The sequence below is a fragment of the Humulus lupulus genome, chromosome 5 (genome assembly GCF_963169125.1).
Source record: "Humulus lupulus chromosome 5, drHumLupu1.1, whole genome shotgun sequence".
In the NCBI taxonomy this organism is placed as follows: Eukaryota; Viridiplantae; Streptophyta; class Magnoliopsida; order Rosales; family Cannabaceae; genus Humulus; species Humulus lupulus.
In genome coordinates, this window is record NC_084797.1 from 244,498,580 (window position 1) to 244,570,668 (window position 72,089).

At 36.1% G+C, this 72,089-nt stretch overlaps 2 protein-coding genes across 3 annotated transcripts; both read left to right on the forward strand.

The window, feature by feature from the left end:
* Positions 1-1,656: 1,656 nt before the first annotated feature.
* LOC133778766 (protein FATTY ACID EXPORT 4, chloroplastic) lies at positions 1,657-3,646 on the forward strand. Of its 2 annotated transcripts, XM_062218790.1 has the most exons (5): positions 1,657-2,003; positions 2,093-2,157; positions 2,296-2,383; positions 2,498-2,650; positions 3,326-3,646. In XM_062218790.1, the coding sequence occupies exons 1-4, from the start codon at positions 1,742-1,744 to the stop codon at positions 2,614-2,616; spliced, it is 534 nt and encodes a 177-aa protein (XP_062074774.1). In that variant the 5' UTR covers positions 1,657-1,741; the 3' UTR covers positions 2,617-2,650; positions 3,326-3,646. The 2 variants fall into 2 exon arrangements, with proteins under 2 accessions (XP_062074774.1, XP_062074773.1); XM_062218789.1 differs by lacking the exon at positions 3,326-3,646 and having other exon boundaries at positions 2,498-2,783.
* Positions 3,647-12,746: 9,100 nt separating this feature from the next.
* On the forward strand, positions 12,747-15,445 carry LOC133778767 (probable aquaporin NIP5-1). The gene is made up of 4 exons (XM_062218792.1): positions 12,747-13,754; positions 14,260-14,679; positions 14,781-14,842; positions 14,939-15,445. Exons 1-4 carry the CDS (start codon positions 13,536-13,538, stop codon positions 15,126-15,128), a joined length of 891 nt encoding a protein of 296 aa, XP_062074776.1. The 5' UTR covers positions 12,747-13,535; the 3' UTR covers positions 15,129-15,445.
* Positions 15,446-72,089: the final 56,644 nt, after the last annotated feature.

The following is a 72,089-nucleotide window of genomic DNA, read 5'->3' on the forward strand; positions in this document are numbered from 1 at the left end:
CATCTCTGCTGCTCAATGTCTCAGTAGTTATGTGTCTATACCACGAAGTGATTTTTGTTTATGGCATAATCTCATAGGCCATCCTTCAATAAGAGTTGTAAAGTCAGTATTAAACTCTTGTAATATTTCTGTTTCTAATAAAAATACATTTGAGTTGTGTAATGCTTGTTGTCTTGGTAAGCATCACAAACTCCCTTTTCCTATATCCACAACCATTTACTCTGCTCCTCTTCAAATTTTACACTCTGATTTGTGGGATCCTGCTCCCATTGTATCATCTAATGGATATAGGTATTAGATAGGTTTTGTAGATGCATTTTCAATACATACATGGATATATTTACTTCGCACAAAAGATGAGGCTTTTCCTACTTTTCTCAAGTTCAAAGCTCAAGTTGAGCTGAAACTTGGTGTGCCTATTAAATCTAGGGTGAACATAGATCTTTTACACATTTTTTGGACTCTCATGGTATTATTCATAGAGTCTCTTGTACTACTCATGGGCAAAATGGGGTAGCGGAATGAAAACATAGACATATAATAGAAATTGATCTTACTTTACTAGCTCATTCATCTACGCCTCTAAAGTTTGGGATGAATCTTTTCGCACTGCTATGTTTTTAATAAATCGTATGACTACACATGTGTTGCATAATTTGTCTCCCATTGAGTTTTTGTATAAGGTGAAACCTGATTATTCTATGTTGAAAGTTTTTTTTGGATGTTTAGTAACAAATTTAAACCGTATAAATAAAAAAATTAATTAGTTTAGTTTTATATAATTGTTTCATTTTATTATATTTTTTTTATAAATAAGTTTAATAAATTTTATTTAGATTAATATGACAAATAAACATATTAATAATTTTAGATAAAAATAAACATAAGGGTAAAATAAAATGAAAGCAAATAATATAATGTAAACTATATGAATAAATAAAAGAATTGGTTTAGTTTAATATAGTTGTTTTAGTACCAAATAGTAAATGAATTCGTTTAGTTTATTACTTATATCCCCAAGAAATAAACTTTTTTAATTTTTTTATATTGTTGTAATATGTTTTGATTAAAACATTAAGATTTTATTATATTAATCATATGTATATACTATCTTGCAACACTATATATATTTCCAAAAAAATTTAGTTTATCATACTTTATTTACATATCATTGTACATTTCCAAAACATCTGTGTGTATTGATGTGTGAGCTGAGAAAACAAGGGTAAAGATTGTTCATTTACCAATATTTTTTTTGATAAAAAATATATTAAAATAACTTCTTTTTGACAAACCCAAAACAGGTAAGTAATTTTTAAATTTGGATATGAAAAACCCTAATTAATAATGTAATATTTTAATATATTACAATCCAATCCTGTTACTATAAATATAATTTACTATTATATATTATATATATTTTTATATTAATACCAAAATAATTATAAAAAAGGAAAAAAATATAATATTTATAAAAGACGAACCCCTCTCATTTTGTAAGGGTACATATATGGTATGGATGGGCTTAAGAAGTTACGTTTGGTTTGGGTATTATTGCAAGAGATGGCCCAGCACAGAAATGGGTGGGCTGGGCTGGGCTGTGCGGGCGTGGTTGCAGGCAGCAGGTTGACCATATCCATAGGTACTACAGCTCCACTAGAGAGTTGGGAGTCGAGAGTCGAGAGTCGGTTGGGTTGGGTTGGGTCGGCGGATTGAGGCGAGTAGTGAGTAGCGAGCGAGGATGATGATGCCTTGTTGTGCGTACCTGAGTTCATCATCGTCATCAGTGGTACTTCTACTAGGTCATCATAATACCAGTTTCAGCTCCAGAGTTGATCATTATCGACAACAACAGCTACTGATCAAAACCAGAAGCCCTTGCAGGGGTCATCGTAATGCTAGCGTTGTCTGCAGTAGCAATTATCAACAACTACTCGCCGACGTTGCTCCTTCTACTTCTGCACTCTACGGCCTACTGCTCTCCTCCGGTGGTCTCTATGCCTGTCAGTCACCACCCATTCTCTTATTGTTACATTTATACAAATTGCATTTCATTTCATTTATGCCCATATATATATATATGTATATGCAGTCACTAAATCTGGAAGCAAAGGGTCTCTTTTCGGAGGCCTTACAGGAGGAGCTCTGATGGCAGCTGTAAGTTCCCAATTCTCAATTTTTAAATGTGAGCTTTGACATTCATGTTTTAAATGGTCAAATTCCTTTTTCATCAAGTTTTGGTACTTTCCACTACTGAAGTTGTAATCTTTAATGAATAATAATATTGTTGTGTAGGTTTACATTCTTATGCAATCACCAGAGAGTAGATCCATTGGGGATGCGTTGGGGTTTGGGTCGGCATTTCTCTTCTCATCTGTATTTGGTAAGAAGGAACATCCCCACCCCAGAGGCCAGACTACTTATATTATGTAAAAAGACGAAACCTTTTCCATTCATTTTCATTAAAACGGAATTTATTTCTTTGTTTTTTTCCCAGGTATACGGTTGGCTGCTACTCGAAAATTGATTCCTGCTGGCCCTCTTTTAGGTGTCTCCTTATGTGCATTGCTCATCTTTGTCTCAGCTTATCTACAAGATGTAACTCCTCCTACCTAGCTAGTCCCAACATTCGGCTATGACAAACATATATGTATGTATGTGTTTGCTTTTACTTATATTAGTAATTTAGCTATATATACTTAGCATTTTAATGTCGTTGACTTACAGTTCAAAAAGATTTTGTTGGTTGTATTGTATGAAACAAACACCTTTGGTTTTTGCTATATTTGGCTATTTAGGGGTTGGCAATACACATTTAAATCAGGTAAAATTTAACCACACATACACTTAGTTCTGTCAACAAAACAGGGTTTTGCTTGAAAGTTTGTAGAGGCAGTCCAGGGGCGTCAAAATGGGTCATACACGAAACCTGCACGAAGATAATGAGTTTGGGTTTTATATACTTATTACGAAACTGACCCGTTAATGATTTATTTAAAATTACACATTTTTATTTATCATATTTTTGCATTTAAAATAGACACATAATTTAGAAATATGCTAATTTGTTTATATTAAACGAATTAAATGAGTCATAAATATGTTATAAATGTGTTAACAATATGATAAATATGTTAATTAATTAATAATTTGATATAAATTTAACACGATTTTTATACAATTGAATTACACGGATTATGTCGGGTCAACCTGTCTATAAAGCATGTCGAGTATCTAGTAGCAGAGTTCGTTTATGAATAAAATACAAAATTGTTAATATTTTTTCTTATTTGCTAAGCAACATTCTATTTTATATTTTTATCAGTAATTAAGTAACCAAAGGTAGCTACATGTTGGCAAAGCTACCTGATAAGGAGGATGGCAGAGGTCTTAGAGGAGCAACAAGGTAGCTACAGAGTACAGAATGTGAGGTAGGACATTATTTAGAGTTGCTACGAATATATCAAAACTACTATTTTCATAAACAAAAAGTCAAATAGGCTAGGGAAAGGCCTCTGGAGGTGGACATTTCAATAACTGAAGAATAATCCTCAGCTAGAAATAGGATAATCTAACCCCCAAGAGTTGTTTCACTAAGGTAGTTATAGCAATTGTTATAGTTTTTTGGTCGTCTTTTTTTTTTTTTTTAAATAAAAACCTTCAGTAGGTCGAGAAAAGTGTTGCCTATTGTTAGGAATAGCTAAACTAAGTTTGTTATATCTCTGTAACTAATTTAATTTCTGTTATAACAAACATTTACTTCATATATATACTCAGCTTGTAATATTCACTTTTTGGTTAATGAGAATCAAATCGTTTCTTTCCAGTTTCTGTTTTCCTCACATGGTATCAGGCCAAAACTGATCCTCTTTTTTCTTCTTGATCGTTGATCTTTCATGGCAACCTCTGACCTTTCTTCCACTCCAACAATGGCGTCCACTTCCGCTACTGCTCCGATTGTTTTTTCTCACAATCTGTCTGTGAAACTTGATTTCAATAATTTTCTGCTTTGGCGACCTCAGGTGCATGCAGCCATTATTGGTCATCAACTTGAAGACTACATTGATCCCGATTTTGCTCCTCCTCCCCGTTTTCTCTCTGACATTGACCGTCAAACAAGGAATGTGAATAAGGCGTTTATTCTCTGGCACACTCAAGATCAGCTACTATATTCATGGCTACTCTCATCGATGACGGAAAGCATCCTCACTCGTGTGGTAAGCTGCCGAACCTCTGCCGCTGTTTGGAAGATTCTTGATGAGTACTATACGGCTCAAACAACTGCGAAGGTGGATCAATTTGAGAATCAGTTGCGAAATGTTAAGAAAGGATCTATGTCGATAAATGATTATCTTCTCAAGATTAAAGTCTTGGTCGATAAATTGGAATCAGTGGGACGTTCGATTACAGTCAAGGAGCACATTGCAGCAATCTTTAATGGTTTGCCCTCAGATTATGATGTTTTCATTGTTTCCATTAATTCTAGGTCTCAGCCGTACACTGTAGCTGAGATAGAATCTCTGTTACTTTCTCAAGAAAATCGACTGGAGAAACATAATCAAACTCTTGATTCTGCGTTTGCTGCTGCTAATCTCTCTCAATCTCAAGGGTTCAAGAAACGGCTCCCCAATTCTCCCTCTACTGGATCTCATGGTGCTTCATTTTCTTCAAGAGGTCGATCTTCTTTCTCTGGTTCGTCCCGTTCGCATTGGAATCCTTATGCAACAGGTGGTCGTGGTTCTTCACCTTCGAATGGGACTGTTCCTTCTAGCTCTTCTCTTCAGATGCCTTTTCGTCCTGCTCAAAATAGGCCGATTTGTCAACTGTGTTCAAAACTTGGCCATGTAGCTGCAAAGTGTTATCAACGGTACAATCTGGAATTTCCTGGTTTTGGGGTTAATCTGGGTGATAAACAGCAAGGTTCATTGGAAGCTATGATGGCTACAGCTGAGATGATCAATGACCCTGCGTGGTATCCGGACTCGGGGGCTACAAATCACTGCACTATGGACCAGAGAAATTTGTCTCGGATGCATGATCATAAAGGGCCAGAGAAACTTCATATTGGCGATGGGAGTGGATTGACTGTGCAAAATGTTGGTAAGAGTGTATTACAATCTAAATCTACAGTTTTTATTCTCAATAATGTTCTTCATGTTCCTACAATAACCAAAAACCTCATTAGTGTGTCTCAATTTGCTCGTGATAATGGTGTCTATTTTGAGTTTCATCCTGATGTTTGTCTTGTCAAAGATCAGGTTTCCAAGATGGTTCTGATGCAAGGTCATCTCACTAATGGCCTTTATGCTTTTCCACCATCCTCCTTTCGCGTTCAGCCGTTTCCTGTCTCAGCTAAGTCCTCTATTCTCTCTGAATTGCATGTTGCTGTTTCTAGCAATGATTCAAATTCCTGTAATAATGATAAACTGAACTCTGTGCTATCTGTGTTTCATCTTTGGCATAATAGACTGGGTCATCCAGCTGCCAAAACTGTAAAATCTGTGCTGTCTTCATGTAATATCAATTGTGGTAATAAAACTCAGTCTGATTTTTGTTCAGCATGTTGTCTAGGGAAAATTCATCAATTTCCTTTTCCAATTTCACAAACAAAATACACTGCACCACTTCAGTTGATTCATTCAGATCTTTGGGGTCCGTCTCCTTCACTTTCACATAATGGTTACAAATATTATGTGCATTTTATTGATGCTTACTCTAGGTACACTTGGTTGTTTCTGCTGAGAACCAAGTCAGAAGCTTTGCAAACCTTTATAAACTTTAAAACACAGGTTGAAAATGAGTTTAACTGTAAAATAAAGTGTTTGCAATCAGATTGGGGGGGTGAGTATCGGTCTTTTACTTCTTTTTTGGCTCAAAATGGAATTTCTCATCGTTTATCTTGTCCCACTACTCATCAACAAAATGGAGTAGCTGAGCGTAAGCATCGACACTTAATTGAGACCACTCTCACATTACTTGCTAATGCTTCTATGCCACTATCATTTTGGGATGAGGCTGTACGTACCTCAGCCTATATTATAAATAGGTTGCCCTCTTCTGTTTTGAATGATCTATCACCATTTCAAGTTCTATTTCAAAAACAGCCAGATTATTCTTTTTTAAAAACTTTTGGGTGCTCATGTTTTCCAAATATTCGTCCTTATAATTCTCATAAGCTAGAGTATCGTTCCATTGAATGTACATTCTTGGGCTATAGTTTAAATCATAAGGGATATAAATGCATGTCACCATCTGGCCGTATTTACATATCACGAGATGTCATTTTTAATGAGTGTGTTTTTCCTTTTGCCAAAAATATTACCCACTCTCTGCCTTTGTCTTCGACCTCTACTCATAAACGTGCCTCTATCTCCATTCCCATTACAAAAATACAACCTCTAACTACACCTCATCCTCCTAGTGATGTTTTACATTCTGCCTCTAATCCTCCTTCGTTGCCTACTTATTCTACACCTACTATTCCCTCAACATCTCAACCTGCCCCTGTTTCTGTTCCCATTATTGAGAATAATACTGCAGGTGAAATTGTACATACATCACTGCCGTCACATGTTGTAGAGCCTCAAAATACTCATGGGATGGTGACAAGGTCAAAGGCTGGAGTTTATAAGCCAAAAGTCTTGATCTCTTCCAAGGAACCTCTAACAGTGACTGATGCTCTAAAGAATACTTCATGGAAGTCTGCTATGACTGAGGAGTATTCAGCTCTTGTTCGAAATGGCACATGGAGTTTGGTTGAACTTCCGCCTGGCAAGAAGGCAATTGGGTGTCGCTGGATTTTCAAACTTAAAGAAAATCCTGATGGTTCTGTTTTGAGGCACAAGGCACGGCTAGTAGCACAAGGTTTTAGTCAACGGTATGGTTTTGATTTTACAGAAACTTTTAGTCCCGTTGTTAAGCCTACTACTATAAGAGTGATTCTAACTGTGGCTTTGTTCAAATGTTGGCAAATTAGACACTTGGATGTGAATAATGCTTTTTTAAATGGCTTATTGCATGAAGAAGTTTATATGAAGCAGCCCCCTGGTTTTATTCAACCCAATAGTTCAAATAAAGTGTGTAGACTGCATAAATCATTGTATGGCTTAAAACAAGCCCCGAGGGCTTGGTTTGATAGGCTAACAAACACTTTGGTTCAGCTGGGTTTTCGGAGTGCTAAATCTGACCAGTCATTATTCATTTGCACCACTTCTACATATATGTTACTTATTTTAGTATATGTAGATGATATTTTAGTTACTGGAAGTTCTAATGCTATGATTGATCAGGTTATAGGCCGATTACATGTCTCATTTGCTCTGAAAGATCTGGGTTTAGCACGTTATTTCCTTGGAATTGAACTTCTTCATAGTTCAGATGGATTATATTTGTCTCAGAGAAAATATTTGATTGATTTACTGTGTAGAGCTAAAATGCAGTTTGCAAATGGGTTGTCAACTCCCATATGTGCCTATGAGAAATTATCAGCATCTGGCAGTGATCCTGTGGAGGATGTTACTGCTTACAGAAGTTTAGTAGGTGCATTACAGTACGCTACAATTACAAGGCCTGAAATTTCTTATGCAGTCAACAGGTTGTCACAGTTTATGCAGAATCCTCTTCTTTCTCATTGGAAGGCTTTGCGACGAATGCTAAGGTATATTAAAGCCACGTTAGATTGTGGTTTATTTTTTCAGACACCTTCTTCTCTTGACCTTGTAGGCTTCTGTGATGCTGATTGGGCCTCGGACCCTGACGATCGCCGCTCAACTTCTGGTTTCTGTGTCTATCTTGGCAACAATATTGTATCCTGGTCCTCTAAGAAACAGCATACAGTTTCCAGATCTAGTACTGAAGCTGAGTACCGAAGCTTAGCCCATCTTACTGCTGAAATCACTTGGCTAACTTCTCTTCTTTCTGAGCTATTCCTTCCTGTTGTTTCTCCCCCAGTTTTATGGTGTGACAATTTGAGTACTGTCCTCTTAGCAGCCAACCCAGTTCAACATGCTAGAACTAAGCATATTGAAATTGACATTTATTTTGTGAGAGAAAAAGTGGCTCGGAAGCAGATTATTGTCAAACATACTCCTTCTTTTGCCCAGAATGCTGATATTTTTACCAAACCATTGGCTGCTACTCGGTTTCTACTGCTTAGAAACAAACTTAGAGTGGTTTCTATACCTACTCTAAGTTTGAGGGGGGATGTTAGGAATAGCTAAACTAAGTTTGTTATATCTCTGTAACTAATTTAATTTCTGTTATAACAAACATTTACTTCATATATATACTCAGCTTGTAATATTCACTTTTTGGTTAATGAGAATCAAATCGTTTCTTTCCAGTTTCTGTTTTCCTCACACCTATATATATATATGTATACACCAGTTTCATTTCAGTACCATTTTCATATGAGTTGGTTCCTCGATCGGTACCACCATGGATGGGGCAGTCGAGTGAGGTGACTCAGCCCAGGAAATTTGAGAAGACAGTTCCACCTGCTAAGTTTTTGATGAACTAACAATGGGGCATTTCCCTATAGTCTATTTATAGTATAGAAAATTTAAAAAAACTCTTTTTTCTAAATTGTACGTGTACTATTTCTTTGAAGAAGTGATTTAAAATTATATATAATTAAACAGAAAAAAATGAGAAAATAATACAGGGAAAGGAAAGTCAATGAACGACAACAGCTATAGTACCCCAAATAATCCATTATTTCAAAATTAATTTAAACTTTTTAAGAAACTAACATTGTATTGGATTTTTGGCTCGCGGTAAAAAATGTGTAAATTAGAAGCGCAAGCATATTTTGACATGAGATGAACATTATGATCAATTAGCCTTTTTAATTATGGGGTAAATACAATTTTACAAGTGAGAGTCGAAGACAATGCGATCAAGAGAGCTTAATTAATTTAATAGTACAATTTTTTTTATAATAAAAAACAAAATGTGAACAAAATGACCGAAAATTCTAATAATTTAATCATCTACATTAATCCTATGTATAATAATATTGAGATAACGTAATTTAATTAGAAAAAAGAAAGTCAGACCGGCCTTGTGGGTGTTAGTGTTACAACCTTTGATGATGGAATATCGAACGGTATAGATGCATGCATCCCATTCAAACTCCAAATGGCTACAAATAATTAATATTAATTAAAGTCACTTGCTACCACGTCCAAGTCTAACACAGGATTATTATATATAAATCTACTATAAATAATGCCTCATCGTTATCTTATTATATATTCAACACAAAAGTCTTCTTGAATCAACACTACGACATATATGTGCCTCCTATGTATAATTTATGTCTAAATAAATTATTTAACTAAAGAAAAAAAAATGTAAACAGCTATTATGTGTGCTTTTTTTATTAGCAAATAAGAAAAAAAATATAACACGTTATATGTATATATATATATAAGATATATAGTATGTGTTTAATTATTTAATTAAAACAAATAAGGACTTGTGGCATAATGGACAATATATATAATAGAGGTATTTGCTGTATAAATAGTTTATGTATATTTACTAGATACAAACAACGTACAATATATGTTTGTTTAGTTTTATTTATATAATTTATTAATTATTTTTATTTAATATATATGATTGCCATATAAATTATAAATAAATAAATAATAGTATGTATAAAAAATGGCATAAATATATTAAATGAAAAATTAAAATAAAATATTATTTATAATTTTTTTTAAATATATACAAAATATAATAACATTTTTAAACATAAATGATAATTTTTTTAATAAAATAAAAATTAAGTATTATATATTATTATAATGACATTTTATAATATTTAAATTTATATAAATATAAGTATTAAATGTGTATTAAATATTATTATAATAATATTTTATAACATTTGAATTTATATTAATATAATTATTATAAATGTAGTTTTATATTAAATATTATTATAATAATGATATTTTATAATATTTAAATTTATATTAATATAATTAATAAATATATAATTTTGGTTAGTTTTATAGGTATATTTTGTTAAATATTTGGAAATATTCTGTTAATGTTAATAAAATAAATAGTTAAAACAAAAAATTTCTATTATCTACATACTTATTATATAGAAGAGATAAACTCAATCTTTTTTTTCGTCGGTAAAATACCAAATGTTTCTATTTTGTTGCATTCGTTACTACTAGTACCTTTAAGTGCTAACTGAAATAATTAGGAGGACATGTGTCGAGTTTCTATTAGTCCATGTTATATATATATTTTTAAAAATATCTTAAGTTGATTTTAAAACCAAAAAACTAATTAAACTATATTTTAATAATATAATAAAACAAAAATTAATTTTTTTTTCATAAATATAAAAGAATATTAAAAAAAATAAAACAAATTTTCTTTTCTTTTTTCTTTCCTCTCCCCCGACTTCTTCTCGGTATTCCTATAACCCCAAATCGCTAATCTTCATCCTCCTCTTTTCCTTATTCAATCTGGAATGAGAGTATTGTGGATCTCCATTGAGAACTAGAGGGCTTTAGGGACGACAATGGTGGGGCTGGGCTTGGAAGATCACGTCGGGGCTGGGCTTCAAGGATGACAATGGCGAGGCGGGGTTTTAGATATGGTTTGTTGCTTTGTTGGAAATTTTTTGTTGATGAAGATGATTGTTGCTATTATCTAGTAACGAAGATTAACGTGACGAAGGAGAGGAAAAAGGAAAGAAGAAAGTTTGGATTTTGTTTTTAATTAATTAGATTGTTGTATTTTTTTAAAAATCAATAATTAGATTTTTGTTTCAGTTTTTATTTTTATTTATTATTTGATTTTAATTAATTGCTTTTTATTTTTTATTAATTTTTTTTTCTTATTCTTTTATCAATTAATAAATGTTTTTTTAAAAAAAAAAATATAAGGTGGAATATTGATAAGTTGAGATGTGGCATTTTAATCCATGTGTACTATATTTACCAAATATATAGTGATGGAAGTGTATAAAAGGTAATGTTCGATATTTTTGGTGAAGAAAAAAATTGAATATACAAGTGAATAAAAAAGAAACATACGACGTTACAAATACACCTATAATATAAGAATTATAGAGTGGCGAAGCAGAGAACACTGAAAAGTGAAACAAATCCTCCAAAGTTAAAAAAGAAAAAAAAAAAAAAAATCCGAACACAATAATCAGCAAATACAGCGGTGATAACATCAACATCAACATCAACATTATTATCATTTTAATTTTCTCTGAAGAACTAACAAGAACCACATTTTATTAAATCATATATATTATGCGTACCATATTCTAAAACCATAAAGTTAAGGAAAAAGACAAAAAGTCAATTTTCCTATTTTTTTACACGTATAAATATACACATATTTTAGTATATATATAATTATAGTTAATCAACGACAACCTAGGTCGATCATCTGGGTTAGTTAGCTGTAAAAAGAAGAAAGTCAGAAGAGACCAAGCTAAGGTCGAAACCAGATAATATATATATATACATTAATTAAGAGAAATCGTTTAGCTAGGTAAAATAGTATTAAGACATTAATTAAGAGAAATCTTTATTAAATTGAAGATCAAAGGAATTGATGTAGCTACTTAATATCTGACGATAAATAATCGATGGAAAACTCATTCAAGTGAACGACATATATCTACGATGGAGCACTTAAAAGGTTTCATACGTACGTAAGTATATATTAAATGAAGTAAAACGAGTATATATATGATGATTATTTAACATACGAATATTTTAATTAATTAGAACATATTGCTAGATAACAAGAGGCACCTAACCTAGCTAGAGGGGAAATTAATAGATGATCACAATATATATTTTTTTTATTGAGATTATAATTGATTAAATTTTATATTATTAGCATGCAATAGATGAGTAGTGGAGATTCGTACTTGTTGGCAGAATTATTGTTGGCGAAGTTGAAAAAGAGTATATTGCTCAATAATTTAAGCTATAATGTTGACATGATTGGTTGGTATGTAGTGGAATTATTATTATTGTCATTATACATACATAGTCATGGAAAGGTAAGGGTACGATAGAGCGGAGAGGTTGCTAGGTAGCGTGCATGTGGGTTTGCCAATTTGCTTGCTATGAATCATAGGCATATGCGCCAAATGTGGCTCCTACTTTATACAATCCTAAGCAATATTAATCAAACACAATACAATACAATACAATACAATATTTGCTAATGGTCTAAGTAATTTCAATAATTTAAAATAAAATATACTAAGCCTTATATATTAAAGAACAATCCTAAAGAGTAATTTAGTGTATACAACCTTATATCTTTATTAGTTAGTATAAGATCTTCTATATTTCAATTAAATTAAAATAACTAGTAAATAAGGATCATATGACATGTTATAGACCATATAGCGATGCTCTATATTAAATTACATTATTTGGTTTTCAAGATATAATTACCAAATACCAATACTCAATACAAATAAGTCTATAGCTAATTTGGTTTTGACGGTCTTTATCGGTGGCCCGGGGCCGGTGCACGGGGTGCCCCACTAGTATAGTACACCCAGTACTCTCGCATTTTGCGCGTATATATAAAAACTGTTAATATAAAGTTATTTGGGATTCTAGCATTGACTTTTTTTCACTTTTGCTCTCCTGTATATAATAATGATAATGATATGATGAGGTTTGCTTGGATGGCTTCAATGCAATTTTCAATTCTATTTTATAATATTATTCTATTCATGTTTTGTATACAACGAAAGGACGAAGCATCGTTATAGCTCGAACATACTTGATCAACCAGCTCAGCTGACGTGTTCTATCATTCTCACATATAAATATCTTCAACTCTATTATGCATTGTAGAAAAAAACAGTATTGCTAGCTAATCGTTCAAACCGCTCATCGACTATACTACTCTCTCCATCTCATCTTCTTTGTTGTTCTTATTTTTAATGTGCTCTCGTCTTTCATCAACATCTATTTTGTTTGCGTTTTCTCTGTGAAATCTGGATCCGTCGATTTCTTGTAGCATCACGTAATCACAGCTTAAAAAAAAACATTCCAAGCATGTAACTTTGTTCCCAATTCCCATCTCTGTTATATTTGCTTTCCACAAAATTCAAAAAGAAAAAAAAAATTCCATTAACAATATCTGAATTATCCTTCTTTGGTTGTAGTAGTGGTATAAGCCTGGCTCGTAACACTTCCCTTATTCCTTAAAAAAACTCTTATAAAAACCCTTCAAATCATGTAACTTCAGTCTTAGTAGTATTATTCCTAGTTATCACCACAACCTATACAAAAAATTAAAAAAAAAAAAAACTCTTTTTATATTTGTTAGTTAATAGAGCAATCTATCCTGGCCAAGATCAAGGCGGTGCATCCTTAGCAGAGCCTTTAAAAAAGTTATCGAATCATGTAATTGTGAAGCTAGAGTTTCATTATCTTCAATTATTTTTGTCTTTTTCTTATTATTAAAAAAAAAAAAAAAAAATTCTGAGGTGAGCAAAAAAAGAAAAGAGATCGATGGCGGAAGCAGAGGCAGATACTCCGACGGTGTCGGCGCCGGCAACACCGGGGACGCCTGCTCCACTGTTCTCATCTATGCGAGTGGATTCACTCTCGTATGATCGTAAGTCAATGCCGCGATGCAAATGCTTGCCTGTGAGTGCACCAATGTGGGCCCAATCTCACACGTGCTTCACCGATTTTCCCGCTTCTGCTGACATCTCTCTTGCTCGCAAGGTACTCTCTCTCTCTCTTTCTCTCTCACTTCATTTTGAATTAATTTGTTTAATCAGGTTTTATAAAATGCAATTATAAAAATAAATGATGCTTTAGTAATATTCCTTTTTAATTAATATTAACGAATTGTTATGCTTACATCACATAATAATGGCATATGAATTGCTAATCAATGTATGTATAAATAAATATATATATTATCCTAGCTAGTTTGTGTTTGTGACGAGTAATTAAGAAGAGATTATTGGGTTGGAATTCGGAATAGCTAAGCAGTGATGAGCTGGTGCTATAGTTTTGTTGTAACTAATATCGAGTTATATTATTTGTTAATAATGATGTGGGGCAGCTTATTAATTAAGAATTCATATTATATTTGATTTACATATAGTAGTCATACAAATTGATTTAAAAATGGATATTTATAAAGTGTTTGTGTTTTATTTAAAAAAAATGAAAAGCAATAATTATAATAATACATACGAATGGAATAATATGGAAAGAGCAGATAGGAGCGGAGTTCCTGGGGACGTTCATACTGATATTCGGGGCAACAGCAGGGCCAATAGTGAATGAGAAGTACAATGGAGCAGAGACACTGATAGGGAATGCAGCGTGTGCGGGGCTTGCGGTGATGGTAGTGATTCTGTCGACGGGCCACATCTCAGGGGCACATCTCAATCCGTCGCTCACCATTGCCTTTGCGGCGCTACGTCACTTCCCCTGGACTCAGGTTCCTGCGTACGTGGCAGCTCAGGTGTCTGCCTCCATTTGTGCTTCTTTTGCTCTCAAAGGAGCTTTCCATCCCTTTATGTCCGGCGGAGTCACGGTTCCTTCGGTCAGCAATGGCCAGGCCTTCGCACTCGAGTTTCTCATCACTTTCAATCTCTTGTTTGTTGTCACTGCTGTAGCCACTGACACCCGTGCGGTATGTATAATTGCAATGGCGACTCTCTCTACTTAATTCAATTACTTCACTCACATCACATACTTATATATATATATATATACACTTGTTAATATGTACAGGTGGGAGAGTTGGCTGGGATGGCAGTTGGAGCCACTGTCATGCTCAACATTCTTATAGCAGGGTTAGTTTGTGGAAACAACAAATAATTAATAATGCATGTAATTAAGCTCATCTTGATTGTGAGACGTAATATATATATATATATATATATATGCAGGCCATCGAGTGGTGCATCCATGAATCCTGTGAGAACTCTTGGCCCAGCCGTTGCAGCTGGAAATTACAAGGCGCTGTGGATATACTTTGTGGCACCGACTCTAGGGGCTCTTGTTGGGGCTGGTGCCTACACAGCCGTAAAACTCCCACAAAGCAATGGTGATCGTCAGGTCAGAAGCTTCCGTCGCTAGCTAGCTACGTACCTACAAATACATGATCTGATGATCCTATATGTTTATATGAAGGACTTTTACAGTTTGGTTGTCTTCTCTATCTCATGTGTGTTGTTAAGTCATATGATAAATATATGACAGACTTTTATTTACGATATAATAATGGGCAGGGAAATAAATATCGCATCTAAGCTCCATGCTCTTCACTCTTGTTTGTTTGTACTATACATATACACTGCTTGTAATAATATGCGTGATTTGTTGGTTTGTTCATGTATTGGGTACAATATTTTGGCGCCAACTAATAATAATAATAATAAAGATCTAGTACCTTATTGTTGTCTATAATTAAATGATCAAAATTAATTATGAAAATATATGTTTAAATTTGTGATAATTTAGATTATCGAAACTCATAATTTGAAATGAACGGTTTCTCAATGAAAGTGATTAAAACACTACTACATGTAATATCAATGCATCAAGATAAATATTTTGGGGACGTGAAAGAGTAAGGAGTGTTGCTATATATAAAATACATATATATTAATTAAATGAAATGACGTCGAGATTGGAGGTTGCACACTGACATGGCGCAATGAGTTGGCCGTACTAGACGCTCAAATGAAAGTAGAATATGTGTTGAATTTTTGTTTATTTTTAGTTCTTCTATCTCTCATTAAATAATTAGACAGTGATAGCTAGGTTAACCTAAATCAGGTTGTTATTTAATTATATATATTAAGGTGCCGCTATGACCAAGTGAGAGCAATAGGACTGCCAACAATATATAAGTTTCCCATCTGAATCTGACCATTCCAGGGCGACCAAATTGGGAAGTACTCTTCCTCGTACGTAGCCGCACCAGGAATGATTTTGGATTCACCACGATCTTCACTGACTCGACTTTCGACACTGACACTTAATCTGCAGTTACCATATGTAGTCTTGAACAGTGAGGTCGTAGACAAGTCCTGGATCGAACGAGGGCTGCCACCGGATTCACGTGTCCAGCTCTAGCTACCACTCCACGCAACTAGGAGTTATTACATCTGGTTTGAGAACTTCTGGGGTGATCGCATTCGGACCTCGGGAGCTAAAATCTTGGACGAATGGTGAAGGTCGATTAACCCCAAGCTCTGTGCCTTTTATGATGATTGTAGCCTTAGGATCAGCCACTGAATTGAGATATCTCTTTATTTCAGTAATATTTTCTAACCAAACAGAAATTGTGGGCAGGAAGTCTGTGACTATATTGTAAGATTTTTCTAAGGGCAATTCAGGATTTTTACCCCCGAACTATTACCACTACCGTATCGTGCCCTCTAATTTTTTCAGGTCATTAAAAATTCCCTCCGAAATATTCACACACTACTAGAAATATAAGTTTTTACTTCGGTTTTTATAGTGAGCATACAAAAAAAGCGAAGTAAAAACCTTTTCAAACTCTTTTACTTCGCTTTTCAAATTGGCGCTCTGAAAAAAATTACTTACTACTTCGCTTTTTTAAAAAAACGAAGTGAAAAATTCATAGTGGAGAGGGCCGTGTTTGTTTGCACAAGCCCTTATATTACGTTTAGAGATAGTAAAAATGCAAAAAACTGGCCAAACCAAACGCGGCCCTTATGCACTTTTAACTTCGGTTTTTAGGTAAAAACCGAAGTTAAAAGTGCATAAGGGGTATGACTTATGGACCTTTAACTTAGGTTTTTTGGTAAAAACCGAAGTTAAAAGTCCTTTATAATCCCTTCCCTAGACCCGAACGGTCATCTTCTCAAAACCTCTCTACCCTCTGTGCAAAAAGAAACCCCCAAAACCTCCATTAACCACCGTGAGCCAACACCCATTTTGATTCTCCAAACCTTTTTTTTTTGTTTTTTCTTTATTTCTTGCAACATTTCTACCCTGTAAACCGAAATATAGTACAATTTTTTTTTTTTTTTTTTGTTTTTTAGAGAAAAAAAAGGATTTGGCCGTGGGTTTTTTCTCCATTTGAAAGTGGTGTTCCTTGCCGGATTTTGACCGGATTTTTGACGTTGCAAGAGGATTTTGAGCTTCAAAACAGGTATAGACTACTAAAATGTGGTTTTGATGATAATTTTTTAATTTTCTATGTTTTTTTTAATTTTTTTATTATTCTGAATTTAAAATTAATATAATTAATATTTTATTAATTTTTATAATTATTTGTTTATTTTGTTAGTTTAAATAATGTGATAAAAATTAGGATTATTGTAAATATATATATGCATATTAGTTAATTTTAGAAATTTTGACAATAGATAAATTTGTTTTTTAAATATCGCATATTCTTTAGTATTCACTATCAAAACATTGCTCGAATCTATATTAGAGAAATCGAAGATTTCTGAAAGGGGTACCCCTTTGGTGAATTGGAGATTTCACTAATTTCTCCGAAATGTTTTACCCTCGGGTTCAACTCGTTTGATATTTTTCCCCTAGAGATCTGATGGGTAAATGAATATATTGGAGTCGAAACGGAGCCTTAAGTCAACATTTCAAAAAAATTCCCCTTTTTGATGGCAATTTTCCAAAGTTTTTTCCTTATATTCGTACATCTCTGAGTATTTGGACTGTATCACCCTCTACACACCTCGGATTTGCACGAAGTTTTATACAAATAACCCTAAGAAATAAGGCTACAACTTTTGTGCCCATGACCCTCGCATATTCTTTAGTATTCACTATCAAAAGATTGCTCGAAATGATATTAGAGAAATCGAAGATTTCTGAAAGGGGTACCCCTTCGGTGAATTGGAAATTACACTAATTTCTCCGAAATGTATTACCCTCGGGTTCAACTCGTTCGATATTTTTCCCCAAGAGATCTAATGGGTAAATGAATATATTGGAGTCGAGACGGAGCCTTAAGTCAACATTTAAAAAAAAAATCCCCTTTTTGATGGCAATTTTCGCAAGTTTTTTACTTACATTCGTACATCTCTCAGTATTTTGACTGTATCTCCCTCTACACACCTCGGATTTGCTCGAACTTTTATACATAGAACCCTAAGACGTAGGAATACAACTTTTGTGCCCATGACCCTCGCATATTCTTTAGTATTCACTACCAAAACATTGCTCGAATCCATAATAGAGAAATCGAAGATTTCTGAAAGGGGTACCCCTTTGGTGAATTGGAGATTTCACTAATTTCTCCGAAATGTATTACCCTCGTGTTCAACTCGTTCGATATTTTTCCCCAAGAGATCTCATGGGTAAATGAATATATTGGAGTCGAAACGGAGCCTTAAGTCAACATTTCAAAAAAATTCCCCTTTTTGATGGATATTTTCGCAAGTTTTTTCCTTATATTCGTACATCTCTCAGTATTTTGACTGGTTCTCCCTCTACACACCTCGGATTTGCACGAAGTTACATACATAGAACCCTAAGACATAGGGCTACAACTTTTGTGCCCATGACCCTCGCATATTCTTTAGTATTCACTATCAAAACATTGATCGAATCCATATTAGAGAAATCGAAGATTTCTGAAAGGGGCACCCCTTTGGTGAATGGGAGATTTCACTAATTTCTTCGAAATGTATTACCCTCGGGTTCAACTCGTTCGATATTTTTCCCCAAGAGATCTCATGGGTAAATGAATATATTGGAGTCGAAACGGAGCCTTAATTCAACTTTTAAAAAAAAAATTCCTTTTTCAATGGCAATTTTCGCAAGTTTTTTCCTTATATCCGTACATCTCTCAGTATTTTGACTGTTTCACCCTCTACACACCTCGGATTTGCACAAAGTTTTATACATAGAACCCTAAGAAATAGGGCTACAACTTTTGTGCCCATGACCCTCGCATATTCTTTAGTATTCACTATCAAATCATTGCTCGAATCCATATAAGAGAAATCGAAGATTTCTGAAAGGGGTACCCCTTTGGTGAATTGGAGATTTCACTAATTTCTCCGAAATGTATTACCCTCGTTTTCAACTCGTTCGATATTTTTCCAAAAGAGATATCATGGGTAAATGAATATATTGGAGTCGAAACGGAGCCTTAAGTCAACATTTAAAAAAAAAACGCCCTTTTTGATGGCAATTTTCGCAAGTTTTTTCCTAATATTCGTACATCTCTCAGTATTTTGACTGTTTCACCCTCTACACACCTCGGATTTCCACGACGTTTTATACATAGAACCCTAAGAAATAGGGCAACAACTTTTGTGCCCATGACCCTCGCATATTCTTTATTATTCACTATCAAAACATTGCTCGAATCCATATTAGAGAAATCGAAGATTTCTGAAAGGGGTACCCCTTTGGTGAATTGGAGATTTCACTAATTTCTCCGAAATGTATTACCCTCGGGTTCAACTCGTTCGATATTTTTCCCAAAGAGATCTCATGGTTAAATGAATATATTGGAGTCGAAACGGAGCCTTAAGTCAACATTTCAAAAAAAATTCCCTTTTTAATGGCAATTTTCGCAAGTTTTTTCCTTATATCCGTACATCTCTCAGTATTTTGACTGTTTCACCCTCTACACACCTCGGATTTGCACAAAGTTTTATACATAGAACCCTAAGAAATAGGGCTACAACTTTTGTGCCCATGACCCTAGCATATTCTTTAGTATTCACTATCAAATCATTGCTCGAATCCATATTAAAGAAATCGAAGATTTCTGAAAGGGGTACCCCTTTGGTGAATTGGAGATTTCACTAATTTCTCCGAAATGTATTACCCTCGTTTTCAACTCGTTCGATATTTTTCCAAAAGAGATATCATGGGTAAATGAATATATTGGAGTCGAAACGGAGCCTTAAGTCAACATTTAAAAAAAAATTCCCCTTTTTGATGGCAATTTTCGCAAGTTTTTTCCTTATATTCGTACATCTCTCAGTATTTTGACTGTTTCACCCTCTACACACCTCAGATTTGCACGAAGTTTCATATATAGAACCTTAAGAAATAGGGCTACAACTTCTGTGCCCATGACCCTCTCATATTCTTTAGTATTCACTATTAAAACATTGCTCGAATCCATATTAGAGAAATCGAAGATTTCTGAAATGGGTACCCCTTTGGTGAATTGGAGATTTCACTAATTTCTCCGAAATGTATTACCCTCGTTTTCAACTCATTCGATATTTTTCCCAAAGAGATCTCATGGGTAAATGAATATATTGGAGTCAAAACGGAGCCTCAAGTCAACATTTAAAAAAAAATTCCCTTTTTAATGGCAATTTTCGCAAGTTTTTTCCTTATATCCGTACATCTCTCAGTATGTTAACTGTTTCACCCTCTACACACCTCGGATTTGCACAAAGTTTTATACATAGAAACCTAAGAAATAGGGCTACAACTTTTGTGCCCATGACCCTCGCATATTCTTTAGTATTCACTATCAAATCACTCCTCGAATCCATATTAGAGAAATCGAAGATTTCTGAAAGGGTTACCCCTTTGGTGAATTGGAGATTTCACTAATTTCTCTGAAATTTATTACCCTCGTGTTCAACTCGTTCGATATTTTCCCCCAAGAGATCTCAGGGTTAAATGAATATATTGGAGTCGAGACGGAGCCTAAATTCAACATTTAAAAAAAAATTCACCTTTTTGAGGGCAATTTTCCCAAGTTTTTTCTTTATATTCGTACATCTCTCAGTATTTTGACTGTATCACCCTATACAAACCTCGGATATGCACGAAATTTTATACATAGAACCCTAAGACATAGGGCTACGACTTTTGTGCCCGAGACCCTCGCATATTATTTAGTATTCACTATCAAAACACTGCTCGAATCCATATTAGAGAAATCGAAGATTTCTGAAAGGGTTACCCCTTTGGTGAATTGGAGATTTCACTAATTTCTCTGAAATTTATTACCCTCGTGTTCAACTCGTTCGATATTTTCCCCCAAGAGATCTCAGGGATAAATGAATATATTGGAGTCGAAACGGAGCCTTAATTCAACATTTAAAAAAAAATTCACCTTTTTGAGGGCAATTTTCCCAAGTTTTTTCCTTATATTCGTACATCTCTCAGTAGTTTGACTGTATCACCCTATACAAACCTCGGATATGCACGAAATTTTATACATAGAACCCTAAGACATAGGGCTACGACTTTTGTGCCCGAGACCCTCGCATATTATTTAGTATTCACTATCAAAACACTGCTCGAATCCATATTAGAGAAATCGAAGATTTCTGAAAGGGTTACCCCTTTGGTGAATTGGAGATTTCACTAATTTCTCTGAAATTTATTACCCTCGTGTTCAACTCGTTCGATATTTTCCCCCAAGAGATCTCAGGGATAAATGAATATATTGGAGTCGAAACGGAGCCTTAATTCAACATTTAAAAAAAAATTCCCCTTTTTTAGGGCAATTTTCACAAGTTTTTTCCTTATATTCGTACATCTCTCAGTATTTTGACTGTATCACCCTATACAAACCTCAGATTTCCACGAAATTTTATACATAGAACCCTAAGACATAGGGCTACAACTTTTGTGCCCACGACGCTCGCATATTCTTTAGTATTCACTATCAAAACACTGCTCGAATCCATATTAGAGAAATCGAAGATTTCTGAAAGGGGGTACCCCTTTGGTGAATTGGAGATTTCACAAATTTCTCCGAAATGTATTACCCTCGTGTTCAACTAGTTCGATATTTTCCCCCAAGAGATCTCAGGGTTAAATGAATATATTGGAGTCGAAACTGAGCCTAAATTCAACATTTAAAAAAAAATTCCCCTTTTTGAGGGCAATTTTCACAAGTTATTTCCTTATATTCGTACATCTCTCAGTATTTTGACTGTATCACCCTATACAAACCTCGGATATGCACGAAATTTTATACATAGAACCCTAAGACATAGGGCTACGACTTTTGTGCCCGAGACCCTCGCATATTATTTAGTATTCACTATCAAAACACTGCTCGAATCCATATTAGAGAAATCGAAGATTTCTGAAAGGGGTACCCCTTTGGTGAATTGGAGATTTCACTAATTTCTCCGAAATGTATTACCCTCGTGTTCAACTCGTTCGATATTTTCCCCCAAGAGATCTCAGGGTTAAATGAATATATTGGAGTCGAAACGGAGCCTTAATTCAACATTTAAAAAAAAATTCCCCTTTTTGAGGGCAATTTTCACAAGTTTTTTCCTTATATTCGTACATCTCTCAGTATTTTGACTGTATCACCCTATACAAACCTCGGATATGCACGAAATTTTATACATAGAACCCTAAGACATAGGGCTACGACTTTTGTGCCCGTGACCCTCGCATAATATTTAGTATTCACTATCAAAACACTGCTCGAATCCATATTAGAGAAATCGAAGATATCTGAAAGGGGTACCCCTTTGGTGAATTGGAGATTTCACTAATTTCTCCGAAATGTATTACCCTCGTGTTCAACTCGTTCGATATTTCCCCCCAAGAGATCTCAGGGTTAAATGAATATATTGGAGTCGAAACGGAGCCTTAATTCAACATTGAAAAAAAAATTCCCCTTTTTGAGGGCAATTTTCACAAGTTTTTTCCTTATATTCGTACATCTCTCAGTATTTTGACTGTATCACCCTATACAAACCTCGGATATGCACGAAATTTTATACATAGAACCCTAAGACATAGGGCTACGACTTTTGTGCCCGAGACCCTCGCATATTATTTAGTATTCACTATCAAAACACTGCTCGAATCCATATTAGAGAAATCGAAGATTTCTGAAAGGGTTACCCCTTTGGTGAATTGGAGATTTCACTAATTTCTCTGAAATGTATTACCCTCGTGTTCAACTCGTTCGATATTTCCCCCCAAGAGATCTCAGGGTTAAATGAATATATTGGAGTCGAAACGGAGCCTTAATTCAACATTGAAAAAAAAATTCCCCTTTTTGAGGGCAATTTTCACAAGTTTTTTCCTTATATTCGTACATCTCTCAGTATTTTGACTGTATCTCCCTATACAAACCTCGGATATGCACGAAATTTTATACATAGAACCCTAAGACATTGGGCTACGACTTTTGTGCCCGAGACCCTCGCATATTATTTAGTATTCACTATCAAAACACTGCTCGAATCCATATTAGAGAAATCGAAGATTTCTGAAAGGGTTACCCCTTTGGTGAATTGGAGATTTCACTAATTTCTCTGAAATTTATTACCCTCGTGTTCAACTCGTTCGATATTTTCCCCCAAGAGATCTCAGGGATAAATGAATATATTGGAGTCGAAACGGAGCCTTAATTCAACATTTAAAAAAAAATTCCCCTATTTTAGGGCAATTTTCACAAGTTTTTTCCTTATATTCGTACATCTCTCAGTATTTTGACTGTATCACCCTATACAAACCTCAGATTTCCACGAAATTTTATACATAGAACCCTAAGACATAGGGCTACAACTTTTGTGCCCACGACGCTCGCATATTCTTTAGTATTCACTATCAAAACACTGCTCGAATCCATATTAGAGAAATCGAAGATTTCTGAAAGGGGTACCCCTTTGGTGAATTGGAGATTTCACAAATTTCTCCGAAATGTATTACCCTCGTGTTCAACTAGTTCGATATTTTCCCCCAAGAGATCTCAGGGTTAAATGAATATATTGGAGTCGAAACTGAGCCTAAATTCAACATTTAAAAAAAAATTCCCCTTTTTGAGGGCAATTTTCACAAGTTATTTCCTTATATTCGTACATCTCTCAGTATTTTGACTGTATCACCCTATACAAACCTCGGATATGCACGAAATTTTATACATAGAACCCTAAGACATAGGGCTACGACTTTTGTGCCCGAGACCCTCGCATATTATTTAGTATTCACTATCAAAACACTGCTCGAATCCATATTAGAGAAATCGAAGATTTCTGAAAGGGGTACCCCTTTGGTGAATTGGAGATTTCACTAATTTCTCCGAAATGTATTACCCTCGTGTTCAACTCGTTCGATATTTTCCCCCAAGAGATCTCAGGGTTAAATGAATATATTGGAGTCGAAACGGAGCCTTAATTCAACATTTAAAAAAAAATTCACCTTTTTGAGGGCAATTTTCCCAAGTTTTTTCCTTATATTCGTACATCTCTCAGTATTTTGACTGTATCACCCTATACAAACCTCGGATATGCACGAAATTTTATACATAGAACCCTAAGACATAGGGCTACGACTTTTGTGCCCGAGACCCTCGCATATTATTTAGTATTCACTATCAAAACACTGCTCGAATCCATATTAGAGAAATCGAAGATTTCTGAAAGGGTTACCCCTTTGGTGAATTGGAGATTTCACTAATTTCTCTGAAATTTATTACCCTCGTGTTCAACTCGTTCGATATTTTCCCCCAAGAGATCTCAGGGATAAATGAATATATTGGAGTCGAAACGGAGCCTTAATTCAACATTTAAAAAAAAATTCCCCTTTTTTAGGGCAATTTTCGCAAGTTTTTTCCTTATATCCGTACATCTCTCAGTATTTTGACTGTATCACCCTATACAAACCTCAGATTTCCACGAAATTTTATACATAGAACCCTAAGACATAGGGCTACAACTTTTGTGCCCACGACGCTCGCATATTCTTTAGTATTCACTATCAAAACACTGCTCGAATCCATATTAGAGAAATCGAAGATTTCTGAAAGGGGGTACCCCTTTGGTGAATTGGAGATTTCACAAATTTCTCCGAAATGTATTACCCTCGTGTTCAACTAGTTCGATATTTTCCCCCAAGAGATCTCAGGGTTAAATGAATATATTGGAGTCGAAACTGAGCCTAAATTCAACATTTAAAAAAAAATTCCCCTTTTTGAGGGCAATTTTCACAAGTTATTTCCTTATATTCGTACATCTCTCAGTATTTTGACTGTATCACCCTATACAAACCTCGGATATGCACGAAATTTTATACATAGAACCCTAAGACATAGGGCTACGACTTTTGTGCCCGAGACCCTCGCATATTATTTAGTATTCACTATCAAAACACTGCTCGAATCCATATTAGAGAAATCGAAGATTTCTGAAAGGGGTACCCCTTTGGTGAATTGGAGATTTCACTAATTTCTCTGAAATTTATTACCCTCGTGTTCAACTCGTTCGATATTTTCCCCCAAGAGATCTCAGGGTTAAATGAATATATTGGAGTCGAAACGGAGCCTTAATTCAACATTTAAAAAAAAATTCCCCTTTTTGAGGGCAATTTTCCCAAGTTTTTTCCTTATATTCGTACATCTCTCAGTAGTTTGACTGTATCACCCTATACAAACCTCGGATATGCACGAAATTTTATACATAGAACCCTAAGACATAGGGCTACGACTTTTGTGCCCGAGACCCTCGCATATTATTTAGTATTCACTATCAAAACACTGCTCGAATCCATATTAGAGAAATCGAAGATTTCTGAAAGGGTTACCCCTTTGGTGAATTGGAGATTTCACTAATTTCTCTGAAATTTATTACCCTCGTGTTCAACTCGTTCGATATTTTCCCCCAAGAGATCTCAGGGATAAATGAATATATTGGAGTCGAAACGGAGCCTTAATTCAACATTTAAAAAAAAATTCCCCTTTTTTAGGGCAATTTTCACAAGTTTTTTCCTTATATTCGTACATCTCTCAGTATTTTGACTGTATCACCCTATACAAACCTCAGATTTCCACGAAATTTTATACATAGAACCCTAAGACATAGGGCTACAACTTTTGTGCCCACGACGCTCGCATATTCTTTAGTATTCACTATCAAAACACTGCTCGAATCCATATTAGAGAAATCGAAGATTTCTGAAAGGGGGTACCCCTTTGGTGAATTGGAGATTTCACAAATTTCTCCGAAATGTATTACCCTCGTGTTCAACTAGTTCGATATTTTCCCCCAAGAGATCTCAGGGTTAAATGAATATATTGGAGTCGAAACTGAGCCTAAATTCAACATTTAAAAAAAAATTCCCCTTTTTGAGGGCAATTTTCACAAGTTATTTCCTTATATTCGTACATCTCTCAGTATTTTGACTGTATCACCCTATACAAACCTCGGATATGCACGAAATTTTATACATAGAACCCTAAGACATAGGGCTACGACTTTTGTGCCCGAGACCCTCGCATATTATTTAGTATTCACTATCAAAACACTGCTCGAATCCATATTAGAGAAATCGAAGATTTCTGAAAGGGGTACCCCTTTGGTGAATTGGAGATTTCACTAATTTCTCCGAAATGTATTACCCTCGTGTTCAACTCGTTCGATATTTTCCCCCAAGAGATCTCAGGGTTAAATGAATATATTGGAGTCGAAACGGAGCCTTAATTCAACATTTAAAAAAAAATTCCCCTTTTTGAGGGCAATTTTCACAAGTTTTTTCCTTATATTCGTACATCTCTCAGTATTTTGACTGTATCACCCTATACAAACCTCGGATATGCACGAAATTTTATACATAGAACCCTAAGACATAGGGCTACGACTTTTGTGCCCGTGACCCTCGCATAATATTTAGTATTCACTATCAAAACACTGCTCGAATCCATATTAGAGAAATCGAAGATATCTGAAAGGGGTACCCCTTTGGTGAATTGGAGATTTCACTAATTTCTCCGAAATGTATTACCCTCGTGTTCAACTCGTTCGATATTTCCCCCCAAGAGATCTCAGGGTTAAATGAATATATTGGAGTCGAAACGGAGCCTTAATTCAACATTGAAAAAAAAATTCCCCTTTTTGAGGGCAATTTTCACAAGTTTTTTCCTTATATTCGTACATCTCTCAGTATTTTGACTGTATCACCCTATACAAACCTCGGATATGCACGAAATTTTATACATAGAACCCTAAGACATAGGGCTACGACTTTTGTGCCCGAGACCCTCGCATATTATTTAGTATTCACTATCAAAACACTGCTCGAATCCATATTAGAGAAATCGAAGATTTCTGAAAGGGTTACCCCTTTGGTGAATTGGAGATTTCACTAATTTCTCTGAAATGTATTACCCTCGTGTTCAACTCGTTCGATATTTCCCCCCAAGAGATCTCAGGGTTAAATGAATATATTGGAGTCGAAACGGAGCCTTAATTCAACATTGAAAAAAAAATTCCCCTTTTTGAGGGCAATTTTCACAAGTTTTTTCCTTATATTCGTACATCTCTCAGTATTTTGACTGTATCTCCCTATACAAACCTCGGATATGCACGAAATTTTATACATAGAACCCTAAGACATTGGGCTACGACTTTTGTGCCCGAGACCCTCGCATATTATTTAGTATTCACTATCAAAACACTGCTCGAATCCATATTAGAGAAATCGAAGATTTCTGAAAGGGTTACCCCTTTGGTGAATTGGAGATTTCACTAATTTCTCTGAAATTTATTACCCTCGTGTTCAACTCGTTCGATATTTTCCCCCAAGAGATCTCAGGGATAAATGAATATATTGGAGTCGAAACGGAGCCTTAATTCAACATTTAAAAAAAAATTCCCCTATTTTAGGGCAATTTTCACAAGTTTTTTCCTTATATTCGTACATCTCTCAGTATTTTGACTGTATCACCCTATACAAACCTCAGATTTCCACGAAATTTTATACATAGAACCCTAAGACATAGGGCTACAACTTTTGTGCCCACGACGCTCGCATATTCTTTAGTATTCACTATCAAAACACTGCTCGAATCCATATTAGAGAAATCGAAGATTTCTGAAAGGGGTACCCCTTTGGTGAATTGGAGATTTCACAAATTTCTCCGAAATGTATTACCCTCGTGTTCAACTAGTTCGATATTTTCCCCCAAGAGATCTCAGGGTTAAATGAATATATTGGAGTCGAAACTGAGCCTAAATTCAACATTTAAAAAAAAATTCCCCTTTTTGAGGGCAATTTTCACAAGTTATTTCCTTATATTCGTACATCTCTCAGTATTTTGACTGTATCACCCTATACAAACCTCGGATATGCACGAAATTTTATACATAGAACCCTAAGACATAGGGCTACGACTTTTGTGCCCGAGACCCTCGCATATTATTTAGTATTCACTATCAAAACACTGCTCGAATCCATATTAGAGAAATCGAAGATTTCTGAAAGGGGTACCCCTTTGGTGAATTGGAGATTTCACTAATTTCTCCGAAATGTATTACCCTCGTGTTCAACTCGTTCGATATTTTCCCCCAAGAGATCTCAGGGTTAAATGAATATATTGGAGTCGAAACGGAGCCTTAATTCAACATTTAAAAAAAAATTCACCTTTTTGAGGGCAATTTTCCCAAGTTTTTTCCTTATATTCGTACATCTCTCAGTATTTTGACTGTATCACCCTATACAAACCTCGGATATGCACGAAATTTTATACATAGAACCCTAAGACATAGGGCTACGACTTTTGTGCCCGAGACCCTCGCATATTATTTAGTATTCACTATCAAAACACTGCTCGAATCCATATTAGAGAAATCGAAGATTTCTGAAAGGGTTACCCCTTTGGTGAATTGGAGATTTCACTAATTTCTCTGAAATTTATTACCCTCGTGTTCAACTCGTTCGATATTTTCCCCCAAGAGATCTCAGGGATAAATGAATATATTGGAGTCGAAACGGAGCCTTAATTCAACATTTAAAAAAAAATTCCCCTTTTTTAGGGCAATTTTCACAAGTTTTTTCCTTATATTCGTACATCTCTCAGTATTTTGACTGTATCACCCTATACAAACCTCAGATTTCCACGAAATTTTATACATAGAACCCTAAGACATAGGGCTACAACTTTTGTGCCCACGACGCTCGCATATTCTTTAGTATTCACTATCAAAACACTGCTCGAATCCATATTAGAGAAATCGAAGATTTCTGAAAGGGGTACCCCTTTGGTGAATTGGAGATTTCACAAATTTCTCCGAAATGTATTACCCTCGTGTTCAACTAGTTCGATATTTTCCCCCAAGAGATCTCAGGGTTAAATGAATATATTGGAGTCGAAACTGAGCCTAAATTCAACATTTAAAAAAAAATTCCCCTTTTTGAGGGCAATTTTCACAAGTTATTTCCTTATATTCGTACATCTCTCAGTATTTTGACTGTATCACCCTATACAAACCTCGGATATGCACGAAATTTTATACATAGAACCCTAAGACATAGGGCTACGACTTTTGTGCCCGAGACCCTCGCATATTATTTAGTATTCACTATCAAAACACTGCTCGAATCCATATTAGAGAAATCGAAGATTTCTGAAAGGGTTACCCCTTTGGTGAATTGGAGATTTCACTAATTTCTCTGAAATTTATTACCCTCGTGTTCAACTCGTTCGATATTTTCCCCCAAGAGATCTCAGGGATAAATGAATATATTGGAGTCGAAACGGAGCCTTAATTCAACATTTAAAAAAAAATTCCCCTTTTTTAGGGCAATTTTCACAAGTTTTTTCCTTATATTCGTACATCTCTCAGTATTTTGACTGTATCACCCTATACAAACCTCAGATTTCCACGAAATTTTATACATAGAACCCTAAGACATAGGGCTACAACTTTTGTGCCCACGACGCTCGCATATTCTTTAGTATTCACTATCAAAACACTGCTCGAATCCATATTAGAGAAATCGAAGATTTCTGAAAGGGGTACCCCTTTGGTGAATTGGAGATTTCACAAATTTCTCCGAAATGTATTACCCTCGTGTTCAACTAGTTCGATATTTTCCCCCAAGAGATCTCAGGGTTAAATGAATATATTGGAGTCGAAACTGAGCCTAAATTCAACATTTAAAAAAAAATTCCCCTTTTTGAGGGCAATTTTCACAAGTTATTTCCTTATATTCGTACATCTCTCAGTATTTTGACTGTATCACCCTATACAAACCTCGGATATGCACGAAATTTTATACATAGAACCCTAAGACATAGGGCTACGACTTTTGTGCCCGAGACCCTCGCATATTATTTAGTATTCACTATCAAAACACTGCTCGAATCCATATGAGAGAAATCGAAGATTTCTGAAAGGGGTACCCCTTTGGTGAATTGGAGATTTCACTAATTTCTCCGAAATGTATTACCCTCGTGTTCAACTCGTTCGATATTTCCCCCCAAGAGATCTCAGGGTTAAATGAATATATTGGAGTCGAAACGGAGCCTTAATTCAACATTGAAAAAAAAATTCCCCTTTTTGAGGGCAATTTTCACAAGTTTTTTCCTTATATTCGTACATCTCTCATTATTTTGACTGTATCTCCCTATACAAACCTCGGATATGCACGAAATTTTATACATAGAACCCTAAGACATAGGGCTACGACTTTTGTGCCCGTGACCCTCGCATAATATTTAGTATTCACTATCAAAACACTGCTCGAATCCATATTAGAGAAATCGAAGATATCTGAAAGGGGTACCCCTTTGGTGAATTGGAGATTTCACTAATTTCTCCGAAATGTATTACCCTCGTGTTCAACTCGTTCGATATTTCCCCCCAAGAGATCTCAGGGTTAAATGAATATATTGGAGTCAAAACGGAGCCTAAATTCAACATTTAAAAAAAAATTCTCCTTTTTTAGGGCAATTTTCCCAAGTTTTTTCCTTAAATTCGTACATCTCTCAGTATTTTGACTGTATCACCCTATATAAACCTCAGATTTGTACGAAATTATATACATAGAACCCTAAGACATAGGGCTACAACTTTTGTGCCCACGACCCTCGCATATTCTTTAGTATTCACTATCAAAACACTGCTCGAATCCATATTAGAGAAATCGAAGATTTCTGAAAGGGGTACCCCTTTGGTGAATTGGAGATTTCACTAATTTCTCTGAAATGTATTACCCTCGTGTTCAACTCGTTCGATATTTTCCCCCAAGAGATCTCAGGGATAAATGAATATATTGGAGTCGAAACGGAGCCTTAATTCAACATTTAAAAAAAAATTCCCCTTTTTTAGGGCAATTTTCACAAGTTTTTTCCTTATATTCGTACATCTCTCAGTATTTTGACTGTATCACCCTATACAAACCTCAGATTTCCACGAAATTTTATACATAGAACCCTAAGACATAGGGCTACAACTTTTGTGCCCACGACCCTCGCATAATATTTATTATTCACTATCAAAACACTGCTCGAATCCATATTAGAGAAATCGAAGATATCTGAAAGGGGTACCCCTTTGGTGAATTGGAGATTTCTCTAATTTCTCCGAAATGTATTACCCTCGTGTTCAACTCGTTCGATATTTCCCCCCAAGAGATCTCAGGGTTAAATGAATATATTGGAGTCGAAACGGAGCCATAATTCAACATTGAAAAAAAAATTCCCCTTTTTGAGGGCAATTTTCACAAGTTTTTTCCTTATATTCGTACATCTCTCATTATTTTGACTGTATCTCCCTATACAAACCTCGGATATGCACGAAATTTTATACATAGAACCCTAAGACATAGGGCTACGACTTTTGTGCCCGAGACCCTCGCATATTATTTAGTATTCACTATCAAAACACTGCTCGAATCCATATTAGAGAAATCGAAGATTTCTGAAAGGGGTACCCCTTTGGTGAATTGGAGATTTCACTAATTTCTCCGAAATGTATTACCCTAGTGTTCAACTCGTTCGATATTTTCCCCCAAGAGATCTCAGGGTTAAATGAATATATTGGAGTCGAGACGGAGCCTAAATTCAACATTTAAAAAAAAATTCACCTTTTTGAGGGCAATTTTCCCAAGTTTTTTCCTTATATTCGTACATCTCTCAGTATTTTGACTGTATCACCCTATACAAACCTCGGATATGCACGAAATTTTATACATAGAACCCTAAGACATAGGGCTACGACTTTTGTGCCCGAGACCCTCGCATATTATTTAGTATTCACTATCAAAACACTGCTCGAATCCATATTAGAGAAATCGAAGATTTCTGAAAGGGTTACCCCTTTGGTGAATTGGAGATTTCACTAATTTCTCTGAAATTTATTACCCTCGTGTTCAACTCGTTCGATATTTTCCCCCAAGAGATCTCAGGGATAAATGAATATATTGGAGTCGAAACGGAGCCTTAATTCAACATTTAAAAAAAAATTCCCCTTTTTTAGGGCAATTTTCACAAGTTTTTTCCTTATATTCGTACATCTCTCAGTATTTTGACTGTATCACCCTATACAAACCTCGGATATGCACGAAATTTTATACATAGAACCCTAAGACATAGGGCTACAACTTTTGTGCCCACGACGCTCGCATATTCTTTAGTATTCACTATCAAAACACTGCTCGAATCCATATTAGAGAAATCGAAGATTTCTGAAAGGGGGTACCCCTTTGGTGAATTGGAGATTTCACAAATTTCTCCGAAATGTATTACCCTCGTGTTCAACTAGTTCGATATTTTCCCCCAAGAGATCTCAGGGTTAAATGAATATATTGGAGTCGAAACTGAGCCTAAATTCAACATTTAAAAAAAAATTCCCCTTTTTGAGGGCAATTTTCACAAGTTATTTCCTTATATTCGTACATCTCTCAGTATTTTGACTGTATCACCCTATACAAACCTCGGATATGCACGAAATTTTATACATAGAACCCTAAGACATAGGGCTACGACTTTTGTGCCCGAGACCCTCGCATATTATTTAGTATTCACTATCAAAACACTGCTCGAATCCATATGAGAGAAATCGAAGATTTCTGAAAGGGGTACCCCTTTGGTGAATTGGAGATTTCACTAATTTCTCCGAAATGTATTACCCTCGTGTTCAACTCGTTCGATATTTCCCCCCAAGAGATCTCAGGGTTAAATGAATATATTGGAGTCGAAACGGAGCCTTAATTCAACATTGAAAAAAAAATTCCCCTTTTTGAGGGCAATTTTCACAAGTTTTTTCCTTATATTCGTACATCTCTCATTATTTTGACTGTATCTCCCTATACAAACCTCGGATATGCACGAAATTTTATACATAGAACCCTAAGACATAGGGCTACGACTTTTGTGCCCGTGACCCTCGCATAATATTTAGTATTCACTATCAAAACACTGCTCGAATCCATATTAGAGAAATCGAAGATATCTGAAAGGGGTACCCCTTTGGTGAATTGGAGATTTCACTAATTTCTCCGAAATGTATTACCCTCGTGTTCAACTCGTTCGATATTTCCCCCCAAGAGATCTCAGGGTTAAATGAATATATTGGAGTCAAAACGGAGCCTAAATTCAACATTTAAAAAAAAATTCTCCTTTTTTAGGGCAATTTTCCCAAGTTTTTTCCTTAAATTCGTACATCTCTCAGTATTTTGACTGTATCACCCTATATAAACCTCAGATTTGTACGAAATTATATACATAGAACCCTAAGACATAGGGCTACAACTTTTGTGCCCACGACCCTCGCATATTCTTTAGTATTCACTATCAAAACACTGCTCGAATCCATATTAGAGAAATCGAAGATTTCTGAAAGGGGTACCCCTTTGGTGAATTGGAGATTTCACTAATTTCTCTGAAATGTATTACCCTCGTGTTCAACTCGTTCGATATTTTCCCCCAAGAGATCTCAGGGATAAATGAATATATTGGAGTCGAAACGGAGCCTTAATTCAACATTTAAAAAAAAATTCCCCTTTTTTAGGGCAATTTTCACAAGTTTTTTCCTTATATTCGTACATCTCTCAGTATTTTGACTGTATCACCCTATACAAACCTCAGATTTCCACGAAATTTTATACATAGAACCCTAAGACATAGGGCTACAACTTTTGTGCCCACGACCCTCGCATAATATTTATTATTCACTATCAAAACACTGCTCGAATCCATATTAGAGAAATCGAAGATATCTGAAAGGGGTACCCCTTTGGTGAATTGGAGATTTCTCTAATTTCTCCGAAATGTATTACCCTCGTGTTCAACTCGTTCGATATTTCCCCCCAAGAGATCTCAGGGTTAAATGAATATATTGGAGTCGAAACGGAGCCATAATTCAACATTGAAAAAAAAATTCCCCTTTTTGAGGGCAATTTTCACAAGTTTTTTCCTTATATTCGTACATCTCTCATTATTTTGACTGTATCTCCCTATACAAACCTCGGATATGCACGAAATTTTATACATAGAACCCTAAGACATAGGGCTACGACTTTTGTGCCCGAGACCCTCGCATATTATTTAGTATTCACTATCAAAACACTGCTCGAATCCATATTAGAGAAATCGAAGATTTCTGAAAGGGGTACCCCTTTGGTGAATTGGAGATTTCACTAATTTCTCCGAAATGTATTACCCTAGTGTTCAACTCGTTCGATATTTTCCCCCAAGAGATCTCAGGGTTAAATGAATATATTGGAGTCGAGACGGAGCCTAAATTCAACATTTAAAAAAAAATTCACCTTTTTGAGGGCAATTTTCCCAAGTTTTTTCCTTATATTCGTACATCTCTCAGTATTTTGACTGTATCACCCTATACAAACCTCGGATATGCACGAAATTTTATACATAGAACCCTAAGACATAGGGCTACGACTTTTGTGCCCGAGACCCTCGCATATTATTTAGTATTCACTATCAAAACACTGCTCGAATCCATATTAGAGAAATCGAAGATTTCTGAAAGGGTTACCCCTTTGGTGAATTGGAGATTTCACTAATTTCTCTGAAATTTATTACCCTCGTGTTCAACTCGTTCGATATTTTCCCCCAAGAGATCTCAGGGATAAATGAATATATTGGAGTCGAAACGGAGCCTTAATTCAACATTTAAAAAAAAATTCCCCTTTTTTAGGGCAATTTTCACAAGTTTTTTCCTTATATTCGTACATCTCTCAGTATTTTGACTGTATCACCCTATACAAACCTCAGATTTCCACGAAATTTTATACATAGAACCCTAAGACATAGGGCTACGACTTTTGTGCCCACGACCCTCGCATAATATTTATTATTCACTATCAAAACACTGCTCGAATCCATATTAGAGAAATCGAAGATTTCTGAAAGGGGTACCCCTTTGGTGAATTGGAGATTTCACTAATTTCTCCGAAATGTATTACCCTCGTGTTCAACTCGTTCGATATTTCCCCCCAAGAGATCTCAGGGATAAATGAATATATTGGAGTCGAAACGGAGCCTTAATTCAACATTTAAAAAAAAATTCCCCTTTTTTAGGGCAATTTTCACAAGTTTTTTCCTTATATTCGTACATCTCTCAGTATTTTGACTGTATCACCCTATACAAACCTCAGATTTCCACGAAATTTTATACATAGAACCCTAAGACATAGGGCTACAACTTTTGTGCCCGAGACGCTCGCATATTCTTTAGTATTCACTATCAAAACACTGCTCGAATCCATATTAGAGAAATCGAAGATTTCTGAAAGGGGTACCCCTTTGGTGAATTGGAGATTTCACAAATTTCTCCGAAATGTATTACCCTCGTGTTCAACTAGTTCGATATTTTCCCCCAAGAGATCTCAGGGTTAAATGAATATATTGGAGTCGAAACTGAGCCTAAATTCAACATTTAAAAAAAAATTCCCCTTTTTGAGGGCAATTTTCACAAGTTTTTTCCTTATATTCGTACATCTCTCATTATTTTGACTGTATCTCCCTATACAAACCTCGGATATGCACGAAATTTTATACATAGAACCCTAAGACATAGGGCTACGACTTTTGTGCCCGAGACCCTCGCATATTATTTAGTATTCACTATCAAAACACTGCTCGAATCCATATTAGAGAAATCGAAGATTTCTGAAAGGGGTACCCCTTTGGTGAATTGGAGATTTCACTAATTTCTCCGAAATGTATTACCCTAGTGTTCAACTCGTTCGATATTTTCCCCCAAGAGATCTCAGGGTTAAATGAATATATTGGAGTCGAGACGGAGCCTAAATTCAACATTTAAAAAAAAATTCACCTTTTTGAGGGCAATTTTCCCAAGTTTTTTCCTTATATTCGTACATCTCTCAGTATTTTGACTGTATCACCCTATACAAACCTCGGATATGCACGAAATTTTATACATAGAACCCTAAGACATAGGGCTACGACTTTTGTGCCCGAGACCCTCGCATATTATTTAGTATTCACTATCAAAACACTGCTCGAATCCATATTAGAGAAATCGAAGATTTCTGAAAGGGTTACCCCTTTGGTGAATTGGAGATTTCACTAATTTCTCTGAAATTTATTACCCTCGTGTTCAACTCGTTCGATATTTTCCCCCAAGAGATCTCAGGGATAAATGAATATATTGGAGTCGAAACGGAGCCTTAATTCAACATTTAAAAAAAAATTCCCCTTTTTTAGGGCAATTTTCACAAGTTTTTTCCTTATATTCGTACATCTCTCAGTATTTTGACTGTATCACCCTATACAAACCTCGGATATGCACGAAATTTTATACATAGAACCCTAAGACATAGGGCTACAACTTTTGTGCCCACGACGCTCGCATATTCTTTAGTATTCACTATCAAAACACTGCTCGAATCCATATTAGAGAAATCGAAGATTTCTGAAAGGGGGTACCCCTTTGGTGAATTGGAGATTTCACAAATTTCTCCGAAATGTATTACCCTCGTGTTCAACTAGTTCGATATTTTCCCCCAAGAGATCTCAGGGTTAAATGAATATATTGGAGTCGAAACTGAGCCTAAATTCAACATTTAAAAAAAAATTCCCCTTTTTGAGGGCAATTTTCACAAGTTATTTCCTTATATTCGTACATCTCTCAGTATTTTGACTGTATCACCCTATACAAACCTCGGATATGCACGAAATTTTATACATAGAACCCTAAGACATAGGGCTACGACTTTTGTGCCCGAGACCCTCGCATATTATTTAGTATTCACTATCAAAACACTGCTCGAATCCATATGAGAGAAATCGAAGATTTCTGAAAGGGGTACCCCTTTGGTGAATTGGAGATTTCACTAATTTCTCCGAAATGTATTACCCTCGTGTTCAACTCGTTCGATATTTCCCCCCAAGAGATCTCAGGGTTAAATGAATATATTGGAGTCGAAACGGAGCCTTAATTCAACATTGAAAAAAAAATTCCCCTTTTTGAGGGCAATTTTCACAAGTTTTTTCCTTATATTCGTACATCTCTCATTATTTTGACTGTATCTCCCTATACAAACCTCGGATATGCACGAAATTTTATACATAGAACCCTAAGACATAGGGCTACGACTTTTGTGCCCGTGACCCTCGCATAATATTTAGTATTCACTATCAAAACACTGCTCGAATCCATATTAGAGAAATCGAAGATATCTGAAAGGGGTACCCCTTTGGTGAATTGGAGATTTCACTAATTTCTCCGAAATGTATTACCCTCGTGTTCAACTCGTTCGATATTTCCCCCCAAGAGATCTCAGGGTTAAATGAATATATTGGAGTCAAAACGGAGCCTAAATTCAACATTTAAAAAAAAATTCTCCTTTTTTAGGGCAATTTTCCCAAGTTTTTTCCTTAAATTCGTACATCTCTCAGTATTTTGACTGTATCACCCTATATAAACCTCAGATTTGTACGAAATTATATACATAGAACCCTAAGACATAGGGCTACAACTTTTGTGCCCACGACCCTCGCATATTCTTTAGTATTCACTATCAAAACACTGCTCGAATCCATATTAGAGAAATCGAAGATTTCTGAAAGGGGTACCCCTTTGGTGAATTGGAGATTTCACTAATTTCTCTGAAATGTATTACCCTCGTGTTCAACTCGTTCGATATTTTCCCCCAAGAGATCTCAGGGATAAATGAATATATTGGAGTCGAAACGGAGCCTTAATTCAACATTTAAAAAAAAATTCCCCTTTTTTAGGGCAATTTTCACAAGTTTTTTCCTTATATTCGTACATCTCTCAGTATTTTGACTGTATCACCCTATACAAACCTCAGATTTCCACGAAATTTTATACATAGAACCCTAAGACATAGGGCTACAACTTTTGTGCCCACGACCCTCGCATAATATTTATTATTCACTATCAAAACACTGCTCGAATCCATATTAGAGAAATCGAAGATATCTGAAAGGGGTACCCCTTTGGTGAATTGGAGATTTCTCTAATTTCTCCGAAATGTATTACCCTCGTGTTCAACTCGTTCGATATTTCCCCCCAAGAGATCTCAGGGTTAAATGAATATATTGGAGTCGAAACGGAGCCATAATTCAACATTGAAAAAAAAATTCCCCTTTTTGAGGGCAATTTTCACAAGTTTTTTCCTTATATTCGTACATCTCTCATTATTTTGACTGTATCTCCCTATACAAACCTCGGATATGCACGAAATTTTATACATAGAACCCTAAGACATAGGGCTACGACTTTTGTGCCCGAGACCCTCGCATATTATTTAGTATTCACTATCAAAACACTGCTCGAATCCATATTAGAGAAATCGAAGATTTCTGAAAGGGGTACCCCTTTGGTGAATTGGAGATTTCACTAATTTCTCCGAAATGTATTACCCTAGTGTTCAACTCGTTCGATATTTTCCCCCAAGAGATCTCAGGGTTAAATGAATATATTGGAGTCGAGACGGAGCCTAAATTCAACATTTAAAAAAAAATTCACCTTTTTGAGGGCAATTTTCCCAAGTTTTTTCCTTATATTCGTACATCTCTCAGTATTTTGACTGTATCACCCTATACAAACCTCGGATATGCACGAAATTTTATACATAGAACCCTAAGACATAGGGCTACGACTTTTGTGCCCGAGACCCTCGCATATTATTTAGTATTCACTATCAAAACACTGCTCGAATCCATATTAGAGAAATCGAAGATTTCTGAAAGGGTTACCCCTTTGGTGAATTGGAGATTTCACTAATTTCTCTGAAATTTATTACCCTCGTGTTCAACTCGTTCGATATTTTCCCCCAAGAGATCTCAGGGATAAATGAATATATTGGAGTCGAAACGGAGCCTTAATTCAACATTTAAAAAAAAATTCCCCTTTTTTAGGGCAATTTTCACAAGTTTTTTCCTTATATTCGTACATCTCTCAGTATTTTGACTGTATCACCCTATACAAACCTCAGATTTCCACGAAATTTTATACATAGAACCCTAAGACATAGGGCTACGACTTTTGTGCCCACGACCCTCGCATAATATTTATTATTCACTATCAAAACACTGCTCGAATCCATATTAGAGAAATCGAAGATTTCTGAAAGGGGTACCCCTTTGGTGAATTGGAGATTTCACTAATTTCTCCGAAATGTATTACCCTCGTGTTCAACTCGTTCGATATTTCCCCCCAAGAGATCTCAGGGATAAATGAATATATTGGAGTCGAAACGGAGCCTTAATTCAACATTTAAAAAAAAATTCCCCTTTTTTAGGGCAATTTTCACAAGTTTTTTCCTTATATTCGTACATCTCTCAGTATTTTGACTGTATCACCCTATACAAACCTCAGATTTCCACGAAATTTTATACATAGAACCCTAAGACATAGGGCTACAACTTTTGTGCCCGAGACGCTCGCATATTCTTTAGTATTCACTATCAAAACACTGCTCGAATCCATATTAGAGAAATCGAAGATTTCTGAAAGGGGTACCCCTTTGGTGAATTGGAGATTTCACAAATTTCTCCGAAATGTATTACCCTCGTGTTCAACTAGTTCGATATTTTCCCCCAAGAGATCTCAGGGTTAAATGAATATATTGGAGTCGAAACTGAGCCTAAATTCAACATTTAAAAAAAAATTCCCCTTTTTGAGGGCAATTTTCACAAGTTATTTCCTTATATTCGTACATCTCTCAGTATTTTGACTGTATCACCCTATACAAACCTCGGATATGCACGAAATTTTATACATAGAACCCTAAGACATAGGGCTACGACTTTTGTGCCCGAGACCCTCGCATATTATTTAGTATTCACTATCAAAACACTGCTCGAATCCATATGAGAGAAATCGAAGATTTCTGAAAGGGGTACCCCTTTGGTGAATTGGAGATTTCACTAATTTCTCCGAAATGTATTACCCTCGTGTTCAACTCGTTCGATATTTCCCCCCAAGAGATCTCAGGGTTAAATGAATATATTGGAGTCGAAACGGAGCCTTAATTCAACATTGAAAAAAAAATTCCCCTTTTTGAGGGCAATTTTCACAAGTTTTTTCCTTATATTCGTACATCTCTCATTATTTTGACTGTATCACCCTATACAAACCTCGGATATGCACGAAATTTTATACATAGAACCCTAAGACATAGGGCTACGACTTTTGTGCCCGTGACCCTCGCATAATATTTAGTATTCACTATCAAAACACTGCTCGAATCCATATTAGAGAAATCGAAGATATCTGAAAGGGGTACCCCTTTGGTGAATTGGAGATTTCACTAATTTCTCCGAAATGTATTACCCTCGTGTTCAACTCGTTCGATATTTCCCCCCAAGAGATCTCAGGGTTAAATGAATATATTGGAGTCAAAACGGAGCCTAAATTCAACATTTAAAAAAAAATTCTCCTTTTTTAGGGCAATTTTCCCAAGTTTTTTCCTTAAATTCGTACATCTCTCAGTATTTTGACTGTATCACCCTATATAAACCTCAGATTTGTACGAAATTATATACATAGAACCCTAAGACATAGGGCTACAACTTTTGTGCCCACGACCCTCGCATATTCTTTAGTATTCACTATCAAAACACTGCTCGAATCCATATTAGAGAAATCGAAGATTTCTGAAAGGGGTACCCCTTTGGTGAATTGGAGATTTCACTAATTTCTCTGAAATGTATTACCCTCGTGTTCAACTCGTTCGATATTTTCCCCCAAGAGATCTCAGGGATAAATGAATATATTGGAGTCGAAACGGAGCCTTAATTCAACATTTAAAAAAAAATTCCCCTTTTTTAGGGCAATTTTCACAAGTTTTTTCCTTATATTCGTACATCTCTCAGTATTTTGACTGTATCACCCTATACAAACCTCAGATTTCCACGAAATTTTATACATAGAACCCTAAGACATAGGGCTACAACTTTTGTGCCCACGACCCTCGCATAATATTTATTATTCACTATCAAAACACTGCTCGAATCCATATTAGAGAAATCGAAGATATCTGAAAGGGGTACCCCTTTGGTGAATTGGAGATTTCTCTAATTTCTCCGAAATGTATTACCCTCGTGTTCAACTCGTTCGATATTTCCCCCCAAGAGATCTCAGGGTTAAATGAATATATTGGAGTCGAAACGGAGCCATAATTCAACATTGAAAAAAAAATTCCCCTTTTTGAGGGCAATTTTCACAAGTTTTTTCCTTATATTCGTACATCTCTCATTATTTTGACTGTATCTCCCTATACAAACCTCGGATATGCACGAAATTTTATACATAGAACCCTAAGACATAGGGCTACGACTTTTGTGCCCGAGACCCTCGCATATTATTTAGTATTCACTATCAAAACACTGCTCGAATCCATATTAGAGAAATCGAAGATTTCTGAAAGGGGTACCCCTTTGGTGAATTGGAGATTTCACTAATTTCTCCGAAATGTATTACCCTAGTGTTCAACTCGTTCGATATTTTCCCCCAAGAGATCTCAGGGTTAAATGAATATATTGGAGTCGAGACGGAGCCTAAATTCAACATTTAAAAAAAAATTCACCTTTTTGAGGGCAATTTTCCCAAGTTTTTTCCTTATATTCGTACATCTCTCAGTATTTTGACTGTATCACCCTATACAAACCTCGGATATGCACGAAATTTTATACATAGAACCCTAAGACATAGGGCTACGACTTTTGTGCCCGAGACCCTCGCATATTATTTAGTATTCACTATCAAAACACTGCTCGAATCCATATTAGAGAAATCGAAGATATCTGAAAGGGGTACCCCTTTGGTGAATTGGAGATTTCACTAATTTCTCCGAAATGTATTACCCTCGTGTTCAACTCGTTCGATATTTTCCCCCAAGAGTTCTCAGGGTTAAATGAATATATTGGAGTCGAAACGGAGCCTAAATTCAACATTTAAAAAAAAATTCACCTTTTTTAGGGCAATTTTCCCAAGTTTTTTCCTTAAATTCGTACATCTCTCAGTATTTTGACTGTATCACCCTATACAAACCTCAGATTTGTACGAAATTATATACATAGAACCCTAAGACATAGGGCTACAACTTTTGTGCCCACGACCCTCGCATATTCTTTAGTATTCACTATCAAAACACTGCTCGAATCCATATTAGAGAAATCGAAGATTTCTGAAAGGGGTACCCCTTTGGTGAATTGGAGATTTCACTAATTTCTCCGAAATGTATTACCCTAGTGTTCAACTCGTTCGATATTTTCCCCCAAGAGTTCTCAGGGTTAAATGAATATATTGGAGTCGAAACGGAGCCTAAATTCAACATTTAAAAAAAAATTCACCTTTTTTAGGGTAATTTTCCCAAGTTTTTTCCTTAAATTCGTACATCTCTCAGTATTTTGACTGTATCACCCTATACAAACCTCAGATTTGTACGAAATTATATACATAGAACCCTAAGACATAGGGCTACAACTTTTGTGCCCACGACCCTCGCATATTCTTTAGTATTCACTATCAAAACACTGCTCGAATCCATATTAGAGAAATCGAAGATTTCTGAAAGGGGTACCCCTTTGGTGAATTGGAGATTTCACTAATTTCTCCGAAATGTATTACCCTAGTGTTCAACTCGTTCGATATTTTCCCCCAAGAGATCTCAGGGTTAAATGAATATATTGGAGTCGAAACGGAGACTTTATTCAACATTTAAAAAAAAATTCCCCTTTTTGAGGGCAATTTTCACAAGTTTTTTCCTTATATTCGTACATCTCTCAGTATTTTGACTGTATCACCCTATACACACCTCGGATATGCACGAAATATTATACATAGTACCCTAAGACATAGAGCTACAACTTTTGTGCCCGTGACCCTCGCATAATATTTATTATTCACTATCAAAACACTGCTCGAATCCATATTAGAGAAATCGAAGATATCTGAAAGGGGTACCCCTTTGGTGAATTGGAGATTTCTCTAATTTCTCCGAAATGTATTACCCTCGTGTTCAACTCGTTCGATATTTCCCCCCAAGAGATCTCAGGGTTAAATGAATATATTGGAGTCGAAACGGAGCCTTAATTCAACATTGAAAAAAAAATTCCCCTTTTTGAGGGCAATTTTCACAAGTTTTTTCCTTATATTCGTACATCTCTCATTATTTTGACTGTATCTCCCTATACAAACCTCGGATATGCACGAAATTTTATACATAGAACCCTAAGACATAGGGCTACGACTTTTGTGCCCGAGACCCTCGCATATTATTTAGTATTCACTATCAAAACACTGCTCGAATCCATATTAGAGAAATCGAAGATTTCTGAAAGGGTTACCCCTTTGGTGAATTGGAGATTTCACTAATTTCTCTGAAATTTATTACCCTCGTGTTCAACTCGTTCGATATTTTCCCCCAAGAGATCTCAGGGATAAATGAATATATTGGAGTCGAAACGGAGCCTTAATTCAACATTTAAAAAAAAATTCCCCTTTTTTAGGGCAATTTTCACAAGTTTTTTCCTTATATTCGTACATCTCTCAGTATTTTGACTGTATCACCCTATACAAACCTCAGATTTCCACGAAATTTTATACATAGAACCCTAAGACATAGGGCTACAACTTTTGTGCCCACGACGCTCGCATATTCTTTAGTATTCACTATCAAAACACTGCTCGAATCCATATTAGAGAAATCGAAGATTTCTGAAAGGGGTACCCCTTTGGTGAATTGGAGATTTCACAAATTTCTCCGAAATGTATTACCCTCGTGTTCAACTCGTTCGATATTTTCCCCCAAGAGATCTCAGGGTTAAATGAATATATTGTAGTCGAAACGGAGACTTTATTCAACATTTAAAAAAAAATTCCCCTTTTTGAGGGCAATTTTCACAAGTTTTTTCCTTATATTCGTACATCTCTCAGTATTTTGACTGTATCACCCTATACACACCTCGGATATGCACGAAATATTATACATAGTACCCTAAGACATAGAGCTACAACTTTTGTGCCCGTGACCCTCGCATAATATTAAGTATTCACTATCAAAACACTGCTCGAATCCATATTAGAGAAATCGAAGATATCTGAAAGGGGTACCCCTTTGGTGAATTGGAGATTTCACTAATTTCTCCGAAATGTATTACCCTCGTGTTCAACTCGTTCGATATTTTCCCCCAAGAGTTCTCAGGGTTAAATGAATATATTGGAGTCGAAACGGAGCCTAAATTCAACATTTAAAAAAAAATTCACCTTTTTTAGGGCAATTTTCCCAAGTTTTTTCCTTAAATTCGTACATCTCTCAGTATTTTGACTGTATCACCCTATACAAACCTCAGATTTGTACGAAATTATATACATAGAACCCTAAGACATAGGGCTACAACTTTTGTGCCCACGACCCTCGCATATTCTTTAGTATTCACTATCAAAACACTGCTCGAATCCATATTAGAGAAATCGAAGATTTCTGAAAGGGGTACCCCTTTGGTGAATTGGAGATTTCACTAATTTCTCCGAAATGTATTACCCTAGTGTTCAACTCGTTCGATATTTTCCCCCAAGAGTTCTCAGGGTTAAATGAATATATTGGAGTCGAAACGGAGCCTAAATTCAACATTTAAAAAAAAATTCACCTTTTTTAGGGTAATTTTCCCAAGTTTTTTCCTTAAATTCGTACATCTCTCAGTATTTTGACTGTATCACCCTATACAAACCTCAGATTTGTACGAAATTATATACATAGAACCCTAAGACATAGGGTTACAACTTTTGTGCCCACGACCCTCGCATATTCTTTAGTATTCACTATCAAAACACTGCTCGAATCCATATTAGAGAAATCGAAGATTTCTGAAAGGGGTACCCCTTTGGTGAATTGGAGATTTCACTAATTTCTCCGAAATGTATTACCCTAGTGTTCAACTCGTTCGATATTTTCCCCCAAGAGATCTCAGGGTTAAATGAATATATTGGAGTCGAAACGGAGACTTTATTCAACATTTAAAAAAAAATTCCCCTTTTTGAGGGCAATTTTCACAAGTTTTTTCCTTATATTCGTACATCTCTCAGTATTTTGACTGTATCACCCTATACACACCTCGGATATGCACGAAATATTATACATAGTACCCTAAGACATAGAGCTACAACTTTTGTGCCCGTGACCCTCGCATAATATTTATTATTCACTATCAAAACACTGCTCGAATCCATATTAGAGAAATCGAAGATATCTGAAAGGGGTACCCCTTTGGTGAATTGGAGATTTCTCTAATTTCTCCGAAATGTATTACCCTCGTGTTCAACTCGTTCGATATTTCCCCCCAAGAGATCTCAGGGTTAAATGAATATATTGGAGTCGAAACGGAGCCTTAATTCAACATTGAAAAAAAAATTCCCCTTTTTGAGGGCAATTTTCACAAGTTTTTTCCTTATATTCGTACATCTCTCATTATTTTGACTGTATCTCCCTATACAAACCTCGGATATGCACGAAATTTTATACATAGAACCCTAAGACATAGGGCTACGACTTTTGTGCCCGAGACCCTCGCATATTATTTAGTATTCACTATCAAAACACTGCTCGAATCCATATTAGAGAAATCGAAGATTTCTGAAAGGGTTACCCCTTTGGTGAATTGGAGATTTCACTAATTTCTCTGAAATTTATTACCCTCGTGTTCAACTCGTTCGATATTTTCCCCCAAGAGATCTCAGGGATAAATGAATATATTGGAGTCGAAACGGAGCCTTAATTCAACATTTAAAAAAAAATTCCCCTTTTTTAGGGCAATTTTCACAAGTTTTTTCCTTATATTCGTACATCTCTCAGTATTTTGACTGTATCACCCTATACAAACCTCAGATTTCCACGAAATTTTATACATAGAACCCTAAGACATAGGGCTACAACTTTTGTGCCCACGACGCTCGCATATTCTTTAGTATTCACTATCAAAACACTGCTCGAATCCATATTAGAGAAATCGAAGATTTCTGAAAGGGGTACCCCTTTGGTGAATTGGAGATTTCACAAATTTCTCCGAAATGTATTACCCTCGTGTTCAACTAGTTCGATATTTTCCCCCAAGAGATCTCAGGGTTAAATGAATATATTGGAGTCGAAACTGAGCCTAAATTCAACATTTAAAAAAAAATTCCCCTTTTTGAGGGCAATTTTCACAAGTTATTTCCTTATATTCGTACATCTCTCAGTATTTTGACTGTATCACCCTATACAAACCTCGGATATGCACGAAATTTTATACATAGAACCCTAAGACATAGGGCTACGACTTTTGTGCCCGAGACCCTCGCATATTATTTAGTATTCACTATCAAAACACTGCTCGAATCCATATGAGAGAAATCGAAGATTTCTGAAAGGGGTACCCCTTTGGTGAATTGGAGATTTCACTAATTTCTCCGAAATGTATTACCCTCGTGTTCAACTCGTTCGATATTTCCCCCCAAGAGATCTCAGGGTTAAATGAATATATTGGAGTCGAAACGGAGCCTTAATTCAACATTGAAAAAAAAATTCCCCTTTTTGAGGGCAATTTTCACAAGTTTTTTCCTTATATTCGTACATCTCTCATTATTTTGACTGTATCTCCCTATACAAACCTCGGATATGCACGAAATTTTATACATAGAACCCTAAGACATAGGGCTACGACTTTTGTGCCCGTGACCCTCGCATAATATTTAGTATTCACTATCAAAACACTGCTCGAATCCATATTAGAGAAATCGAAGATATCTGAAAGGGGTACCCCTTTGGTGAATTGGAGATTTCACTAATTTCTCCGAAATGTATTACCCTCGTGTTCAACTCGTTCGATATTTCCCCCCAAGAGATCTCAGGGTTAAATGAATATAGTGGAGTCGAAACGGAGCCTTAATTCAACATTTAAAAAAAAATTCCCCTTTTTGAGGGCAATTTTCACAAGTTTTTTCCTTATATTCGTACATCTCTCAGTATTTTGACTATATCACCCTATACAAACCTCGGATATGCACGGAATTTTATACATAGAACCCTAAGACATAGGGCTACGACTTTTGTGCCCGTGACCCTCGCATAATATTTATTATTCACTATCAAAACACTGCTCTAATCCATATTAGAGAAATCGAAGATATCTGAAAGGGGTACCCCTTTGGTGAATTGGAGATTTCACTAATTTCTCCGAAATGTATTACCCTCGTGTTCAACTCGTTCGATATTTCCCCCCAAGAGATCTCAGGGTTAAATGAATATATTGGAGTCGAAACGGAGCCTAAATTCAACATTTAAAAAAAAATTCACCTTTTTGAGGGCAATTTTCCCAAGTTTTTTCCTTATATTCGTACATCTCTCAGTATTTTGACTGTATCACCCTATAAAAAACTCAGATTTGCACGAAATTATATACATAGAACCCTAAGACATAGGGCTACAACTTTTATGCCCATGACCCTCGCATAATATTTAGTATTCACTATCAAAACACTGCTAACATCCATATTAGAGAAATCGAAGATATCTGAAAGGGGTACCCCTTTGGTGAATTGGAGATTTCTCTAATTTCTCCGAAATGTATTACCCTCGTGTTCAACTCGTTCGATATTTCCCCCCAAGAGATCTCAGGGTTAAATGAATATATTGGAGTCGAAACGGAGCCTTAATTCAACATTTAAAAAAAAATTCCCCTTTTTGAGGGCAATTTTCCCAAGTTTTTTCCTTATATTCGTACATCTCTCAGTATTTGGACTGTATCACCCTATACAAACCTCGGATATGCACGAAATTTTATACATAGAACCCTAAGACATAGGGTTACGACTTTTGTGCCCGTGACCCTCGCATAATATTTAGTATTCACTATCAAAACACTGCTCGAATCCATATTAGAGAAATCGAAGATTTCTGAAAGGGGTACCACTTTGGTGAATTGGAGATTTCACTAATTTCTCCGAAATGTATTACCCTCGTGTTCAACTCGTTCGATATTTCCCCCCAAGAGATCTCAGGGTTAAATGAATATATTGGAGTCGAAACGGAGCCTAAATTCAACATTTAAAAAAAAATTCACCTTTTTGAGGGCAATTTTCCCAAGTTTTTTCCTTATATTCGTACATCTCTCAGTATTTTGACTGTATCACCCTATAAAAAACTCAGATTTGCACGAAATTATATACATAGAACCCTAAGACATAGGGCTACAACTTTTATGCCCATGACCCTCGCATAATATTTAGTATTCACTATCAAAACACTGCTAACATCCATATTAGAGAAATCGAAGATATCTGAAAGGGGTACCCCTTTGGTGAATTGGAGATTTCTCTAATTTCTCCGAAATGTATTACCCTCGTGTTCAACTCGTTCGATATTTCCCCCCAAGAGATCTCAGGGTTAAATGAATATATTGGAGTCGAAACGGAGCCTTAATTCAACATTTAAAAAAAAATTCCCCTTTTTGAGGGCAATTTTCCCAAGTTTTTTCCTTATATTCGTACATCTCTCAGTATTTGGACTGTATCACCCTATACAAACCTCGGATATGCACGAAATTTTATACATAGAACCCTAAGACATAGGGTTACGACTTTTGTGCCCGTGACCCTCGCATAATATTTAGTATTCACTATCAAAACACTGCTCGAATCCATATTAGAGAAATCGAAGATTTCTGAAAGGGGTACCACTTTGGTGAATTGGAGATTTCACTAATTTCTCCGAAATGTATTACCCTCGTGTTCAACTCGTTCGATATTTCCCCCCAAGAGATCTCAGGGTTAAATGAATATATTGGAGTCGAAACGGAGCCTTAATTCAACATTTAACAAAAAATTCCCTTTTTTGAGGGCAATTTTCCCAAGTTTTTTCCTTATATTCGTACATCTCTCAGTATTTTGACTGTATCACCCTATACAAACCTCGGATTTGCACGAAATTTTATACATAGAACCCTAAGACATAGGGCTACGACTTTTGTGCCCGTGACCCTCGCATAATATTTAGTATTCACTATCAAAACACTGCTCGAATCCATATTAGAGAAATCGAAGATATCTGAAAGGGGTACCCCTTTGGTGAATTGGAGATTTCACTAATTTCTCCGAAATGTATTACCCTCGTGTTCAACTCGTTCGATATTTCCCCCCAAGAGATCTCAGGGTTAAATGAATATATTGGAGTCGAAACGGAGCCTTAATTCAACATTTAAAAAAAAATTCCCCTTTTTGAGGGCAATTTTCCCAAGTTTTTTCCTTATATTCGTACATCTCTCAGTATTTGGACTGTATCACCCTATACAAACCTCGGATATGCACGAAATTTTATACATAGAACCCTAAGACATAGGGTTACGACTTTTGTGCCCGTGACCCTCGCATAATATTTAGTATTCACTATCAAAACACTGCTCGAATCCATATTAGAGAAATCGAAGATTTCTGAAAGGGGTACCACTTTGGTGAATTGGAGATTTCACTAATTTCTCCGAAATGTATTACCCTCGTGTTCAACTCGTTCGATATTTCCCCCCAAGAGATCTCAGGGTTAAATGAATATATTGGAGTCGAAACGGAGCCTTAATTCAACATTTAACAAAAAATTCCCTTTTTTGAGGGCAATTTTCCCAAGTTTTTTCCTTATATTCGTACATCTCTCAGTATTTTGACTGTATCACCCTATACAAACCTCGGATATGCACGAAATTTTATACATAGAACCCTAAGACATAGGGTTACGACTTTTGTGCCCGTGACCCTCGCATAATATTTAGTATTCACTATCAAAACACTGCTCGAATCCATATTAGAGAAATCGAAGATTTCTGAAAGGGGTACCCCTTTGGTGAATTGGAGATTTCACTAATTTCTCCGAAATGTATTACCCTCGTGTTCAACTCGTTCGATATTTTCCCCCAAGAGATCTCAGGGTTAAATGAATATATTGGAGTCGAAACGGAGCCTTAATTCAACATTTAAAAAAAAATTCCCCTTTTTGAGGGCAATTTTCACAAGTTTTTTCCTTATATTCGTACATCTCTCAGTATTTTGACTGTATCACCCTATACAAACCTCGGATATGCACGAAATTTTATACATAGAACCCTAAGACATAGGGCTACGACTTTTGTGCCCGTGACCCTCGCATAATATTTATTATTCACTATCAAAACACTGCTCTAATCCATATTAGAGAAATCGAAGATATCTGAAAGGGGTACCCCTTTGGTGAATTGGAGATTTCACTAATTTCTCCGAAATGTATTACCCTCGTGTTCAACTCGTTCGATATTTCCCCCCAAGAGATCTCAGGGTTAAATGAATATATTGGAGTCGAAACGGAGCCTTAATTCAACATTGAAAAAAAAATTCCCCTTTTTGAGGGCAATTTTCACAAGTTTTTTCCTTATATTCGTACATCTCTCATTATTTTGACTGTATCTCCCTATACAAACCTCGGATATGCACGAAATTTTATACATAGAACCCTAAGACATAGGGCTACGACTTTTGTGCCCGTGACCCTCGCATAATATTTAGTATTCACTATCAAAACACTGCTCGAATCCATATTAGAGAAATCGAAGATATCTGAAAGGGGTACCCCTTTGGTGAATTGGAGATTTCTCTAATTTCTCCGAAATGTATTACCCTCGTGTTCAACTCGTTCGATATTTCCCCCCAAGAGATCTCAGGGTTAAATGAATATATTGGAGTCGAAACGGAGCCTTAATTCAACATTTAAAAAAAAATTCCCCTTTTTGAGGGCAATTTTCCCAAGTTTTTTCCTTATATTCGTACATCTCTCAGTATTTGGACTGTATCACCCTATACAAACCTCGGATATGCACGAAATTTTATACATAGAACCCTAAGACATAGGGTTACGACTTTTGTGCCCGTGACCCTCGCATAATATTTAGTATTCACTATCAAAACACTGCTCGAATCCATATTAGAGAAATCGAAGATTTCTGAAAGGGGTACCACTTTGGTGAATTGGAGATTTCACTAATTTCTCCGAAATGTATTACCCTCGTGTTCAACTCGTTCGATATTTCCCCCCAAGAGATCTCAGGGTTAAATGAATATATTGGAGTCGAAACGGAGCCTAAATTCAACATTTAAAAAAAAATTCACCTTTTTGAGGGCAATTTTCCCAAGTTTTTTCCTTATATTCGTACATCTCTCAGTATTTTGACTGTATCACCCTATAAAAAACTCAGATTTGCACGAAATTATATACATAGAACCCTAAGACATAGGGCTACAACTTTTATGCCCATGACCCTCGCATAATATTTAGTATTCACTATCAAAACACTGCTAACATCCATATTAGAGAAATCGAAGATATCTGAAAGGGGTACCCCTTTGGTGAATTGGAGATTTCTCTAATTTCTCCGAAATGTATTACCCTCGTGTTCAACTCGTTCGATATTTCCCCCCAAGAGATCTCAGGGTTAAATGAATATATTGGAGTCGAAACGGAGCCTTAATTCAACATTTAAAAAAAAATTCCCCTTTTTGAGGGCAATTTTCCCAAGTTTTTTCCTTATATTCGTACATCTCTCAGTATTTGGACTGTATCACCCTATACAAACCTCGGATATGCACGAAATTTTATACATAGAACCCTAAGACATAGGGTTACGACTTTTGTGCCCGTGACCCTCGCATAATATTTAGTATTCACTATCAAAACACTGCTCGAATCCATATTAGAGAAATCGAAGATTTCTGAAAGGGGTACCACTTTGGTGAATTGGAGATTTCACTAATTTCTCCGAAATGTATTACCCTCGTGTTCAACTCGTTCGATATTTCCCCCCAAGAGATCTCAGGGTTAAATGAATATATTGGAGTCGAAACGGAGCCTTAATTCAACATTTAACAAAAAATTCCCTTTTTTGAGGGCAATTTTCCCAAGTTTTTTCCTTATATTCGTACATCTCTCAGTATTTTGACTGTATCACCCTATACAAACCTCGGATTTGCACGAAATTTTATACATAGAACCCTAAGACATAGGGCTACGACTTTTGTGCCCGTGACCCTCGCATAATATTTAGTATTCACTATCAAAACACTGCTCGAATCCATATTAGAGAAATCGAAGATATCTGAAAGGGGTACCCCTTTGGTGAATTGGAGATTTCACTAATTTCTCCGAAATGTATTACCCTCGTGTTCAACTCGTTCGATATTTCCCCCCAAGAGATCTCAGGGTTAAATGAATATATTGGAGTCGAAACGGAGCCTTAATTCAACATTTAAAAAAAAATTCCCCTTTTTGAGGGCAATTTTCCCAAGTTTTTTCCTTATATTCGTACATCTCTCAGTATTTGGACTGTATCACCCTATACAAACCTCGGATATGCACGAAATTTTATACATAGAACCCTAAGACATAGGGTTACGACTTTTGTGCCCGTGACCCTCGCATAATATTTAGTATTCACTATCAAAACACTGCTCGAATCCATATTAGAGAAATCGAAGATTTCTGAAAGGGGTACCACTTTGGTGAATTGGAGATTTCACTAATTTCTCCGAAATGTATTACCCTCGTGTTCAACTCGTTCGATATTTCCCCCCAAGAGATCTCAGGGTTAAATGAATATATTGGAGTCGAAACGGAGCCTTAATTCAACATTTAACAAAAAATTCCCTTTTTTGAGGGCAATTTTCCCAAGTTTTTTCCTTATATTCGTACATCTCTCAGTATTTTGACTGTATCACCCTATACAAACCTCGGATATGCACGAAATTTTATACATAGAACCCTAAGACATAGGGTTACGACTTTTGTGCCCGTGACCCTCGCATAATATTTAGTATTCACTATCAAAACACTGCTCGAATCCATATTAGAGAAATCGAAGATTTCTGAAAGGGGTACCCCTTTGGTGAATTGGAGATTTCACTAATTTCTCCGAAATGTATTACCCTCGTGTTCAACTCGTTCGATATTTTCCCCCAAGAGATCTCAGGGTTAAATGAATATATTGGAGTCGAAACGGAGCCTTAATTCAACATTTAAAAAAAAATTCCCCTTTTTGAGGGCAATTTTCACAAGTTTTTTCCTTATATTCGTACATCTCTCAGTATTTTGACTGTATCACCCTATACAAACCTCGGATATGCACGAAATTTTATACATAGAACCCTAAGACATAGGGCTACGACTTTTGTGCCCGTGACCCTCGCATAATATTTATTATTCACTATCAAAACACTGCTCTAATCCATATTAGAGAAATCGAAGATATCTGAAAGGGGTACCCCTTTGGTGAATTGGAGATTTCACTAATTTCTCCGAAATGTATTACCCTCGTGTTCAACTCGTTCGATATTTCCCCCCAAGAGATCTCAGGGTTAAATGAATATATTGGAGTCGAAACGGAGCCTTAATTCAACATTGAAAAAAAAATTCCCCTTTTTGAGGGCAATTTTCACAAGTTTTTTCCTTATATTCGTACATCTCTCATTATTTTGACTGTATCTCCCTATACAAACCTCGGATATGCACGAAATTTTATACATAGAACCCTAAGACATAGGGCTACGACTTTTGTGCCCGAGACCCTCGCATATTATTTAGTATTCACTATCAAAACACTGCTCGAATCCATATTAGAGAAATCGAAGATTTCTGAAAGGGGTACCCCTTTGGTGAATTGGAGATTTCACTAATTTCTCCGAAATGTATTACCCTCGTGTTCAACTCGTTCGATATTTTCCCCCAAGAGATCTCAGGGTTAAATGAATATATTGGAGTCGAAACGGAGACTTTATTCAACATTTAAAAAAAAATTCCCCTTTTTGAGGGCAATTTTCACAAGTTTTTTCCTTATATTCGTACATCTCTCAGTATTTTGACTGTATCACCCTATACACACCTCGGATATGCACGAAATTTTATACATAGAACCCTAAGACATAGGGCTACGTCTTTTGTGCCCGAGACCCTCGCATATTATTTAGTATTCACTATCAAAACACTGCTCGAATCCATATTAGAGAAATCGAAGATTTCTGAAAGGGGTACCCCTTTGGTGAATTGGAGATTTCACTAATTTCTCCGAAATGTATTACCCTCGTGTTCAACTCGTTCGATATTTTCCCCCAAGAGATCTCAGGGTTAAATGAATATATTGGAGTTGAAACGGAGCCTTAATTCAACATTTAAAAAAAAATTCCCCTTTTTGAGGGCAATTTTCACAAGTTTTTTCCTTATATTCGTACATCTCTCAGTATTTTGACTGTATCACCCTATACAAACCTCGGATATGCACGAAATTTAATACATAGAACCCTAAGACATAGGGCTACGACTTTTGTGCCCGTGACCCTCGCATAATATTTAGTATTCACTATCAAAACACTGCTCGAATCCATATTAGAGAAATCGAAGATATCTGAAAGGGGTACCCCTTTGGTGAATTGGAGATTTCACTAATTTCTCCGAAATGTATTACCCTCGTGTTCAACTCGTTCGATATTTCCCCCCAAGAGATCTCAGGGTTAAATGAATATATTGGAGTCGAAACGGAGCCTTAATTCAACATTGAAAAAAAAATTCCCCTTTTTGAGGGCAATTTTCACAAGTTTTTTCCTTATATTCGTACATCTCTCATTATTTTGACTGTATCTCCCTATACAAACCTTGGATATGCACGAAATTTTATACATAGAACCCTAAGACATAGGGCTACGACTTTTGTGCCCGTGACCCTCGCATAATATTTAGTATTCACTATCAAAACACTGCTCGAATCCATATTAGAGAAATCGAAGATATCTGAAAGGGGTACCCCTTTGGTGAATTGGAGATTTCACTAATTTCTCCGAAATGTATTACCCTCGTGTTCAACTCGTTCGATATTTTCCCCCAAGAGATCTCAGGGTTAAATGAATATATTGGAGTCGAAACGGAGACTTTATTCAACATTTAAAAAAAAATTCCCCTTTTTGAGGGCAATTTTCACAAGTTTTTTCCTTATATTCGTACATCTCTCAGTATTTTGACTGTATCACCCTATACAAACCTCGGATATGCACGAAATATTATACATAGTACCCTAAGACATAGAGCTACAACTTTTGTGCCCGTGACCCTCGCATAATATTAAGTATTCACTATCAAAACACTGCTCGAATCCATATTAGAGAAATCGAAGATATCTGAAAGGGGTACCCCTTTGGTGAATTGGAGATTTCACTAATTTCTCCGAAATGTATTACCCTCGTGTTCAACTCGTTCGATATTTTCCCCCAAGAGATCTCAGGGTTAAATGAATATATTGGAGTCGAAACGGAGACTTTATTCAACATTTAAAAAAAAATTCCCCTTTTTGAGGGCAATTTTCACAAGTTTTTTCCTTATATTCGTACATCTCTCAGTATTTTGACTGTATCACCCTATACAAACCTCGGATATGCACGAAATATTATACATAGAACCCTAAGACATAGGGCTACGACTTTTGTGCCCGTGACCCTCGCATAATATTTAGTATTCACTATCAAAACACTGCTCGAATCCATATTAGAGAAATCGAAGATATCTGAAAGGGGTACCCCTTTGGTGAATTGGAGATTTCACTAATTTCTCCGAAATGTATTACCCTCGTGTTCAACTCGTTCGACATTTTCCCCCAAGAGATCTCAGGGTTAAATGAATATATTGGAGTCGAAACGGAGACTTTATTCAACATTTAAAAAAAAATTCCCCTTTTTGAGGGCAATTTTCACAAGTTTTTTCCTTATATTCGTACATCTCTCATTATTTTGACTGTATCTCCCTATACAAACCTCGGATATGCACGAAATTTTATACATAGAACCCTAAGACATAGGGCTACGACTTTTGTGCCCGAGACCCTCGCATATTATTTAGTATTCACTATCAAAACACTGCTCGAATCCATATTAGAGAAATCGAAGATTTCTGAAAGGGGTACCCCTTTGGTGAATTGGAGATTTCACTAATTTCTCCGAAATGTATTACCCTCGTGTTCAACTCGTTCGATATTTTCCCCCAAGAGATCTCAGGGTTAAATGAATATATTGGAGTCGAAACGGAGCCTTAATTCAACATTGAAAAAAAAATTCCCCTTTTTGGGGGCAATTTTCACAAGTTTTTTCCTTATATTCGTACATCTCTCAGTATTTTGACTGTATCACCCTATACAAACCTCGGATATGCACGAAATATTATACATAGAACCCTAAGACATAGGGCTACGACTTTTGTGCCCGTGACCCTCGCATAATATTTAGTATTCACTATCAAAACACTGCTCGAATCCATATTAGAGAAATCGAAGATATCTGAAAGGGGTACCCCTTTGGTGAATTGGAGATTTCACTAATTTCTCCGAAATGTATTACCCTCGTGTTCAACTCGTTCGATATTTTCCCCCAAGAGATCTCAGGGTTAAATGAATATATTGGAGTCGAAACGGAGACTTTATTCAACATTTAAAAAAAAATTCCCCTTTTTGAGGGCAATTTTCACAAGTTTTTTCCTTATATTCGTACATCTCTCATTATTTTGACTGTATCTCCCTATACAAACCTCGGATATGCACGAAATTTTATACATAGAACCCTAAGACATAGGGCTACGACTTTTGTGCCCGTGACCCTCGCATAATATTTAGTATTCACTATCAAAACACTGCTCGAATCCATATTAGAGAAATCGAAGATATCTGAAAGGGGTACCCCTTTGGTGAATTGGAGATTTCACTAATTTCTCCGAAATGTATTACCCTCGTGTTCAACTCGTTCGATATTTTCCCCCAAGAGATCTCAGGGTTAAATGAATATATTGGAGTCGAAACGGAGACTTTATTCAACATTTAAAAAAAAATTCCCCTTTTTGAGGGCAATTTTCACAAGTTTTTTCCTTATATTCGTACATCTCTCAGTATTTTGACTGTATCACCCTATACACACCTCGGATATGCACGAAATTTTATACATAGAACCCTAAGACATAGGGCTACGTCTTTTGTGCCCGAGACCCTCGCATATTATTTAGTATTCACTATCAAAACACTGCTCGAATCCATATTAGAGAAATCGAAGATTTCTGAAAGGGGTACCCCTTTGGTGAATTGGAGATTTCACTAATTTCTCCGAAATGTATTACCCTCGTGTTCAACTCGTTCGATATTTTCCCCCAAGAGATCTCAGGGTTAAATGAATATATTGGAGTCGAAACGGAGCCTTAATTCAACATTTAAAAAAAAATTCCCCTTTTTGAGGGCAATTTTCACAAGTTTTTTCCTTATATTCGTACATCTCTCAGTATTTTGACTGTATCACCCTATACAAACCTCGGATATGCACGAAATTTAATACATAGAACCCTAAGACATAGGGCTACGACTTTTGTGCCCGTGACCCTCGCATAATATTTAGTATTCACTATCAAAACACTGCTCGAATCCATATTAGAGAAATCGAAGATATCTGAAAGGGGTACCCCTTTGGTGAATTGGAGATTTCACTAATTTCTCCGAAATGTATTACCCTCGTGTTCAACTCGTTCGATATTTCCCCCCAAGAGATCTCAGGGTTAAATGAATATATTGGAGTCGAAACGGAGCCTTAATTCAACATTGAAAAAAAAATTCCCCTTTTTGAGGGCAATTTTCACAAGTTTTTTCCTTATATTCGTACATCTCTCATTATTTTGACTGTATCTCCCTATACAAACCTTGGATATGCACGAAATTTTATACATAGAACCCTAAGACATAGGGCTACGACTTTTGTGCCCGTGACCCTCGCATAATATTTAGTATTCACTATCAAAACACTGCTCGAATCCATATTAGAGAAATCGAAGATATCTGAAAGGGGTACCCCTTTGGTGAATTGGAGATTTCACTAATTTCTCCGAAATGTATTACCCTCGTGTTCAACTCGTTCGATATTTTCCCCCAAGAGATCTCAGGGTTAAATGAATATATTGGAGTCGAAACGGAGACTTTATTCAACATTTAAAAAAAAATTCCCCTTTTTGAGGGCAATTTTCACAAGTTTTTTCCTTATATTCGTACATCTCTCAGTATTTTGACTGTATCACCCTATACAAACCTCGGATATGCACGAAATATTATACATAGTACCCTAAGACATAGAGCTACAACTTTTGTGCCCGTGACCCTCGCATAATATTAAGTATTCACTATCAAAACACTGCTCGAATCCATATTAGAGAAATCGAAGATATCTGAAAGGGGTACCCCTTTGGTGAATTGGAGATTTCACTAATTTCTCCGAAATGTATTACCCTCGTGTTCAACTCGTTCGATATTTTCCCCCAAGAGATCTCAGGGTTAAATGAATATATTGGAGTCGAAACGGAGACTTTATTCAACATTTAAAAAAAAATTCCCCTTTTTGAGGGCAATTTTCACAAGTTTTTTCCTTATATTCGTACATCTCTCAGTATTTTGACTGTATCACCCTATACAAACCTCGGATATGCACGAAATATTATACATAGAACCCTAAGACATAGGGCTACGACTTTTGTGCCCGTGACCCTCGCATAATATTTAGTATTCACTATCAAAACACTGCTCGAATCCATATTAGAGAAATCGAAGATATCTGAAAGGGGTACCCCTTTGGTGAATTGGAGATTTCACTAATTTCTCCGAAATGTATTACCCTCGTGTTCAACTCGTTCGACATTTTCCCCCAAGAGATCTCAGGGTTAAATGAATATATTGGAGTCGAAACGGAGACTTTATTCAACATTTAAAAAAAAATTCCCCTTTTTGAGGGCAATTTTCACAAGTTTTTTCCTTATATTCGTACATCTCTCATTATTTTGACTGTATCTCCCTATACAAACCTCGGATATGCACGAAATTTTATACATAGAACCCTAAGACATAGGGCTACGACTTTTGTGCCCGAGACCCTCGCATATTATTTAGTATTCACTATCAAAACACTGCTCGAATCCATATTAGAGAAATCGAAGATTTCTGAAAGGGGTACCCCTTTGGTGAATTGGAGATTTCACTAATTTCTCCGAAATGTATTACCCTCGTGTTCAACTCGTTCGATATTTTCCCCCAAGAGATCTCAGGGTTAAATGAATATATTGGAGTCGAAACGGAGCCTTAATTCAACATTGAAAAAAAAATTCCCCTTTTTGAGGGCAATTTTCACAAGTTTTTTCCTTATATTCGTACATCTCTCAGTATTTTGACTGTATCACCCTATACAAACCTCGGATATGCACGAAATATTATACATAGAACCCTAAGACATAGGGCTACGACTTTTGTGCCCGTGACCCTCGCATAATATTTAGTATTCACTATCAAAACACTGCTCGAATCCATATTAGAGAAATCGAAGATATCTGAAAGGGGTACCCCTTTGGTGAATTGGAGATTTCACTAATTTCTCCGAAATGTATTACCCTCGTGTTCAACTCGTTCGATATTTTCCCCCAAGAGATCTCAGGGTTAAATGAATATATTGGAGTCGAAACGGAGACTTTATTCAACATTTAAAAAAAAATTCCCCTTTTTGAGGGCAATTTTCACAAGTTTTTTCCTTATATTCGTACATCTCTCATTATTTTGACTGTATCTCCCTATACAAACCTCGGATATGCACGAAATTTTATACATAGAACCCTAAGACATAGGGCTACGACTTTTGTGCCCGAGACCCTCGCATATTATTTAGTATTCACTATCAAAACACTGCTCGAATCCATATTAGAGAAATCGAAGATTTCTGAAAGGGGTACCCCTTTGGTGAATTGGAGATTTCACTAATTTCTCCGAAATGTATTACCCTCGTGTTCAACTCGTTCGATATTTTCCCCCAAGAGATCTCAGGGTTAAATGAATATATTGGAGTCGAAACGGAGACTTTATTCAACATTTAAAAAAAAATTCCCCTTTTTGAGGGCAATTTTCACAAGTTTTTTCCTTATATTCGTACATCTCTCATTATTTTGACTGTATCTCCCTATACAAACCTCGGATATGCACGAAATTTTATACATAGAACCCTAAGACATAGGGCTACGACTTTTGTGCCCGAGACCCTCGCATATTATTTAGTATTCACTATCAAAACACTGCTCGAATCCATATTAGAGAAATCGAAGATTTCTGAAAGGGGTACCCCTTTGGTGAATTGGAGATTTCACTAATTTCTCCGAAATGTATTACCCTCGTGTTCAACTCGTTCGATATTTTCCCCCAAGAGATCTCAGGGTTAAATGAATATATTGGAGTCGAAACGGAGACTTTATTCAACATTTAAAAAAAAATTCCCCTTTTTGAGGGCAATTTTCACAAGTTTTTTCCTTATATTCGTACATCTCTCATTATTTTGACTGTATCTCCCTATACAAACCTCGGATATGCACGAAATTTTATACATAGAACCCTAAGACATAGGGCTACGACTTTTGTGCCCGAGACCCTCGCATATTATTTAGTATTCACTATCAAAACACTGCTCGAATCCATATTAGAGAAATCGAAGATATCTGAAAGGGGTACCCCTTTGGTGAATTGGAGATTTCACTAATTTCTCCGAAATGTATTACCCTCGTGTTCAACTCGTTCGATATTTCCCCCCAAGAGATCTCAGGGTTAAATGAATATATTGGAGTCGAAACGGAGCCTTAATTCTACATTGAAAAAAAAATTCCCCTTTTTGAGGGCAATTTTCACAAGTTTTTTCCTTATATTCGTACATCTCTCATTATTTTGACTGTATCTCCCTATACAAACCTCGGATATGCACGAAATTTTATACATAGAACCCTAAGACATAGGGCTACGACTTTTGTGCCCGTGACCCTCGCATAATATTTAGTATTCACTATTAAAACACTGCTCGAATCCATATTAGAGAAATCGAAGATATCTGAAAGGGGTACCCCTTTGGTGAATTGGAGATTTCACTAATTTCTCCGAAATGTATTACCCTCGTGTTCAACTCGTTCGATATTTTCCCCCAAGAGATCTCAGGGTTAAATGAATATATTGGAGTCGAAACGGAGACTTTATTCAACATTTAAAAAAAAATTCCCCTTTTTGAGGGCAATTTTCACAAGTTTTTTCCTTATATTCGTACATCTCTCAGTATTTTGACTGTATCACCCTATACAAACCTCGGATATGCACGAAATATTATACATAGTACCCTAAGACATTGAGCTACAACTTTTGTGCCCGTGACCCTCGCATAATATTAAGTATTCACTATCAAAACACTGCTCGAATCCATATTAGAGAAATCGAAGATATCTGAAAGGGGTACCCCTTTGGTGAATTGGAGATTTCACTAATTTCTCCGAAATGTATTACCCTCGTGTTCAACTCGTTCGATATTTTCCCCCAAGAGATCTCAGGGTTAAATGAATATATTGGAGTCGAAACGGAGCCTTAATTCAACATTTAAAAAAAAATTCCCCTTTTTGAGGGCAATTTTCACAAGTTTTTTCCTTATATTCGTACATCTCTCAGTATTTTGACTGTATCACCCTATACAAACCTCGGATATGCACGAAATATTATACATAGTACCCTAAGACATAGAGCTACAACTTTTGTGCCCGTGACCCTCGCATAATATTAAGTATTCACTATCAAAACACTGCTCGAATCCATATTAGAGAAATCGAAGATATCTGAAAGGGGTACCCCTTTGGTGAATTGGAGATTTCACTAATTTCTCCGAAATGTATTACCCTCGTGTTCAACTCGTTCGATATTTTCCCCCAAGAGATCTCAGGGTTAAATGAATATATTGGAGTCGAAACGGAGCCTTAATTCAACATTTAAAAAAAAATTCCCCTTTTTGAGGGCAATTTTCACAAGTTTTTTCCTTATATTCGTACATCTCTCAGTATTTTGACTGTATCACCCTATAGAAACCTCGGATATGCACGAAATTTTATACATAGAACCCTAAGACATAGGGCTACGACTTTTGTGCCCATGACCCTCGCATAATATTTAGTATTCCCTATCAAAACACTGCTCGAATGCATATTAGAGAAATCGAAGATTTCTGAAAGGGGTACCCCTTTGGTGAATTGGAGATTTCACTAATTTCTCCGAAATGTATTACCCTCGTGTTCAACTCGTTCGATATTTCCCCCCAAGAGATCTCAGGGTTAAATGAATATATTGGAGTCGAAACGGAGCCTAAATTCAACATTTAAAAAAAAATTCACCTTTTTGAGGGCAATTTTCCCAAGTTTTTTCCTTATATTCGTACATCTCTCAGTATTTTGACTGTATCACCCTATAAAAAACTCAGATTTGCACGAAATTATATACATAGAACCCTAAGACATAGGGCTACAACTTTTATGCCCATGACCCTCGCATAATATTTAGTATTCACTATCAAAACACTGCTCGAATCCATATTAGAGAAATCGAAGATTTCTGAAAGGGGTACCCCTTTGGTGAATTGGAGATTTCACTAATTTCTCCGAAATGTATTACCCTCGTGTTCAACTCGTTCAATATTTCCCCCCAAGAGATCTCAGGGTTAAATGAATATATTGGAGTCGAAACGGAGCCTTAATTCAACATTTAAAAAAAAATTCCCCTTTTTGAGGGCAATTTTCCCAAGTTTTTTCCTTATATTCGTACATCTCTCAGTATTTTGACTGTATCACCCTATACAAACCTCGGATATGCACGAAATTTTATACATAGAACCCTAAGACATAGGGTTACGACTTTTGTGCCCGTGACCCTCGCATAATATTTAGTATTCACTATCAAAACACTGCTCGAATCCATATTAGAGAAATCGAAGATTTCTGAAAGGGGTACCCCTTTGGTGAATTGGAGATTTCACTAATTTCTCCGAAATGTATTACCCTCGTGTTCAACTCGTTCGATATTTCCCCCCAAGAGATCTCAGGGTTAAATGAATATATTGGAGTCGAAACGGAGCCTTAATTCAACATTGAAAAAAAAATTCCCCTTTTTGAGGGCAATTTTCACAAGTTTTTTCCTTATATTCGTACATCTCTCAGTATTTTGACTGTATCTCCCTATACAAACCTCGGATATGCACGAAATTTTATACATAGAACCCTAAGACATTGGGCTACGACTTTTGTGCCCGAGACCCTCGCATATTATTTAGTATTCACTATCAAAACACTGCTCGAATCCATATTAGAGAAATCGAAGATATCTGAAAGGGGTACCCCTTTGGTGAATTGGAGATTTCACTAATTTCTCCGAAATGTATTACCCTCGTGTTCAACTCGTTCGATATTTCCCCCCAAGAGATCTCAGGGTTAAATGAATATATTGGAGTCGAAACGGAGCCTAAATTCAACATTTAAAAAAAAATTCACCTTTTTGAGGGCAATTTTCCCAAGTTTTTTCCTTATATTCGTAAATCTCTCAGTATTTTGACTGTATCACCCTATAAAAAACTCAGATTTGCACGAAATTATATACATAGAACCCTAAGACATAGGGCTACAACTTTTGTGCCCATGACCCTCGCATAATATTTAGTATTCACTATCAAAACACTGCTCGAATCCATATTAGAGAAATCGAAGATTTCTGAAAGGGGTACCCCTTTGGTGAATTGGAGATTTCACTAATTTCTCCGAAATGTATTACCCTCGTGTTCAACTCGTTCGATATTTCCCCCCAAGAGATCTCAGGGTTAAATGAATATATTGGAGTCGAAACGGAGCCTTAATTCAACATTTAAAAAAAAATTCCCCTTTTTGAGGGCAATTTTCCCAAGTTTTTTCCTTATATTCGTACATCTCTCAGTATTTTGTATGTATCACCCTATACAAACCTCGGATATGCATGAAATTTTATACATAGAACCCTAAGACATAGGGTTACGACTTTTGTGCCCGTGACCCTCGCATAATATTTATTATTCACTATCAAAACACTGCTCGAATCCATATTAGAGAAATCGAAGATTTCTGAAAGGGGTACCCCTTTGGTGAATTGGAGATTTCACTAATTTCTCCGAAATGTATTACCCTCGTGTTCAACTCGTTCGATATTTCCCCCCAAGAGATCTCAGGGTTAAATGAATATATTGGAGTCGAAACGGAGCCTTAATTCAACATTTAAAAAAAAATTCCCTTTTTTGAGGGCAATTTTCCCAAGTTTTTTCCTTATATTCGTACATCTCTCAGTATTTTGACTGTATCACCCTATACAAACCTCGGATTTGCACGAAATTTTATACATAGAACCCTAAGACATAGGGCTACGACTTTTGTGCCCGTGACCCTCGCATAATATTTAGTATTCACTATCAAAACACTGCTCGAATCCATATTAGAGAAATCGAAGATATCTGAAAGGGGTACCCCTTTGGTGAATTGGAGATTTCACTAATTTCTCCGAAATGTATTACCCTCGTGTTCAACTCGTTCGATATTTCCCCCCAAGAGATCTCAGGGTTAAATGAATATATTGGAGTCGAACCGGAGCCTTAATTCAACATTGAAAAAAAAATTCCCCTTTTTGAGGGCAATTTTCACAAGTTTTTTCCTTATATTCGTACGTCTCTCAGTATTTTGACTGTATCACCCTATACAAACCTCGGATATGCACGAAATTTTATACATTGAACCCTAAGACATAGGGTTACGACTTTTGTGCCCGTGACCCTCGCATAATATTTAGTATTCACTATCAAAACACTGCTCGAATCCATATTAGAGAAATCGAAGATATCTGAAAGGGGTACCCCTTTGGTGAATTGGAGATTTCACTAATTTCTCCGAAATGTATTACCCTCGTGTTCAACTCGTTCGATATTTTCCCCCAAGAGATCTCAGGGTTAAATGAATATATTGGAGTCGAAACGGAGACTTTATTCAACATTTAAAAAAAAATTCCCCTTTTTGAGGGCAATTTTCACAAGTTTTTTCCTTATATTCGTACATCTCTCAGTATTTTGACTGTATCACCCTATACAAACCTCGGATATGCACGAAATATTATACATAGTACCCTAAGACATTGAGCTACAACTTTTGTGCCCGTGACCCTCGCATAATATTAAGTATTCACTATCAAAACACTGCTCGAATCCATATTAGAGAAATCGAAGATATCTGAAAGGGGTACCCCTTTGGTGAATTGGAGATTTCACTAATTTCTCCGAAATGTATTACCCTCGTGTTCAACTCGTTCGATATTTTCCCCCAAGAGATCTCAAGGTTAAATGAATATATTGGAGTCGAAACGGAGCCTTAATTCAACATTTAAAAAAAAATTCCCCTTTTTGAGGGCAATTTTCACAAGTTTTTTCCTTATATTCGTACATCTCTCAGTATTTTGACTGTATCACCCTATACAAACCTCGGATATGCACGAAATATTATACATAGTACCCTAAGACATAGAGCTACAACTTTTGTGCCCGTGACCCTCGCATAATATTAAGTATTCACTATCAAAACACTGCTCGAATCCATTTTAGAGAAATCGAAGATATCTGAAAGGGGTACCCCTTTGGTGAATTGGAGATTTCACTAATTTCTCCGAAATGTATTACCCTCGTGTTCAACTCGTTCGATATTTTCCCCCAAGAGATCTCAGGGTTAAATGAATATATTGGAGTCGAAACGGAGCCTTAATTCAACATTGAAAAAAAAATTCCCCTTTTTGAGGGCAATTTTCACAAGTTTTTTCCTTATATTCGTACATCTCTCATTATTTTGACTGTATCTCCCTATACAAACCTCGGATATGCACGAAATTTTATACATAGAACCTTAAGACATAGGGCTACGACTTTTGTGCCCGTGACCCTCGCATAATATTTAGTATTCACTATCAAAACACTGCTCGAATCCATATTAGAGAAATCGAAGATATCTGAAAGGGGTACCCCTTTGGTGAATTGTAGATTTCACTAATTTCTCCGAAATGTATTACCCTCGTGTTCAACTCGTTCGATATTTCCCCCCAAGAGATCTCAGGGTTAAATGAATATATTGGAGTCGAAACGGAGCCTTTATTCAACATTTAAAAAAAAATTCCCCTTTTTGAGGGCAATTTTCACAAGTTTTTTCCTTATATTCGTACATCTCTCAGTATTTTGACTGTATCACCCTATACAAACCTCGGATATGCACGAAATTTAATACATAGAACCCTAAGACATAGGGCTACGACTTTTGTGCCCGTGACCCTCGCATAATATTTAGTATTCACTATCAAAACACTGCTCGAATCCATATTAGAGAAATCGAAGATATCTGAAAGGGGTACCCCTTTGGTGAATTGGAGATTTCACTAATTTCTCCGAAATGTATTACCCTCGTGTTCAACTCGTTCGATATTTCCCCCCAAGAGATCTCAGGGTTAAATGAATATATTGGAGTCGAAACGGAGCCTAAATTCAACATTTAAAAAAAAATTCCCCTTTTTGAGGGCAATTTTCACAAGTTTTTTCCTTATATTCGTACATCTCTCAGTATTTTGACTGTATCACCCTATACAAACCTCGGATATGCACGAAATTTAATACATAGAACCCTAAGACATAGGGCTACGACTTTTGTGCCCGTGACCCTCGCATAATATTTAGTATTCACTATCAAAACACTGCTCGAATCCATATTAGAGAAATCGAAGATATCTGAAAGGGGTACCCCTTTGGTGAATTGGAGATTTCACTAATTTCTCCGAAATGTATTACCCTCGTGTGCAACTCGTTCGATATTTTCCCCCAAGAGATCTCAGGGTTAAATGAATATATTGGAGTCGAAACGGAGCCTTAATTCAACATTGAAAAAAAAATTCCCCTTTTTGAGGGCAATTTTCACAAGTTTTTTCCTTATATTCGTACATCTCTCATTATTTTGACTGTATCTCCCTATACAAACCTCGGATATGCACGAAATTTTATACATAGAACCCTAAGACATAGGGCTACGACTTTTGTGCCCGTGACCCTCGCATAATATTTAGTATTCACAATCAAAACACTGCTCGAATCCATATTAGAGAAATCGAAGATATCTGAAAGGGGTACCCCTTTGGTGAATTGGAGATTTCACTAATTTCTCCGAAATGTATTTCCCTCGTATTCAACTCGTTCGATATTTTCCCCCAAGAGATCTCAGGGTTAAATGAATATATTGGAGTCGAAACGGAGACTTTATTCAACATTTAAAAAAAAATTCCCCTTTTTGAGGGCAATTTTCACAAGTTTTTTCCTTATATTCGTACATCTCTCAGTATTTTGACTGTATCACCCTATACAAACCTCGGATATGCACGAAATATTATACATAGTACCCTAAGACATTGAGCTACAACTTTTGTGCCCGTGACCCTCGCATAATATTAAGTATTCACTATCAAAACACTGCTCGAATCCATATTAGAGAAATCGAAGATATCTGAAAGGGGTACCCCTTTGGTGAATTGGAGATTTCACTAATTTCTCCGAAATGTATTACCCTCGTGTTCAACTCGTTCGATATTTTCCCCCAAGAGATCTCAGGGTTAAATGAATATATTGGAGTCGAAACGGAGCCTTAATTCAACATTTAAAAAAAAATTCCCCTTTTTGAGGGCAATTTTCACAAGTTTTTTCCTTATATTCGTACATCTCTCAGTATTTTGACTGTATCACCCTATACAAACCTCGGATATGCACGAAATATTATACATAGTACCCTAAGACATAGAGCTACAACTTTTGTGCCCGTGACCCTCGCATAATATTAAGTATTCACTATCAAAACACTGCTCGAATCCATATTAGAGAAATCGAAGATATCTGAAAGGGGTACCCCTTCGGTGAATTGGAGATTTCACTAATTTCTCCGAAATGTATTACCCTCGTGTTCAACTCGTTCGATATTTTCCCCCAAGAGATCTCAGGGTTAAATGAATATATTGGAGTCGAAACGGAGCCTTAATTCAACATTTAAAAAAAAATTCCCCTTTTTGAGGGCAATTTTCACAAGTTTTTTCCTTATATTCGTACATCTCTCAGTATTTTGACTGTATCACCCTATAGAAACCTCGGATATGCACGAAATTTTATACATAGAACCCTAAGACATAGGGCTACGACTTTTGTGCCCATGACCCTCGCATAATATTTAGTATTCCCTATCAAAACACTGCTCGAATCCATATTAGAGAAATCGAAGATTTCTGAAAGGGGTACCCCTTTGGTGAATTGGAGATTTCACTAATTTCTTCGAAATGTATCACCCTCGTGTTCAACTCGTTCGATATTTTCCCCCAAGAGATCTCAGGGTTAAATGAATATATTGGAGTCGAAACGGAGCCTTTATTCAACATTTAAAAAAAAATTCCCCTTTTTGAGGGCAATTTTCACAAGTTTTTTCCTTATATTCGTACATCTCTCAGTATTTTGACTGTATCACCCTATACAAACCTCGGATATGCACGAAATTTTATAAATAGAACCCTAAGACATAGGGCTACGACTTTTGTGCCCGTGACCCTCGCATAATATTTAGTATTCACTATCAAAACACTGCTCGAATCCATATTAGAGAAATCGAAGATATCTGAAAGGGGTACCCCTTTGGTGAATTGGAGATTTCACTAATTTCTCCGAAATGTATTACCCTCGTGTTCAACTCGTTCGATATTTCCCCCCAAGAGATCTCAGGGTTAAATGAATATATTGGAGTCGAAACGGAGCCTTAATTCAACATTGAAAAAAAAATTCCCCTTTTTGAGGGCAATTTTCACAAGTTTTTTCCTTATATTCGTACATCTCTCAGTATTTTGACTGTATCACCCTATACAAACCTCGGATATGCACGAAATTTTATACATAGAACCCTAAGACATAGGGTTACGACTTTTGTGCCCGTGACCCTCGCATAATATTTAGTATTCACTATCAAAACACTGCTCGAATCCATATTAGAGAAATCGAAGATATCTGAAAGGGGTACCCCTTTGGTGAATTGGAGATTTCACTAATTTCTCCGAAATGTATTACCCTCGTGTTCAACTCGTTCGATATTTCCCCCCAAGAGATCTCAGGGTTAAATGAATATATTGGAGTCGAAACGGTGCCTTAATTCAACATTTAAAAAAAAATTCACCTTTTTGAGGGCAATTTTCACAAGTTTTTTCCTTATATTCGTACATCTCTCAGTATTTTGACTGTATCACCCTATAGAAACCTCGGATATGCACGAAATTTTATACATAGAACCCTAAGACATAGGGCTACGACTTTTGTGCCCATGACCCTCGCATAATATTTAGTATTCCCTATCAAAACACTGCTCGAATCCATATTAGAGAAATCGAAGATTTCTGAAAGGGGTACCCCTTTGGTGAATTGGAGATTTCACTAATTTCTTCGAAATGTATCACCCTCGTGTTCAACTCGTTCGATATTTTCCCCCAAGAGATCTCAGGGTTAAATGAATATATTGGAGTCGAAACGGAGCCTTAATTCAACATTTAAAAAAAAATTCCCCTTTTTGAGGGCAATTTTCACAAGTTTTTTCCTTATATTCGTACATCTCTCAGTATTTTGACTGTATCACCCTATAGAAACCTCGGATATGCACGAAATTTTATACATAGAACCCTAAGACATAGGGCTACGACTTTTGTGCCCGTGACCCTCGCATAATATTTAGTATTCACTATCAAAACACTGCTCGAATCCATATTAGAGAAATCGAAGATATCTGAAAGGGGTACCCCTTTGGTGAATTGTAGATTTCACTAATTTCTCCGAAATGTATTACCCTCGTGTTCAACTCGTTCGATATTTCCCCCCAAGAGATCTCAGGGTTAAATGAATATATTGGAGTCGAAACGGAGCCTAAATTCAACATTTAAAAAAAAATTCCCCTTTTTGAGGGCAATTTTCACAAGTTTTTTCCTTATATTCGTACATCTCTCAGTATTTTGACTGTATCACCCTATACAAACCTCGGATATGCACGAAATTTAATACATAGAACCCTAAGACATAGGGCTACGACTTTTGTGCCCGTGACCCTCGCATAATATTTAGTATTCACTATCAAAACACTGCTCGAATCCATATTAGAGAAATCGAAGATATCTGAAAGGGGTACCCCTTTGGTGAATTGGAGATTTCACTAATTTCTCCGAAATGTATTACCCTCGTGTTCAACTCGTTCGATATTTCCCCCCAAGAGATCTCAGGGTTAAATGAATATATTGGAGTCGAAACGGAGCCTAAATTCAACATTTAAAAAAAAATTCCCCTTTTTGAGGGCAATTTTCACAAGTTTTTTCCTTATATTCGTACATCTCTCAGTATTTTGACTGTATCACCCTATACAAACCTCGGATATGCACGAAATTTAATACATAGAACCCTAAGACATAGGGCTACGACTTTTGTGCCCGTGACCCTCGCATAATATTTAGTATTCACTATCAAAACACTGCTCGAATCCATATTAGAGAAATCGAAGATATCTGAAAGGGGTACCCCTTTGGTGAATTGGAGATTTCACTAATTTCTCCGAAATGTATTACCCTCGTGTTCAACTCGTTCGATATTTTCCCCCAAGAGATCTCAGGGTTAAATGAATATATTGGAGTCGAAACGGAGCCTTAATTCAACATTGAAAAAAAAATTCCCCTTTTTGAGGGCAATTTTCACAAGTTTTTTCCTTATATTCGTACATCTCTCATTATTTTGACTGTATCTCCCTATACAAACCTCGGATATGCACGAAATTTTATACATAGAACCCTAAGACATAGGGCTACGACTTTTGTGCCCGTGACCCTCGCATAATATTTAGTATTCACAATCAAAACACTGCTCGAATCCATATTAGAGAAATCGAAGATATCTGAAAGGGGTACCCCTTTGGTGAATTGGAGATTTCACTAATTTCTCCGAAATGTATTACCCTCGTGTTCAACTCGTTCGATATTTTCCCCCAAGAGATCTCAGGGTTAAATGAATATATTGGAGTCGAAACGGAGACTTTATTCAACATTTAAAAAAAAATTCCCCTTTTTGAGGGCAATTTTCACAAGTTTTTTCCTTATATTCGTACATCTCTCAGTATTTTGACTGTATCACCCTATACAAACCTCGGATATGCACGAAATATTATACATAGTACCCTAAGACATTGAGCTACAACTTTTGTGCCCGTGACCCTCGCATAATATTAAGTATTCACTATCAAAACACTGCTCGAATCCATATTAGAGAAATCGAAGATATCTGAAAGGGGTACCCCTTTGGTGAATTGGAGATTTCACTAATTTCTCCGAAATGTATTACCCTCGTGTTCAACTCGTTCGATATTTTCCCCCAAGAGATCTCAGGGTTAAATGAATATATTGGAGTCGAAACGGAGCCTTAATTCAACATTTAAAAAAAAATTCCCCTTTTTGAGGGCAATTTTCACAAGTTTTTTCCTTATATTCGTACATCTCTCAGTATTTTGACTGTATCACCCTATACAAACCTCGGATATGCACGAAATATTATACATAGTACCCTAAGACATAGAGCTACAACTTTTGTGCCCGTGACCCTCGCATAATATTAAGTATTCACTATCAAAACACTGCTCGAATCCATATTAGAGAAATCGAAGATATCTGAAAGGGGTACCCCTTCGGTGAATTGGAGATTTCACTAATTTCTCCGAAATGTATTACCCTCGTGTTCAACTCGTTCGATATTTTCCCCCAAGAGATCTCAGGGTTAAATGAATATATTGGAGTCGAAACGGAGCCTTAATTCAACATTTAAAAAAAAATTCCCCTTTTTGAGGGCAATTTTCACAAGTTTTTTCCTTATATTCGTACATCTCTCAGTATTT

What these genes read in the sequence shown, in the direction of transcription:
- LOC133778766 (XM_062218790.1), top strand. Translation starts at nt 1,742, where the DNA reads ATGATGATGCCTTGTTGTGCGTACCTGAGTTCATCATCGTCATCAGTG. An exon ending in GAGGAGCTCTGATGGCAGCT is followed by an intron (nt 2,158 to 2,295) that starts GTAAGTTCCCAA and finishes ATTGTTGTGTAG; the next exon opens with GTTTACATTCTTATGCAATC. An exon ending in TCTCTTCTCATCTGTATTTG is followed by an intron (nt 2,384 to 2,497) that starts GTAAGAAGGAAC and finishes TTTTTTTCCCAG; the next exon opens with GTATACGGTTGGCTGCTACT.
- LOC133778767 (XM_062218792.1), top strand. Translation starts at nt 13,536, where the DNA reads ATGGCGGAAGCAGAGGCAGATACTCCGACGGTGTCGGCGCCGGCAACA. An exon ending in ACATCTCTCTTGCTCGCAAG is followed by an intron (nt 13,755 to 14,259) that starts GTACTCTCTCTC and finishes TGGAAAGAGCAG; the next exon opens with ATAGGAGCGGAGTTCCTGGG. An exon ending in CTCAACATTCTTATAGCAGG is followed by an intron (nt 14,843 to 14,938) that starts GTTAGTTTGTGG and finishes ATATATATGCAG; the next exon opens with GCCATCGAGTGGTGCATCCA.